Source organism: Hibiscus syriacus, unplaced genomic scaffold, assembly GCF_006381635.1.
Source record: "Hibiscus syriacus cultivar Baekdansim isolate YM2019G1 unplaced genomic scaffold, ASM638163v2 tig00110118_pilon, whole genome shotgun sequence".
Classification (NCBI taxonomy): Eukaryota; Viridiplantae; Streptophyta; class Magnoliopsida; order Malvales; family Malvaceae; genus Hibiscus; species Hibiscus syriacus.
The window spans coordinates 599,929-672,017 of record NW_024062595.1 but is presented as its reverse complement, the minus strand read 5'-3'; the positions used below and the strand labels follow the sequence as shown (position 1 = coordinate 672,017).

Sequence of the window (72,089 nt, the reverse complement as noted above, 5' to 3'; positions counted from 1 at the left end):
TGGAGTCACAATCTTTGCCTTTGGACAATCCCGAACAAAATGATATGGCGAGCCATAGCCAAAGCAGCCTCTAGTTCTAAAATGACACGCTCCAAGGTGTCCTTTCCTATAGGGTTAACAGGCTAGGTATGACATCCTCACAGATTTTCTGGCACTCACCACTGATGTCATTGACAAGGGTCTCCTACGGGCCCTGATCTACTCCGTGGTCTACACTTTGAGTCAGTTTCCAGGACTTGCTCACTTGGTCCTTCATGAACCCTAGAGAATCTTTGGCCCTCTTTCTAGTGCCTGAGTGGGTCTTGAAGAGTCTGTGATCCTCTGACTCTACCCTATTATAGCAATAAAATCTTTAGACCTTATCCCTAAAACCTTCTCGATCACTTTTTTTTGGCGGGTCAACTCAATGAAGATCCTAGGTGGGTAAGAATATTGAGATAAAGGCCCTCCCTGAACCTCTTGTAGTGGAGGTATTCTGATTCCACCAACTCTGGTGCATATCAACTCAATCAAAAGAACTTTGTCTCATACTCCATCACTGATCAGTCTTGTTGGGCCAGATGGAGGAATTGATCTCTCAAGTCGTTAGTATGAGCCTCCTCAATATACTTCTATCAAAACTCAAGAAAAAAAGTTATCCCACATCAGTCTCTCAGGATCCATGGCCAACACAATGATTTTTCGTCAATCTATGGCATCGCCCTTCAGTGGGGTGGTGACGTACTCCAAATTACCCTCCGGGATGCAACTGTCTGAACATGTGAAGGGTCTCTCTAAGCCACCTATTTATAGTAATAGGTTCATCATTTCCATGCCCAAGGAAGTCAATTTTCCAATATCTACGAAATCTCTCGATCGAGGACTCCTGATGAGTCACTATTGGAGGAGCTGACGGTGCGAGCAGGGTAGATGGTACAATTGGATTTGTAGGGATGGATCTCACTATATGTCGTAAGGTTGTTGTCAAATCCTCAAAGAATGTTTCCTCGTCGACCCTAGCATCACCTAGAATCTCGAACTCGAAGCCCAGGATGAACTCATCACTAGTGTCACCTACTAAGAAGACGCAATTCTTCTCTTTTCCCTAGTGACTAGGAGTTGAGCTATCGTTGATACTTTTTCTCTAAAATAAATAAGAGAATATGGAGTCATTATTGCTATTTTAGACACAAAAGTACTCTTAATACTCTAAGAGAATGCACACATTTCAACCTTTATTAGCACTAACATGTGGGTCCTAGGAACATCTAAACCTAACACACTGATACTGTTAACTGTAATATTTTAATCCACTACGATCCGAAGACCAAATAATTAGTACCCTACATGGGACCATTGAAGTGGTTAACCTAAAAAATTTATTTTTCAAACAATAATAAAGACCAATTTAAAAACATCCATCATAAACATAAATTGAAATAATAGTGTTTAATTTACAAATCGGGAGCCCCTAAAATACATCCAAACTAATTTAAAGGAATATTTTAAAATGCAGTTATGACTAGAATACAAAAGGTTTATATATTACATCCCCTCCACAATGTACTCAAGACGTACACAAAAGATGTTGTCGGTCTAGAAAGCGGACTACACGATAAACTCCATGAAATGTTCCTCATAAGAATCTATGTACGGAAACAAATTTCGAATTTTGAGCTCACAAGCTCAGGAACACACTAATAAACAAACTATACTACATGTGTTCATCTACATGCACATGCTAGTAAACATAAATCTTAGAACATGAAATGCTAAGTTGAGCATACATACATAGGTAGGCATCATGGAGCGATCAGAGAGTTTCGCTACATCTTAGAGACACACAACCTCTAGCCTACCTAGGGTGAGATATAGAGTTTCTAAATCGGAAACGTTCACCCATCCAACCAACTATTTACGAGTACTTAGGGCATCTACGCCCAATCAACATTTAAGTGTTTTGTGAACTAACTAGGACATCTCGAACATTCTAACATAAAAATGATCATCTTATAACTAGAATACCTTGGGTGTCTTGATTATTTCCCGAGCATCATACAAGGCTAGTTTTATGAGTTACTAATTTAATTATCTTTATAGATGTAATTATAGTCGTTTATGTTGTTCTCACTTGGAGTCTTATTTATGGGGTTTAAATAGTTGTGATTCCTTGAACTATCATACTTGAGATGAGTAAGGTTCTTTACCCTAATCAGGACGAGGGTATCGATACTAGCCTTACAGCATCGATACTGATATTTAGGGTATCTATATCGATTTCAGGTTATCGATACTGAAAATAGCTTGGACATTTAGGGAAATTACTCAGTATCAATACTCTTATTTGGAGTATCGATACTACCCCGAGTACCGATACCAAAAATGGCATCGATGTTTGTAAAAAAATTAGTTGAGTATTGATACCCTTATATAGGGTATCAATACATTACCATAGTATCAATACTCCCTTGAGTATCGATACCAAAATAGGTCATTAAAATCCTAAATCCTAAAATGGTATCAATACTATCCTATAAGTATTAACACCCTCTAGATAATATCGATACTTCTTTAAAAGTATCGATACTTCCAGCTAGTCTATCTTATTGATCTTGGCTGCACGAAGAACGGTATCAGTAATGTTCTTGTAGTATAGATACCATTGCCTAGAAATACCATATTTTGGGAACAATGTAACTTAATCCTACCCATTTGCCCCCTTAAGGAATTAGTTGATGTTTAAGTCTTATGTAAGTGTATAAAGGTTCTAAAGAATTATTCTTTCATTCTTAAAAACACTTCTGACTAGAATCTACCATGAACATGCTTAATATTTCATAAACTTGTGCTTGCTAAGCAAATGCGCTTAATAACCCGTAAATGGTATAGGAAGGTTATGAATGTGTTACCTTGGTTCTCAGCTGTGAAAAAATGTCTCTAAATCTACAAAGGGCTAACTACTTTTTTCCTTTGGTTTTGGAACCTTCTTCAACTTCTCTCACTATATATAATATAACATGGAAAATGAGTTACTAACTTGTTTATGAGACTAAAATGAAGTTATGAACACTTTCTTAAACTCAAATCCACTAAAAGTGAGCTAGAAATCTCTAGTTTCCTAAACCCTCATTAAACCCTAAGGCTATTACGACCAAACTTTGAGAGTGAAGGCTTAAATGAAAGCTTGAGGTGAGGAGATCATGATTCTTATCTTGAAAAATCAGAAATGTGGTTGAAAGTTTACAAGATTCCACCTTCAACAAAGTTTGAAAGATGAAAAACTATGAGAATGTTGGGGATGAAGGTAAGGGACAAAGGAGACTAGAAATGGGAGAAAAAAAGAGTGGTAAGCCATATTACATCATCACCATTAAAACCAATCAACTTTTGGCTTAAAAGAGGGTATAATGTCTCTTTTAGTCATCTAATTTCCACTTAGATATTAAAATGGTTTCTATTTCTACCATTTGGTCCTAACACAAGCTCACTTCCATTCTTAACTTGGTCCAAGCTATTCTATAAGTTTATTAGGATCGTTTTATTATTCTCGAGTTAGCTCAAAACCACTAACTCAGAATTTAGAGCGTTATATATCTACATGTTTTATATATTTAAATAATTATATTTCTAAACATATATTATTGTTATTGACGTATATTTGTATTTTTTTATGTAGGAAAAATATATTTGACTTCAGAGAAACCAACAATTATCATTTATGAGACGAACGAAGTTTCGAAGAAATGAAATATATTTCTTTAGTTACATTTTCTTTATACTTTTATCATTTAAGTTTTATATTTGGATTATGCAAATTGAATTTTTAAACTTTATGTTTGAATTATGTAATTCAATTTCTTAAGTGTTTAAATTTGTTCGAATTTTAACTTTTCATAAAAATTAGAGTATTTTTTATTTGAAAAAAAGGAACCATGTACCCTATTACCCGAATCAGCAGGTACTCGACTTGCGGGTACGGGTCGAGTCATGGGATGATTTTTTGGTACTCGGATAGCTCAGGTATCCGATACTTCAGGTACCAAAAGTACATGTACATGGTTTTGAACACCCCTACGATTGTTCATCTCTTGTCATTTTATTTTCACACCGTAAAATGATATCCAAGCGACATAGAGATGACACATGCATCGGATCTTCACCAACGGACATGGAGCGGTGGAGGTGATGATCGAGAGAGTGGGAAAATATAAAACATAGTATTAATAAAATGTTAATTGATACTTAAATAGTGATTAAAAATTAATGAAAAGGCTATGTCACCATAGTGTTAGTGTTAGAGAATAAACAGTAGAGTGATAAAAAATTAATTTTTAAAGTTGAGTGATTAAATTGAAAATTTTAAACTTTAATGACTAAAATAAGAGTTAGAAAATAGTTGAGTGATGAGTAGTAGTTTGCCCTTTTTAAAAAAATTATAACTTTGAAGTTTAATTTTGTGAACTAGGAAAAGACTTTCGGAACCTCATAAACAAATATTTGATGATTTCTACTTTAGTTTTTATTTTTTTTAACTTCATTGATTGAATTTATATAAACTATTTAGCTTATGACATTAAATTTAATAAGTACTAGAAACTAAGGCAAGAGGTGAAATTTTTTTTTATTAAAAATATGAGAAACCAAATATATTAAATTAAGTGAAATGAAATCATATTAATCTTAGTGATTAAGGGGTGGTTAATATCTCTAAAATCTTGGATCTGAGTATCAACTACTATCAGAGTATTTGAGTGTTAATTGTTCGGTGATAGAATCTTTAAAATAAATACTTTTACTTATAATAATTCTAGATTAATAAAAAAATTAAGAGAGATAAAATGTTGATCTTATAGTTAAGAACTAGTGGATAAAACAGAAAATATAAACATCCTTATGATTTTATAGTTTATATACATGCACACATGTATATTCACTGATACACATATCTAAGATTATTCTATGACATATTAGTGGTGAGCTTATGTGTGTTAAAATATCATCTTGCATCTTATTTATATATCTTATCTTGTTTTATTCTTATATCTTTTATGTTTGTGTTACGGTTAATATTTAAAGTGGAGTTAACTTTCGAACGTTGAGAGAAAAATATTTTACGAAAAAATATTTATTAAAATTTATTCAATAAATAATCATAGATAGAGTAGTAAATTATTTATATTTGAATCCATCACTATTCTAAACAATAGTTTTTTGTTTATTTTACTTAAGATGTTATATAAAAGGATAAAAGATAAAAAATAATATAATAATGATTATGCTTAAAAAGAATATATTATCTTTTATCCATTGAATTAGTATCTTGTTAACTAATAGCATCGACTTAATCAAACTTTTAAATAGTACATATAAGGAAAATTCTATGGTGAACGTTGTACACCAGAATACACCACTAATGTGACACATCGAAATATATCACTAATTAAATTAATATAGGGTAAAATTACAAATGATCATTAAACTATGATAAAAAAAATTAGTCATTGAATTTTTAAAAATTATAAATAAACATTCAATTTTAAATTTTTTTACAAAATATAAGGATTGAACATTAACTATCATTAAGAAATGATGTAACATTTTAAATAAATAAATAAAAACATATCTTCTTGGGTCCTTGCTATAATATCAGAAAAATTATCAGCAAACAAATAAACATGATCGGCAAAGAAAAACAAACAACATCAAGATTTATGTGGAAAACTAAAAAGGAAAGAAATCACGAGTAGAGAAGAAGAATTTCATTAATATGAAAGAAGAAAATACAAGAGGATTTTAGTAAAAGAAAGGCTTGATATATACTCTTACCTTGATTACATCTAAATATAAAGTACAATCTACTAAAGTAAAGTGAATTTTCTACTTAAAAGAAAACAAAAAGTCTCTACATCTAATCATACTAGGTTTTTACTTTCTCCAATTAATTTAATTAATTTGTGTCACTTTGAATTCGAGTCAAACTTTAATAAATCTCCACTTTGACGTGAATTTAGAAAGTGCGAAGATTTTGATATAAAACACCCAAATTTGATGAGACACCTAAACTCAACAAAAAAACAATTTTTCACTTTAACGAACACATTCTCCACCTCTTTCACAACATCCCTCAAAGGGGTAATATTAAGTAATGAACATCGACCAAGTTCAAGTAATGCTCAAACTTGAATGTAGGGGTGGTTTGGTCATCATGTCTCCAAGATTGTCATGAGTGCTGACTTTGCGCACAATAATGTTATCTGGAGCAATTACATCACACATAAAGTTATAGCAAATATCAATATGTTTCGTCCGCTCATGAAACATTTGATATTTCGTTAAGAATATAGCACTTCGATTTTCACAAAACACCATATTGATCTAATGTTCTTCCCTAAGTTCACCAAAGAGTCATTTCAACCATATCACTTCGATTTGGTCAGGGAACGATTAATACTTTTTAAAATATTCAATTCAAAATCAATTAATTAACTGAATTAACCAAAATTATTAAATATGAAATATATTATATATATTAAATACATATTTTAAGTTCAAACTCATTAAGAATTAAAACAAATTATTTTTTAACCACACTAGACTCAACCTAATTAAATTTTAACCCAAATAAAAAACATTATTGAAAATTTTCAGTTAATTTGGTTAACCGACCGAAATAACCGAACTTTATTCAGTTTAGTTAATATTTAAAAAAAAATTGATTCGATTAACAATTAAAGAAAAAATTTCAGTTAATTTGATTAATGGAAATTCAGTTCGGTCGGTGGCCAAATTAACCATTTGAACACCTCTACTTTAACTGCAAAATCATACCCCGTAAATGATCTCTTCTTATCAATATCTCCCACAAAATCAGAACCAACATACCCACAACTCCATCTTTAGTTCGTTAAAACTGTAAGCAAACATCACTAGTACCGCGAAGATACCAAAAAGTCCATAGAACAACTTCCAATTTTCTTTACCGGGATCTGTCATGTATCTACTCACTAAACTAACTGCATACGCTAAGTTCGGACACATACAAACCATAACATGCATTAGAGATCCCACTGTACTAAAATATGGAACACGTGACATGTACTCTACCTCTGCATCTAATTTTGGTGAAAAATCCGATGAAAGTCTAAATGAGCTGCCAGCGGAGTGCATTAGAGATCCCACTCGCATATTATACCTATAAAGAACTTTTTCAATGTACCCCATTTAACTTAGGTATAATTTACATGCTTTTTTCTCTTCTAATTTCTATTCCAAGTATCTTCTTTGCTGGACCTAGATCTTTCATCATAAACTCTTTATTAAGTTAAATCTTCAACTATATAATCTATTTTTTATTATTGTAGCTATTAACATATCATCACAATAAATATATATATATGAACTATTTTTAAGTAAACACAAAAGTTACTTCGCTTAAACTTAACAGAAACCAGGAAAGAATCAAACCTCTTATACCATTGTCTAGGAGACTACTTAAGTTCATAAAGATATTTCTTTAGTGAATAGACACAGTCCACCTTTTCTGAGATCACAAAACCCTTCGGATGCCACGCTTAACTGCTTAAACTTAAGGTTTCTCATAGCAACTATTCTATGAAAAGCTCTAATGGAACTATGTTTTATCACCGGAGAAAACACATCAATAAATTCAATTTGTAGGATTTTTCAAAAACCCCTTTGTAACTAGTCTAGCCTTGTATCTAGGTTTTTCAACTCTCGGAATTCATTTCTTCTTTTTGTACACCCACTTACACTGAATTAATTGTTTTTAGCGGGGAAGTTTCACTACATTCCAAGTTTTATTCTTCTGAAGTGACTCTATTTCCTTTTGTATTGCGATCATCTACTTGTTTGAGTCTTTACAACTAACAACCTTTGAATAGGATGATGGCTCTTGGTTCGCATCAATGTATTCTACAACACTAAGAGCATATACGACTAGATCTATCTAAGTGTACCTTTATGACTACTTGATTTCTCTTCTAGGTCTATTTTTTGCAATAGATGCTAGTAGACCAAACTGTTGTGGATGAGTTCTATTCTTTGTGAGTGTGTTAGATACATAACACGTTTCAAACTGAATCTTCATCTTCTTCTGTGTGATCTCTGATTCATGTGAATTCTTAACAGTTTCACTAAGGGGTGACCCTCGCAACATAGCATATTGATCAAATATCATATCTCTACTAATAACTATCTTTCTAGTTTTGGGACACCATATTTATAGACTTTCACTCTTGATTTATATCCTATAAAGATGCACTTTATGGATCTATTCTCTAATTTACCATTTTTTACATGAACATGTGAAGGACAACTAAATATATTCAAATTAGAATAATCCACAGGCTTAATAGACCATACCTCTTGCGGAGTCTTTTTTTCAATAGCCATAGACCTAGACATGTTAATCAAAAAGCATGTTAGTGAAGCTGTGACCAATATTGGAGAGCATGTAGCGAACCCATGTCATTCTATTCTTCCATTTAATAACATCGTTTTGTTGTGGCGTATGACATACTATTATGTTTCTCACAATCCATTCTTTCTTGCATAGTATATTAAATTCTTTTGAACACAACTATAAACCATTATTAGTACGAAGACATTTAACCTATCTTCATGCCTATTTATCAATCATTGTCTTTCAACTCTTAAATATGGCCATCACATTACTTTTATACTTTAAGGTGAATGAGAAAATCTTTCTCGAATAGTCATCAATGATTGTCAACATGTATTTTGCACCTCCATGAGATGATACTCTATATGGTCCTCATAGATCATAATAAATGTATTCTAGGGTACCTTTTATATTGTGAATCCCTTTTGTAAAACATACTCTCATCTATTTTCTAAACACACAATGTTTGCAAAACTCTAGCTTACAAATTTATTAACAATCAAGGAGACCTCTTCTACTCAATTATGACATTCCAAGTTCGCTCATATTCCCCATGCTCATATGCTAAAGCTTGGTTAAATCTTCCATTGACAATACGGATGATGCAACAGTAACATAACCAGTAAACATAAATCCTTGAAAACGTACAATCTTTCATTCTTTTTCTTCTCCTTTATCACAACAAGAGAACCCTTGCTAACCTTTCAAAATCCACATTCAATAGAGTACTTGTACCCTTTTATGTCGAGACTACTTAGTGAAATTAGGTTACGCTTTAAATTTGAAATGTGGCTAAGGGTTCTGATAACGCTATCATGAATCTTGAATTTGATACTACCAATTCCTGTAATCTTACAAGACACATTATTAATCATCAATACAATACCTACTAACACAACTTCATAGGACATGTGATAGGTACAACCAAAGCCAAAGATTTACTCGCTCGTCTTCGTTGTTGTCAGAGGCCACTAGGAGTTCGCACTCAGTATCTTCTTGATCATATTCCATTATTGTCATAATCTTCTTAAAATCAAATCTCTAATACTAATTTTTTATAATATTAGAATGATTATCGACAAAGAAAAACAAAGAACACAAAGATTTATAAGAAACCCCAAAAAGGAAAAATCATGGGAAAATGAGAATAATTTAACTATATAAAAGAATAAAATACAATAGGATTTTGGTGAAAAAAGAACTTGATATTTAACCCTCACCCTTAGTATCTATTTATAGGGATAAATACTTGATTACAAAGGAAACTTATAAAACAGAAATCTACTTAAAGTAGGTTTTCTACATAAAAGAAAAATAAAGTTTCTATTTCTAATCAAACTATGTTTCTTACTTTTGTAATAACCTAATCCAATCCTACCCGAAATCCGAATTATTATAATGTCACATAGAACCACCTAAGTGGATAACCATTTTTTAAAAAAACATTTAACCAATTCAACATTCAGACATAACATAAATACCAAAATATAATATTGTTACAAAATATGAGGGAGCTCCCAAAAACAGTCTCCAAAAATATGAAAGTGTAAAACAGAGTTTACGACTCAAATAAATAACAAAGGTCTATGACATTACATGCCCACCGTAATACTCGAGACTTACTTTGTAAGATGAACAAGTCTAGAAATCTCAAATCTAGCGAAGAGCTTCTCGATGGGCAACTAAGAACCTACTCATGGAAACACATTACATACGCTAAGCTCATATGCTTAGTGACACACAAATAACCCTAATATACTACATGCGTCCTATATATAAGCATTCAAAAAGTATAGTTATGAACATTTGCTACATTACCCTAACAAATAAAGTAAGTAACATGGTGTAGCTCGGGGTCACTTAGCATCACGAAACTCACACCCTATTTTCTTACTAAAGAACCTTAAGCGAGACTTGGGTAACACAACATAAACATCTCCCTAACCTCGATCTGGGTCTAGGTCACATAGCATTGGTACCTCGCTCAACTAGTCTAATCCTATAGTACTCAGGATGTGTCTGGGTCATTTAGAATCAGCACAACATCCGACTAGCATTTAAAGTTCCCAAGTATTGGATTTGGATATATCCGGATAATCCCTTACTCAACTATATGAACGTCATACATAAGTAATCCAAGTGTCCTTAATGTTTTCCCAAGTGTCAAGTAAGGCATAAGTCTTAAGGAATCTTACCTCATAATAATCTTATGTTATCACAAAACTATTAAGGTTCCCACTTGCAAGCTTATTTGAAAGGTTTATCTTCATCACACCCCATAGTTTCATCCATCTAATTCAAGCTAGGCTTATAGCCCTAAAATGGTATTGATACTCCTTCTTGGGTAATGGTACTCCCCTCTTGTGGTATCAATACCTCCCTGGGTATCGGTACCAAAATTTACATTTGATGTTTTTGGAAATACCTCAGTATTGATACCCTGCTGGGAGTATCAATACTCTACCCTAGGTATCGATACTCTTATGAGTATCGATACGAAAATGGCCTACTGGAATCTAATTAAGTCCCTAAGTATTGATAACACATAAGCAGTATCGATACTCTCCTTATAACCCTTTGGTTTTTGTCCTTTCACGACATGGCGTATCGGTACTATTCTTGCATTACTTTTACCCTCTGCCTAGAAAACTCTATTTCACTCATTTAAAAATTTTCAAAACACTCCTAAAGTTTCCCTAAGGCCCTCAAATATTGTTTAAAGATTATTTAGTAATTACACGAAAGGTTATTACTTTATACATAAATAACATTAATCCCCCGTTTTCATGTTTTGAACCCCCAAGTGCACACAAATGGCTCATACACACATACAAGCATCAAGACCACACATGCTGACCAACAAGCACCACTTTCTCTTTCCCCTATTTTTGGAGCCTTCACCCACTTCCCTTACTAGAACAAACAATGGAAATGAGTTATTAATTCATCTAGGAGCTTAAGAAAGGTAAGGATGAGATTCCTAAAGCTTAGGAATGATTTAGAGCTTCCCATAATCTCTAAATCACAAAACCCTTCTTAAACCCAACTATGGATACTATGGCCAAACTCTAAGGTTGTGAGCTCAAATTGTAGCTCTAAGGAGGAGGATTTCAAAACCTACCTTCACCAATTCAAATAAAGAAGAATGAACTATAAAAATGTCTTATTTGCTAGTTTCCACTTGAGAAAGAATGCAGAAGAAGAAGGATGGAAGACAATAAAGAAAAAGAGGATTTTTTTTACGTGGGTGACTTCATTCCCATTAAAGATTTTCAGCTTTTAAAAACAAGAGGGTAAATTGTTTTGGTTCTTCTTAGTTTAACTCTAAATCAAAAATACCCTTTTTAACACTAATTGGGCCTCCACCTAAACCCAATCACTTTATTAATGGACATGGGTTTCTGACAGGCTTAATGTGTTTATTTAATTCTCTCTCGGTTAGCACGAAACATCTAACACAGAAATTGGGGCGTTACAACTTTACCCAATTAATTTAATTAATTTGTGTCACTTTGAATTTAAGTCAAACTCTAACAAATCCATTACTTGTTAGGAATTTAAGAGCAAAAAAATAACCAAAGCGATATCAACATAAAATAAGACATGCACAAGAGACAAAATTTAATGTGGTTCGACCTTGCCTACCACTATGGACAAGATGAACAAAAATACACTATAAACGTAGAGAAAACGAAGAGTAAAAATACATGAAATCACAAGTATCCCAAACTTGGTATAGATACCAAAATTCGGTAAAGATACCAAAATCCGATATATCCCAAAACACTCTTCCAACTTCCCTAAAAACTATCACTGCAACATAAGCCCCAAGAGTTATAAAGATTCCAAAAAGAGTTACATCTCTCCAAAATAATTCTCTTTCTCATTACCCTAAAGGCTAAGACATTATCTCTATTTGTGAAGTCAAATACTTGGCCACCTACATTATTAAATAAACTTAATTGACAAGTACTCTTTAACCGCTCATAGGAGGAACTTCATGGGGGTTAGAGGAGTCTTGGCCTCCGCCAACTATTTTTTAAGTATTAATTAATATTAAAATATATAAATATTTGAAAAATAAATAAGGAAAATTTATCGGACTCCCCACAATTAAAAAATTGTATTTATAAAAAATAAAAATATTTAACCTTGTTCTAATAAATTCTTAGTTCCTAAACCACTATAACTATAATAAAATTTAACTTAATCACCAATTATAATTTAGGTCAAAATATAATAGTCCTTTCTTTTGAAATTGTTTCTAATATTTTTAACTAAAAATTTAAACAAAATCTATTTTTTAAAAATATATAAATTCCACAATTTATTTTTAAAATTATGAATATATTTTAAAATTTAAACTTATTAAAAAAATTAAATAGTTAAATCACTTTGCTTAAAAAATAATTTTGTTCTGATCATTGAAATTATTGGATGTCGAAAATTATAAATTATACAAATTTAATCATAAATAATAAATAAAAATATTTATAAAATTTGATGAATTAACAAACTTATAAATTTATAATTTCAAAAATCAAATTTGAATTTCTATATATTTTTAAAAAAAATGTTTTTAGAATTATTAGTTAGAAATGTTGAAAATTTATCAAAAATGAATTTTCATTTACAATTGTGGGTAAATAAGATTATTTGATTAATTTAATATATACCACTTCAGCCCTTAATGACAGTTAAAAATGGTGTATCAATTTTTTAAATTATAAAATTTAATATCTATTATATAACTTTTGAAAATTTAATATCTAAAAAGATTATTTTAGCATAATTTAGTGGTCATCTAAAAAATTTATCCTACATAATTAGTGGATTAATCATGGAGTAATCTTTAATTTTTTTTAATATTTACATAATATAGATAATATAATTTATGGTGTATTTTGATGTGTCATGTTGATTATAACTCGTCATATATAATATATTTTCTTTCATTTTGATTTATGGTTCATACGTCAATATGTCGTGATTATTTAAGTTGAAATGAATTTTATCTTTATTTAATTTTATTTAGATTTTAAATTTTTGTAGCATAAGTTAACAAAGATTTAAAGGGAAATAAAGATATATGCATTTTAAGGTTTTAAGTTCAACTACTATTATTTGTGGGGTTATTCTATTTCTTTCAAGAAGTGTGAGTTTACTAGTTATATTGAAGTTGCCCATATGTATTTATTAGTTTGATCATTTAGCTACTTCTTAAACGGTATATACAAATGTTATATTTGATTAAAATATAAATTATTTTACAACTTTAACTTCTTTATAAAAAATATTCTATATATATTAAAATTTTGTGTAAATTTAAAAAAAAAATACTAAAATCTAATAGTGATTTAGTAGATTAGGATGATTTATTCCTTCTCGGTGACTATGCTTCGAGTGACTATGTATATAAGGGGTGAAAAAAGGATTCAGATTGTTTAGGATGTTAAAGCAACCTAAATTTATCTACAAAGATTTTTAAGAACAACTGTAGACGTTTAGACACTAATTTCATTCGAGTCAGGGTATCAACATCATCATAGGAATTCTCGCATTCAATATTTCAAGTATAATATTTATTCATTTTAGTTGAGCATGTATTATTCATAAGACCTTATCTAGTGATTTAATTATTCAGACTCATTTGATTTATTATGAGTGTTTTGTATAATTAATTTAAATCGTGGAGTTTAATTTTTGCAAACTATTTCAATTCATGTATATATTATTGATTAATCAGATTTCAGTTATCTTGTTTAATTTTGAATAAATTTTATAGGTTGAATTAATGACCTAAATATTATATTCTTGGACATATTGATTTTTTTTTTTGTTACAATAGGACGACCACTGGACAATCAGTGGGTTAAATCATAAGCTAATATAGCTTTGTCTATCATGAGAATATTCTGGACTTCATTCAGAGGTTATTGAAAACACAACAGGTCAAGGAAACCATTTCTTCCAATACGAGCAAGTGCATCAGCTAAAGCATTCGTTTCTCGTTGGATATAGGTTATTTTAACACATTGTTGCTGGTCGATAAGACCTCGAATTCGTCTTATCATATCATTCTCATAAGCTTGCCTTGGATAGTTCAACTTCCTTGCTGTCTCACTATTATCCATTTCCACAATAATGTATCTGTGGCCAAGATTCCAAGCAATACTTGGTCCGTCGAGCACCGTCCAAAGCTTGGCCTAGGGCTGTAAATGAGACGAGACAGATCACGAGCTACTCGAGATCGAATCGATCAAGGCTCGATAAATACTCGGATCGAATGGACTCGACTCGAGCTCGACTCGATTTCTTAACGAGCTGAAACGAGCTACTCGATATTCGACTCGAAAAGCTCGTAAGCAGCTCGAAAAAAATGTTATATTATAATTTTAGATTTTTTAAAATTACATTATTAAAAATACATTATTGATAATTATAAAAATTTAAAAATTTATTAAAAATTCTATAATACAACTAAGACATCTCATCTCTTCTAATTATGTGATAGGGTTTATAGTTTAGGGTTTAGGGTTTAGGGTTTAAGATTCATGATTTATGGTTTATGGTTTAATTTATACACAACTACTTAAAGAAGACAATCCTAAATAGGGACTAAATTATTACCTAAACTAAAGTGTGCTTACACGATAAATGCATGCATATGAATGAAATGCAAATGCACATACATTAAGATGAAACGATATAAAATTAAACCTACTATTAATAACTTAAACTCATATTTTAAAAATGCCATGAAGGACCAAAACAATATAAAACTAAAAATTGGCATACAAAGTAGAAATTACTCATTAAATTAAACAAGCCAACTAAGGGATTACAATGTCAAATAATTAAAATTACAAGACACAATTGAAAACAAGCACAAATTGAAGGAACACTAAAGCAAGATATCTAGGGTAAAAACTCTTACCCTAATTCATTTCCCCCTAATTCATTTCTCCCTCAAAACATTCCATGGCTAAAACTTCCCCCCTCGCCGTTCTCTTTTCAAACCTCGTCCACTCGCACAGCCCTAGCAGAAACCCACAGCCACCGTGGCCTAAACGCTCCCCCAAGACTTCGAGCGACAAAGGCTAGCTCCTATCGACGAGAATGTAAGGTTTTACTTACTGTTCTCTGGCCACTGCTAGTTTTTCTTTCTTTTTCTCGCAACAAAAATCAATAACCCAGATTGAAAATTGAATCCTTTGTTTAGCAGTCTCTTTTATAATAAAGAGAGTTTTCTTAGCAGTCTCATTAAAGTTCCGATCCAAGCTCATTAAAGTTCCGATCCAAGCTCATTAAAGTTTTCTATCTTTTATCCTTTTCTCAGTTGGATTTGGTTTGCCATGTTTGTTTGTTATTTTAAGGTCTAAAGGTTAGCTTCAGCCGTTGAATGTTTTTGTCGTGTTGCAAATGAACGGTTTGTGATGGATAATGTTTTTATTATTATTGTGATGGATAATTTTTTATCTGAAAGAGTATCATAAAACGTATTGGATAAGGCATTTTTTTTAAAAATTATTATTTTCCCTCGCTCTGAAAATCAGAAGAGAATCAGCAGCCGCTCCCCTTTATACGTATCAAACTAAATTTAGAGATGGATTCCCAAATCAAGTTTGCTGTGGTGGTGAAAAATATGGGCAAAACAGGGTCCAGAGGTCAGGTGACTCAAGTGAGAGTCAAGTTTTTGGATGATCATAACCGTTTCATTATGAGGAATGTTAAGGGACCGGTCAGGGAGGGAGATATTCTCACCTTGCTCGAGTCCGAGAGGGAAGCCAGGAGACTTCGTTGAACAGATGTCTCTGTTTTGTTGCAAGTAGCTAGCTATTATGTTCTTAATTTTGTCATTTCTGAAAGGTATCCAAATTTTCTAATCAAGACTTGAATTTGTGGAGACTGCGGTTGTTTTGAATCACCAATTCTTCATCAATTTTTTTTATTATTTTTGGTTGTTTTAATGTTACCCTATTTCTATGGTAGTTTGAAGATAAGGCCAGAGCTGATATGTTCAATTTCGAGTTCGAGTCCGAGCTTGAACCGAGCTCAAATTCGAGTTTGAGTTCGAGCTTGAATCGAGTTCGAGCTTGAATCGAGCTCAAAATCGAGCTTCAATCGAGCTCGAGTCTCGAGTTTCAATCGAACTTCTGAATTTTTTTTTAAGTTCGAGCCTTTTCGAGTTCGAGTCGAGTTTCAATATTTTCTTTCGAGTTCGAGTCGAGCTTGAAAATTTTAGGCTCGCGAGTTTTCGAGTCAAGTCGAGCTTACATTTGAAGTTTTCGAGTTCGAGTCGAGCTCGGCAATACTCGAGCTCGACTCGGCTCGTTTACACCCTTAGCTCGGCCTAGTAAATGGGGCAACGTCGTATGTGCCGATGGTATCCAACTAACCACCTTCCATTACTATCATGAAGGACGCCCCCATTGGCTGCATCCAATGTAGACTGATGAACAGTCATTGGTCTTCTACTTGATGCAATTAACGTTGGGGCTTGCCATAGTTGCTTTTGAGGTTTAAAAGATCTCCATAGTTGTTGCCAGGCCCGTTTATGAGATTTTAGTGGTCTGGGATGAATATAAAAATTAGGCCCCTAATAACAAATTTTACAAAGAATGAATTAAAGAATAATTAAGTGAAAAGTGAAATAAATAATTTAAAAATGTAACTTTAACATCAATGTTAATTTTTTAATGTTGAGTAACAAAAAAGAAACAAAATGTAATGTTAAGTATGATTTTAGAAAAAATTAAATGACCAAAACAGAAATAAAATAATAAATGAATGACTAAATAAATAATTTATTATTTTTAATTATATATAAATTTATAATTTTAATCCCATAACAAATGGGGCCCTGGGCGAGTGCCCCTTTCGCCCATGCTCAGGGACCGGCCTGGTTGTTGCCAGTTTTGATTGCTTTGGTCCAAGTCCACGTTAACTTTATCAATTCGACCAGATCTGTCCATAGAACACGAAGTTGTTCCTTTGCTTCCAAAGCCTCTAAACAAGAATGTCGAACATGTGTCTCCCATAAAGATCAACGTGGTCTCATCCTGCATTATGACAAAGATTAGATTCAAGTCTTTCAAAGAGGTTTGCTGAAAAGAAACTTATTTGAGCCTGGTTTGGTATCAACTGTTCCCAAACGATGCATGTCGCGTGGTTATCCCGGAGGGTGCGCACGATAGATTCCTCGACACTACAAAAGACTGGGCATTTGGGGATTCGAAGTTAAACCTCTCCTAGCTCGTGCAGAGTTGGTCATGACTTTTTGATGGAGAACCAACCACAGGAAATGCTTAACGCGTTAAGGGCCATCGTAATTCCAAGCCATGTTTCAGGTTTTATCTTGAACATTCCACCGATCATGTTGTAAGCAGGTGTAAGCAGACTTGACAATACATTCCCAGTTTGCTCCCAACGGTAATAGGCCAATCTTCGCCTAAACCGTCATGAGGAGGGTAGTAATGACCCACTTGAAAGTTTCTTCATCTAGGGCTTGCTTAAGGAGATGGTGGTTCCAATTTCCATCATTCATGGCGTAGTCTCGAACGGTCGCTTGGCCAGTGGACGTAGACGGTAGATTTGCAGGCACCATAATCGGGTATCGCCCAGGAATCTAAACATCCTTCCAGAAGAGGGTGCTTATCCCATTACCTATTGACTAATAAATATATTTAAGAATGAGTTTCCAATTGCGTGATAAAGATTTTCAAATGAAAGAACCATTTTTAGCATCAATATGGATAGGCATACTTCCCTCAATACAATACTTTGACTTGAGAACCTAAACCCATAAGGCATCAGGGTGCATAATAAGATTGTACCCCAAATTCACCAGAGAAGCTTCATTTTGGGTATGGAGCGATCTTATGCCAATTCCCCCATGAGTGAATGGTTGACAACAATCATTCCAACTAACCAAAACAACTTTTTAGAATTGCTTGATCCACCTCAAATGAAACCGCAAACGATTTTTTCAATATGGTCACAAACACCTTTAGGAATGACCACCATCTGCATGAAATAATTCGGAAGAGATAGGAGGGTAGCTTTTGCAAGTGTCACACGACCCGCCATGGAAAGCTTTGTAGACGCCCAATTACTAAGCTTGTTGCACACCTTGTCAATTATAAATTGAAAAGTAATCTGAGTGACCCTGTCATGAAAAAGAGACATACCCAAATATTTACCAAGGTCATTGGATTGTTGGAATCCAAAACTATTACAGATGCTATATCCAAAGTATCATTGATATTGGCCGAAAAGAACACCTTCGTTTTATTTGAATTAGCCTTATGGCTAGAGAACCTACTGAATTGGTCACAAGAGTGGCTCCCAGATGATTGGCATGATAATTGATGCTTTGCATAGAAGGATAAGGTCATCAGAAAAAAAAAAAAAAAAAAAGGTGCGATAACTACGGTCCTCCAAAAGATAAAATCATCAAATCTTATGAATCAAAATCCATAGCATACTGGATACTGTGAGTAAGACACTCCATACAGAGAACAAAAAGATAAGGTGGGGAGGGTGCATCCTTGACAAATACCTCAAGACGGTTCAAACTCCTCAATTAGAGAGTTGTTCTAAAGAATTTGAGTAGTAGCAATGGAGCAGTCTCCATAATGGTCCGATGAACATTTTCGGGACAACCCATGTCCTTGAGAGAGTCAGAGAGAAAATATCATTTAACTTGGTTGTAGACCTTCTCTAAGTCCACTTTAACGGCCATCCATAGTGGAGCAGTCTCCATTATGATCCGATGAATATTTTCTTTATCATAGAATGGATGATTTCTTACACTAAGATGATGTTATCCGTAATATTGTGACCCTCAAACGAAGTTAGCTTGGTTAGGTGTAATAATCTTCAAAAAATAAATTTGAATATATTGGTGATAATTTACATCACTAATTTATATAATACCGAGCATAAACTGATAGGTCGGAACTCTGCTAAAGTTTCTGGATTGTCCACTTTGGAGATGAGAAACAACAGAATCTTAATAAAATCCAGTTATATGAAATTACCTTCAAAGATTTCTTTGACCCAAGAGCAGATTGACGACCCTACCATATGCCACTGACTTTTAAAGAAGAGGCCATTCAAACAATCTTTACCAGGATATTTAAAAGGAGTCGTTCCGAACATAACCCTCTTGACTTCCTCATTCGAAACAATCGATACATGTTCTAATCCATTTGGGAAATCTAAGCAAGGTGCCTCTAATGGGATAATTATCTGAAACACTACCATCATCCCTGTAGAGAGCCGCAAAGAAGGTTATAGCTTCCCTACAAAAGGTGGCTTCATCAAAACACCACTCTGCGCTATCGAGTTTCAACACTTGGATTTGATCGGTTTTGTGATGACTTTTCGTAACGTCCCGTAAAATTGAAAAAAAAAATCAATTTTAAGGGATTCGTTTAGACGAAAATTGGGTTTTCCTTTTAAAATTGAAAAAAATGGTTTAAGGGAGTCGTTACCAATATTAGGGTGTGATTGGATCACCTAAAAATATTTGTTATTATTAAAATAACTTTTGATCTATTTTTTCAGAAAATGAGTTCGAAAGTCGATTACATGTGAGGAATGATTAGCACCCCACAACGCCCGAAAATCGATATATTATTGTCTTTACAATGGAATTTATCAATTCAAATTTTAATTTAAACACTGATCCCTTTTTTCATTAAATAATTACAACCTTATTTTACCTATTAAAATTTAAGAGATGAAATTAACAAATTGTGCATTCAACGGTGCAAGTTAACCACCTAATGCAAGGTAGAGTGACATCCCTCTCATTTCCAACTAAATCACGTGAATCACTATTTTTTTTTCTTGAAATTTTTCAGTTAAATTGTTAAAATTTCACCATTTCAAACCAAAGGGAAACACCGTCTAATATAAGATAGAGTGGTGTTTTTCCCTTATTTGGAAAGAAATAAGAAATACTATAGCCATTGTATTTATTTATCTAAGGTTATAAAATAAACAAAATTTTATTTATCAAAATTATCGGGTCTTTAAGATAGATAAAGAATATTCAAATATTTATAAGTATCGAAATTAAACTACCGAATAGGGTCAAGTGACTCTTTTTCAATAAATCTAAATATGAGAATATTTATGTTTCTACACTTCTGATTAATTTTAAGATATCATTATTTATCTAAGGTTATAAGTATCAGATAAGATCTCGTATCTCAATCCAGTTTTATTAAGAATCTTAGTTAGATCTGATTTTTTTCGCACTATCTGTTTAGGTTCACCGTTGGTGCTTCTCAACGATCATCCATGGATTGTACTGCTCATTTTTCAACAAGGGCTTGACCGTATGAGAATTAGCGTCAGTTTGGTTCGAATCATTGGCCATCTGACCCTCTTGGGGAAGGGTGGAGGAAACGGTAAAACCAAAACAAGGATTGCTCTCCTCCTAAGACTTGGGAACGTGAGGACAACCATCTTTGAGGTGGTCAAATCAGCCACAGGAGAAACAAACGAGATGGAGGTTTTCATACTCGACCACTTGAATTTTGTTTCCAACCACTATCTCTGACACGAGAGATTTTTAAGGTTGATATACACAGTAATTCTGATGAATATCATTATTGGTGGTATTGTGAAGATCTAACTTGGTCATCTTACCAGCTAAAGTGCCTATGTCGTGCCAGATTTTCCTCTTGAACATTTATTCAAGTAGCGCAAGAAAACGTATACAGGCGATCACGTTCGTGGGATATAGGTGTGAAGTCCAGAAGTTTATCGACCTTGATTGGACGGTTAAATATTGACCATATAATCCACGACCCCTCGGCGAGGACTTTCCCTTAGTCTTCCTCGTTTTGGAACCCTGCCAAGAAATACCCGTTCTCCATGTCCATCGGGGTGAATGGTTGGGAAGGTTTCCAGATGGCATAAGTTTTGTTTGTAAGAGCATGTAAATTTATGTTTCGACCCAGGAGTTTGAGAATCACAGTTCGAGCCATACTTGATTCCATAAGTATATCGGTTAGATCTGAGAATTGGATCGATGGCAGCCCAAATTTGGTTCCTATTATGAAGTCCTCGTTCGAGATATTGATATCATCTTCCTTTGTGTTATGATACGCAGACTGAGTAGAAGCCTCGCCACATTTTCCTATAAGGACTGAAGCATATGAGAGTTATGGTTCCACTGGCGCCCCACCTTGAGTGTCCACTTGCATTTCCTCGTTGTATCCAATTCTCCTTGTCGACTCAGCTTCGATCGCATGATTTAAATCTTTAAATCTAATCTTTTTCATGTCATCGGAGTGTCGACACTGTCGAGAGCGTTTCCCATTGACGAAGCCACCTTACGGATGGGAAAGGCAGCTGCCCCCTTAACATTGACGGGCAAACTATATTTTAAGCCATTGGAGATTTTGAAACTATTACAATCAAGTCCTTATCCCCTCAAATTTCTTGGTATAGTTATTTTAGGGATATTGTTAGTTTTACAATTAATAGAATTAATTCTTGACACAAAGTTTATATGATTTAATTATTTTTTTTAAGAAATTTAAATTTTAAAATTACTAGAATTAAACCCTCAATCTCTTTTTTTCCATTAATTTGGAGTAAGTACAGGGGATGTTTAAAGATAACTCTCAACTAATTGATATTGAACGCTCATGCCCCTAGTATTCCTGATACTCAAACTCGTGACCTTAAGGAATAACAATAGTTCCTTTACCACTGTGGTCGCTTGATTCGTACTTTATGATTTAATTATTTTATAATATCCTATTTATTTTAAAATTAATCAACTTATCTCAAGAATTCAAATTGCAGTTATGATAACCCTTTTGGTTGCGTTGCGTTTATCACGATTATGCCAATAGCAGATGCTATTATGGGTATCCCGATTGCTCAATAATGATTCCATTCCCATTGAAGTAGTTTAGAGTATTTTCAAGTTTTGACGCGTTGTATTTCAGATTACTGGTGTTGCACTATTTTTTCTATAATTTTGAAACATCAAATGAAACAAACATAATAATATATCCTCAATGCATCGATACCTTCAAATAAGTTTTTAAATTATAATTCTCAACAAAAAAAAAATATTATTATACAAAGAGGTCATGTTATTTGCATGATGATTTTGATTACGTCCTTGCATGTTTTGAATGTGCCACAAAGTTTCTAAAAGTTTTAATCTAATACTATTTCTTTTTTAGTTTTCAAATGACGTCTTTTGTCTGTGTAAAAATTTTAAAGTAGATAGTGAGTGTTACATGGTGTATAGCTGATGGGAATCTAGATAATTCCTAATTTATTGTATAATTTATAAGGATTAACTAGATTGTTGATTGTCACTATCATTTTTCATATCCTAAAAATCGGGTTAATTGTCAAACATCCAAAATTTTGATATAGCAACGGAAAAGTTTAACAAAAAATTAAATTATTAATTATAAAATAATTGTAAATGAGCTCCAAGCCTCCAAGAGCGAAAAAGATTTGAATATGTCTCTTGGACAAGTTAGGATTAAAATGAATTTTAATTTGCAGATTAAATCAAAATGAAATTACATGATAATAATTAATAAAGTTGATTTTTCGGTTAGGGACCAATTTCCGAAGCAGTTAAACTTGGAGGTTTAAAGAATGAATTAGATCACTTTTTTTAAGATAGGAGAGCATTTTTTAGTATTTTATTCAAGAATGGTTAAATTGGCTAATTTCATTACACTGTAACGAATTATATGAACTAATTACACTAAAATAAATTGAGGGAAAGACAATAAAGTTTTAAGGGTAAATTTTCTATTTGGTCAAACAACCGTTATTTTTTACAAAAAATTAACGGTGATGTTAACTTGTTATCATAAGCTAATCCCACATCAACGTTGAAAACTAATTAAAAATGTCACATCAACATCAACATCATCATTAATTTGTTTAATGGATGATGATCAAAACAAAATCAAAACGTAAAGTTAAGCATGGTTTTGAAAAAAAAATAATAGTTTAGTGACTAAACTCGAAACTAAGTGACATGTGGGTGACCAAATAGGTAGTTAATCCATGGTTTAATTACAATACCTTATTAGCAGCTTGCCTCCTTGGTTTACCATATTTGTTGTAGTCATGCTAGTCGTCAATTAATTTTGGTTTAAAAAATGATATTTCTTAATATGGTATATAATTGCTGTATAACAAACTTATTAATTTATAGTAAGTCACTATAAATGAGATATTATAATTGAACTAATAATTACATACCATGTTAGGAATATAAATATTTGAGACAGTTAACGAGAAGAATAATATTAGTATATTACCTTTTTTCCTTTAACTATTGGAAACGTTGCTTATTATAACGTTACACCTTTAATAATTACCAACACATTATTTTCACTTGGTCCAACTCTTTCATATAACGTCTACTATCGTAAAATGAGTCATACAATTTATGCGTAACAAATTACACTATATGTTAAAGTTCAAAATATTTTTTCAAAGGTAAATTCATTATTATCCAAAAAATCAATATTTCATATTAGCCTCTATAATTCATTAAGTAACTTGAGTAATAATAAAGAGTTTATTATTTTAAAAGATTCAAATTTAAAAGTTGTGCCGATAAGGTATGTGTATTATCAATAGGCTAAGAAAAATTGTAAACATATATCACCTTGCAATAATTTCATATTACTAAAAAAAAATACTCACATTCAATTTTAGTGATACACAAAATCGAAACAACCCCGAAAGTTGAACGGATAATCAAAATAAAAAAATCAATATCGATCGATTTAAATTTAGATTTAAATAATTATTTTATTTCATGTAATTCAAATTAAAATTGTTGGAACATTGTTGCGGAAGACGACTATCGGATAGAGCAAAATCGCAACTGATAATTTGAGAAAATAAAAATGAAGATAAAAGAGACACAAAATTTACGTGGAAAACCCCTAAAAATTTAGGGTAAAAACCACGGGCAACGGTAGAAGAATTTCACTATGAGAAAATAGGAATTACAACTTCTCTCTATCGACCAAGGAGAAAACAATGATAATTCTCTCTTGATAAAAAGGAGAAAAACAACTCTCAAGAAACTCTCTAAATTCTCTCTAGTATTGGAAGAAAGCTAGAATGCTTTGGGATAGTTTTGAAGCTAAATGGGATAGGGTATTTATAGCTAAATCTTAAGGACTTAATCTTCTAAATACCCTAAATTTTAGTGACTAAATGTTGTAATTATCCCTTGCATAATTCAACAAAAATAATAATTAAAAAATAAATAAAAGCAGCCTAAAGCAGCCGGCTGCTATTTGATTTTTCAACAATCTCCCACTTGAAGATTTGATTGGAACAATCATATCTTCACATCATTCTTTCTACCTTGTACCTTCATGTTGCTTACGTCTCTGATAGGCCACAAGAGGATCGACACCAAGTAAATTTGTCGGCATTGATCGCCTTCGTCATGAAATCTGCTATGTTGTCTTTGGTATGGATCTTCTGTATATCTATTGTCCCTTCTTCCACCTTTTCACGAATGAAATGGTATTGAACTCGTATGTGCTTTGTCCTTGAATGAAATTTTGGATTCTTTGCTAAATGCAAGGCGCTTTGACTGTCACAAAACAGAGAGACATACTCTTGATTGTGCCCAAGCTCCTCCAATAGCATCTTCAACCAAAGACAACATAGCAGATTTCATGACGAAGGCGATCAATGCAGAAAAATTTACTTGGTGATGTCTTCTCACACGATCTGAATGACGAGTTGTTGGAGTTTTAGAACACTCTGGTTCTTGTTCATCATGTGCTGGTTCTGCTTTAGAAGAATCTCCTTGTTCAACCTCCTTTTCCACATGTATATGTGTAGTCTCTGACTTTTCAGCGCTATCATCGTCTTCTTTTCTTTGTAGCTTATCTTCTACAAAGATAACATCCCTGCTAATGATCACTTTGCGGGCAGTGGGATCCCACAAGCGATACCCCTTTACACCATCAGCATACCCCAAGAATTTGCATTTCCTGGATTTTGGATCTAGCTTTGAAATTTCTTGGGGGTTGTACATCACGTACACAATACTTCCAAATACATGGAGGTTTGAATAATCAGCTGGTTTATCAGTCCACATCTCCATTGGTGTCTTCAGCTCTATTGCAGTTGATGGAACTCGTTTCACCAAATAACAGGCGGTATTGACTACTTCTGCCCAGAATGATTTTTCTAGGCCTGCATCCCTCAACATTGCTCTTGTTCTTTCTAACAAGGTTCTGTTCATCTGCTCTGCCACTCCATTTTGTTGAGGAGTGTTCGCCACTGTGAACTGTCTTTTGATGCCTTCTTTCTTGCAAAAGTCATCAAATTCTTCGCTTGTGTATTCTCCTCCATTATCTGTTCTGAAACACTTGATCTTATTTCCAGAATCAAGTTCCACCCGCGCTTTGAAGTTTTTGAAAGTGGAAAACACATCTGACTTCTTCTTAATAGGGTACACCCAACATCACCTGGAGTAGTCATCAATAAATGAGACAAAGTACTTTGCTCCGCCTAGGGATGTAACTGGTGCTTTCCATACGTCAGAGTGAACCAATTCTAGAACACTTTTTCCTCTAGAATTTGATGTGTTGAATTTTAACCGGTGCTGCTTACTTGTTATACAATTCTCACACAAAGGAAGTTCGATGATGTTGCAGCTGCTGTTCTACAAGAAGAAAATTGGCGCAAGAACAAGGAAGACAGACAAGTAAATCTGCAACAAGCAGAAGCGTTGACAACGACGAGAGGGAGATCAACAGAACGTGGCCAAAGCAGTAGTCACAAATATGGTAGATCGAAGTCCAGAAGCAAAAAGAATTTAAAGTGCTACCACTGTGGAAAGAAGGGTCACTTGAAGAAGGATTGTTGGAGTCTCAATAAAAACTCCAATCCACAAGGCAATACCGCAAACACTTCAGATGATGGAGATGCTCTATGCTGTGAAGCGTCAACCACCGTGGAAGGTAGAAAGAAATATGCAGATATATTGTTCATTGATTCAGGAGCAACATATCACATGACCTCAAGAAGAGAATGATTCCATCATTATGAACCTGTCTCAGGAGGGTCTGTGTATAGTTGCAATGATCATGCCTTAGAGATCGTTGGCGTGGGAACCATCAAATTGAAGATGTATGATGGAACAATTAAAGTTGTTCGAGATGTGCGGCACGTGAAAGGCCTGAAGAAAAATTTATTATCCTACGGATTGTTGGATAATAATGCTAGCAAGATTGAAACACAGAAAGGAATCATGAAGGTACAAGGTAGAAAGAATGATGTGAAGATATGATTGTTCCAATCAAATCTTCAAGTGGGAGATTGTTGAAAAATCAAATAGCAGCCGGCTACTTTTATTTATTTTTTAATTATTATTTTTGTTGAATTATGCAAGGGATAATTACAACATTTAGTCACTAAAATTTAGGGTATTTACAAGATTAAGTCCTTAAGATTTAGCTATAAATACCCTATCCCATTTAGCTTCAAAACCATCCCAAAGCATTCTAGCTTTCTTCCAATACTAGAGAGAATTTAGAGAGTTTCTTGAGAGTTGTTTTTCTCCTTTTTATCAAGAGAGAATTATCATTGTTTTCTCCTTGGTCGATAGAGAGAAGTTGTTATTCCTATTTTCTCATAGTGAAATTCTTCTACCGTTGCCCGTGGTTTTTACCCTAAATTTTTAGGGGTTTCCACGTAAATTTTGTGTCTCTTTTATCTTCATTTTTATTTCCTCAAATTATCAGTTGCGATTTTAATCTATCCGATAGCCGTTTAAAAAATAAATAAAAGCAGCCTAAAGCAGCCTAGCTTTCTTCCAATACTAGAGAGAATTTAGAGAGTTTCTTGAGAGTTGTTTTTCTCTTTTTTATCAAGAGAGAATTATCATTGTTTTCTCCTTGGTCGATAGAGAGAAGTTGTAATTCATATTTTCTCATAGTGAAATTCTTCTACCGTTGCCCGTGGTTTTTACCCTAAATTTTAGGGGTTTTTCACGTAAAATTTGTGTCTCTTTTATCTTCATTTTTATTTTTGCGGAATACGGCTATCTGATAGAGCAAAATCGCAACTGATAATTTGAGAAAATAAAAATGAAGATAAAAGAGACACAAAATTTACGTGGAAAACCCCTAAAAATTTAGGGTAAAAACCACGGGCAACGGTAGAAGAATTTCACTATGAGAAAATAGGAATTACAACTTCTCTCTATCGACCAAGGAGAAAACAATGATAATTCTCTCTTGATAAAAAGGAGAAAAACAACTCTCAAGAAACTCTCTAAATTCTCTCTAGTATTGGAAGAAAGCTAGAATGCTTTGGGATGGTTTTGAAGCTAAATGGGATAGGGTATTTATAGCTAAATCTTAAGGACTTAATCTTCTAAATACCCTAAATTTTAGTGACTAAATGTTGTAATTATCCCTTGCATAATTCAACAAAAATAATAATTAAAAAATAAATAAAAGCAGCCTAAAGCAGTCGGCTGCTATTTGATTTTTCAACAATCTCCCACTTGAAGATTTGATTGGAACAATCATATCTTCACATCATTCTTTCTACCTTGTACCTTCATGTTGCTTACGTCTCTGATAGGCCACAAGAGGATCGACACCAAGTAAATTTGTCGGCATTGATCGCCTTCGTCATGAAATCTGCTATGTTGTCTTTGGTATGGATCTTCTGTATATATACTGTCCCTTCTTCCACCTTTTCACGAATGAAATGGTATTGAACTCGTATGTGCTTTGTCCTTGAATGAAATGTTGGATTCCTTGCTAAATGCAAGGCGCTTTGACTGTCACAAAACAGAGAGACATACTCTTGATTGTGCCCAAGCTCCTCCAATAGCATCTTCAACCAAAGACAACATAGCAGATTTCATGACGAAGGCGATCAATGCCGACAAATTTACTTGGTGACGTCTTCTCACACGATCTGAATGACGAGTTGTTGGAGTTTCAGAACACTCTGGTTCTTGTTCATCATGTGTTGGTTCTGCTTCAGAAGAATCTCCTTGTTCAACCTCCTTTTCCATATGTATATGTGTAGTCTCTGACTTTTCAGCGCTATCATCGTATTCTTTTCTTTGTATCTTATCTTCTACAAAGATAACATCCCTGCTAATGATCACTTTGCGGGCAGTGGGATCCCACAAGCGATACCCCTTTACACCATCAGCATACCCCAAGAATTTGCATTTCCTAGATTTTGGATCTAGCTTTGAAATTTCTTGGGGGTTGTACATCACGTACACAATAATTCCAAATACATGGAGGTTTGAATAATCAGTTGGTTTACTAGTCCACATCTCCATTGGTGTCTTCAGCTCTATTGCAGTTGATGGAGCTCGATTCACCAAATAATCGACGGCATTGACTGCTTCTGCCCAGAATGATTTTTCTAGGCCTGCATCCCTTAACATTGCTCTTGTTCTTTCTAACAAGGTTTTGTTCATCCGCTCTGCCACTCCATTTTTTTGAGGAGTGTTCGCCACTGTGAACTGTCTTTTGATGCCTTCTTTCTTGCAAAAGTCATCAAATTCTTCGCTTATGTATTCTCCTCTATTATCTGTTCTGAAACACTTGATCTTATTTCCAGAATCAAGTTCCACCCGCGCTTTGAAGTTTTTGAAAGTGGAAAACTTATCTGACTTCTTCTTAATAGGGTACACCCAACATCGCCTGGAGTAGTCATCAATAAATGAGACAAAGTACTTTGCTCCGCCTAGGGATGTAACCGGTGCTTACCATACGTCAGAGTGAACCAATTCTAGAACACTTTTGCCTCTAGAATTTGATGTGTTGAATTTTAACCGGTGCTGCTTACTTGTTATACAATGCTCACACAAAGGAAGTGTTACCTTTGTTAAGCTGGAAAGTAGCTTTTGCTCCACAAGGACTTTCATTCCTTGTTCTGACATGTGTCCAAGTTTCTGATGCCATAGCATTGCAGAATCTGAACTACATGAGGCAACAGAGGCTTCTACTTCTAGCAAAGTTTCTTCTTTTAGCATGTACAAGTTTACTGCTATCTTTTCACCTTTCAGCACCACAAGCGCTCCATGGAACACCTTCATGATTCCTTTCTGTGTTTCAATGTTGCTAGCATTATTATCCAACAATCCGTAGGATAATAAATTTTTCTTCAGGCCTTTCACGTGCCGCACATCTCGAACAACTTTAATTGTTCCATCATACATCTTCAATTTGATGGTTCACACGCCAACGATCTCTAAGGCATGATCATTGCAACTATACACAGATCCTCCTGAGACAGGTTCATAATGATGGAATCATTCTCTTCTTGAGGTCATGTGATATGTTGCTCCTGAATCAATGAGCCATATATCTGCATATTTCTTTCTACCTTCCACGGTAGTTGACGCTTCACAGCATAGAGCATCTCCATCATCTGAAGTGTTTGCGGTATTGCCTTGTGGATTGGAGTTTTTATTGAGACTCCAACAATCCTTCTTCAAGTGACCCTTCTTTCCACAGTGGTAGCACTTTAAATTCTTTTTGTGAAAGCCAAATCTTCCTATTACTTCTGTCTCGGTGAATTTGCATCCCTAGAATCTTGTTTGCTGATCCCAAGTCCTTCATTTCAAATTCCCTAGCCAGTTGTGCCTTTAATTCTTCAATATGATCTTTGTTGGGTCCTGCAACCAACATGTCATCCACATACAACAGAAATATAACAAAATCATTATCACCAGACCTCTTGAAATAAGCGCAAGGGTCTGCATTAAGTCTGTTGTATCCAAGGCACATTATGAAGGAATCAAATCTCTTATACCAACACCTCGGCGCCTGCTTTAGACCGTACAGAGATTTGTTTAACCTGCAAACCAAGTTCTTCTTTTCTTCTTCTTCAAAACCTTCAGGCTGGAGCTTGATTCTGGAAATAAGATCAAGTGTTTCAGAACAGATAATGGAGGAGAATACACATGCGAAGAATTTGATGACTTTTGCAAGAAAGATGGCATCAAAAGACAGTTCACAGTGGCGAACACTCTTCAACAAAATGGAGTGGAAGAGCGGATGAACAGAACCTTGTTAGAAAGAACAAGAGCAATGTTGAGGGATGCAGGCCTAGAAAAATCATTCTGGGCAGAAGCAGTCAATGCCGCCTGTTATTTGGTGAATCGAGCTTCATCAACTGCAATAGAGCTGAAGACACCAATAGAGATGTGGACTGGTAAACCAGCTGATTATTCAAACCTCCATGTATTTGGAAGTATTGTGTACGTGATGTACAACCCCCAAGAAATTTCAAAGCTAGATCCAAAATCCAGGAAATACAAATTCTTGGGGTATGCAGATGGTGTAAAGGGGTATCGCTTGTGGGATCCCACTGCCCGCAAAGTGATCATTAGCAGGGATGTTATCTTTGTAGAAGATAAGCTACAAAGAAAAGAATACGATGATAGCGCTGAAAAGTCAGAGACTACACATATACATGTGGAAAAGGAGGTTGAACAAGGAGATTCTTCTGAAGCAGAACCAGCACATGATGAACAAGAACCAGAGTGTTCTGAAACTCCAACAACTCGTCATTCAGATCGTGTGAGAAGACGTCCCAATTGGCACTCAGATTATGTTATAGAAGGTAATATTGCATACTGCCTTTTAACAGAGGACGGTGAGCCATCAACATACCAAGAGGCAATAAACAGCTCAGATGCTTCACTATGGATGATGGCGATGCAAGAGGAAATTGAAGCCCTTCATAAAAATAATACATGGGACCTTGTGCCACTACCACAAGGAAGGAAGCCAATTGGTAACAAATGGGTCTTCAAAATCAAGAGAAATGGTGACGATCAAGTGGCGAGGTATCGTGCAAGACTAGTGGTCAAAGGATATGCTCAGAAAGAATGTATTGATTTCAATGAAATATTTTCTCCTGTGGTTTGACTAACAACAGTTCGAGTAGTTTTGGCAATGTGTGCTACATTGAACTTACATCTAGAGCAGCTAGATGTTAAAACAACTTTTCTTCATGGAAATCTTGAAGAAGAGATTTATATGTCTGCCTCTGTTGTGGATGTAGCCACAACTGACTGTAATTTTGAAACCCAGCTTACAGCTCCACCAGCAATTTTGAACACATATCCTGTTGTAGATTTGCTTTTATCCAAATCCACTGCATAGTCAGAATCTACATAACCATTTATTAGTAAGTTTGATCCTCCGTAACATAACACAACAATTGGTATCCGAACCAGATTTGAGTGTGTAATATCTGCTTATTGTCTTTGTGGTTGCCACCAAAAGGTGGATCCTCCAACATAAGAAAGTAAGAAGTTATTACCCATTCTTTGAGGTTCTAGAGAACTATTCACGATAGTGAAATAGTGGAGCTATCCGTAATAGAAGCTATGGCAACGAAATTTGATATTGAAAAATTCAATGGGAGAAATTTCTCATTGTGGAAATTGAAGATGAAGGCCATCCTGAGAAAAGACGGGTGTCTAGCGGCTATCAGTGAAAGGCCGGTGGATTTCGCAGATGACAGCAAATGGAACGAGATGGACGGGAATGCTATGGCAAACTTTCATCTAGCATTAGCAGATGAAGTATTGTCAAGCATCGAGGAGAAGAAGACAGCTAAGGAGATATGGGATCATCTCACCAAATTGTACGAGGCCACATCGTTGCACAATAAAATTTTCCTTAAGAGGAAATTGTATACTCTCCGGATGTCAGAATCTACTTCAGTGACGGAGCACTTAAACACACTGAACACGCTATTTTCTCAGCTTACATCCTTAAGCTGTAAAATAGGAGAACAAGAACGTGCTGAACTTCTACTTCAAAGTCTACCGGATTCGTATGATCAACTCATCATCAACTTGACAAATAGTAATGTCACCAATCTAGTCTTCGATGACGTTGCAGCTGTTGTTCTACAAGAAGAAAATCGGCGCAAGAACAAGGAAGACAGACAAGTAAATCTGTAACAAGTAGTGGGAGTGGTTAGTCGGTACATGGCGAATCCAGGCAAAGAGCATTGGAATACAGTAAAGAGGATCCTGAGATACATCAAAGGGACCTCAAATGTTGCATTATGTTACGGAGGAACAAACTTACTAATAAATGGTTATGTAGATTCTGACTATGCAGGGGATTTGGATAAAAGCAAATCTACAACAGGATATGTGTTCAAAATTGCTGGTGGAGCTGTAAGCTGGGTTTCAAAATTACATTCAGTTGTGGCTACATCCACAACAGAGGCAGAATATGTAGCAGCTACACAAGCCAGTAAAGAAGCAATTTGGTTGAAGATGCTATTGGAGGAGCTTGGGCACAATCAAGAGTATGTCTCTCTATTTTGTGACAGTCAAAGCGCCTTGCATTTAGCAAGGAATCCAGCATTTCATTCAAGGACAAAGCACATACGAGTTCAATACCATTTCTTTCGTGAAAAGGTGGAAGAAGGGACAGTAGATATACAGAAGATCCATACCAAAGACAACATAGCAGATTTCATGACGAAGGCGATCAATGCCGACAAATTTACTTGGTGTCGATCCTCTTGTGGCCTATCAGAGACGTAAGCAACATGAAGGTACAAGGTAGAAAGAATGATGTGAAGATATGATTGTTCCAATCAAATCTTCAAGTGGGAGATTGTTGAAAAATCAAATAGCAGCCGGCTGCTTTAGGCTGCTTTTATTTATTTTTTAATTATTATTTTTGTTGAATTATGCAAGGGATAATTACAACATTTATAATAATTAAAAAATAAATAAAAGCAGCCTTGGTAATATGATAAATCCAGTGGATCGATATATCTGATTAAAGTATATATAATCTAATGTTGAATTCAACGTATGTAAACTACAGTTAGAAAGACAATAAGTAAATGAAAAACAAATATTACGCTAAAATTGTTATGATGCTCGAGAAGCAAACTTTATTGATAAAGTCATTGCTAAGTGCTAATGATTTTTATTACCAAACAGAAGAACTTAGCTTCGTTTTTTCATGCATTAAAAAGGATAAAACATAACATAAACTGAATCAAGCAAACAGCAATGCATCAAGCTTTAGCATTTGATGGCTTCTCGGTGTCTTTGGCTGCATTAGCAGATGGCCCCGCCAGTGCCGCCCCAGTAGGTGGAGGAGTGGGGACATGAACCGCCTTAGGAGTAGGTGGAGCAGCACCAGCAGCAGGCTTATTCTCCGACGCATTATCAGATATGGGAGCCATAATGTCGTCGAAGGATCCAAAAACGAACTGCGATGGCCTCCTTTGGTGACGATTGGGTCTTTGAGACATTTTCACTGCAAAGACAACGGGAAGAAGAGAGGAAAAATCAATAAAGCTTTGATATATTGCTTGTACTATAGTTCCAATATCAACTATATTTGTATTTATAAAGAAAATTAACACGGTTAAAATAAAAGTGGTCCTCTTTGATAAGTATAAAAACACTTTTTAGTCCTTGCATTTTTGTAAATTTTTCAACATGGACTCTCGATATTATTTTGTCTCATTGGCCCTTAAACTTGGTAATCATTTCTATTTTTAGTCATTTTGGTACACTCTCCTATACAAGAATGAGTAAAACTCGGTTTGATTGAAAAAACTAAAAATTGAGTTTTTGAATCTAATTAAATTAATATTCGATTTTTTAAGTTTAAGTCAAGTTGAAATTCTCAATTAAATCGATTAGCAAAGTGACTTTATTAAATGAAATGACGTCATTCTGTGTTTTAAGTTCATTTTTCTATCTTTTCTTTCTAGTTTAGACTTTATTGAGTTTCTAATTTTATTTCATGATTTCACACAACAAAAGAAAAAAAAAATCAAATCTACATTTCTAAAAATCAAACTCTAATCTTATATTGACATCAACAAATACTACGAGTGCATAAGACATGCATATATGCCTTTGGGGTTTACCTATGTAAGTAAAATTTTACATAAAAATTAACTCTAGTATAATATTCGATTTAATTTAATTCAAATTTTATTAAATTCAAATCAATCCAAAAGAAAAAAAATGAATTAAGATTGAGAAATAAAATTTATTAACTCGATTACTCAAAATATTTTGACTTGATTTGGTCAAATGCTCACCATTATTCTCAAAGTGATACATCATCAAAATGAATAAAAATCCAAATACGTGGACTAATGTAGACTAAAAAATATAAGGACCAACTAAGAAATATTACCGAGTTTAGGGGCTAAAATATGTTTTATCCCTTTATAATATGCTGATATTATTTTTTGACCATAAATTAATTGAGTATAATTTTAGATATACTATAAAATTACTTACCAAATATATTACTATATCATTTAATAAGGATACATATATGTATTTTTTTTTAATTTGGTGCCCACAACCAAAAACGTTTTTCTTGTTCATACTTCTCAAATGCGTTTCATTTCGGTCTTTGGTTGAAGGGTCCACCTAGGGTTGATAATCGTTTTCTTTTAAGATCAGATATTTGGTCTAATGGACCCAAAATGAAATACAAACACATATCAATTTCGAATTAAACAATTTTAGTGATTAAAAGTATATTCGTCTCAAAATATAAGTAGGTTTTATATTATTTTGTAAAATGAATCACTTAAAATATTTTACAATAAAATAAAATCGTAAAATATCAAAAGTTATCGTATTACGGTTGTTTCTTATGAAATAAAAAATTTCAAACATAAGAAACTAAGACAATGTCAAAAATAATTATAAAAGTATGACATTTTATTTAAAAAGTGTCATCCTCTAAACGTTCTTAAAACCAAAATCATGATATTTTTTCAAAGTGTGAGGTCCCAAAAACATGCTACATATAGACATGTCTGATTAAAGGATTTATTATTATCTATTGAGGTCTTGAATTCAAACATGATATATATAGAAATACAAGCATTCATTTTTAGACGTTTCAAAATATATACCACACTGTGTTTACCTCATATTTATAAAAAGAAGATATATAACATAGTATTGAATATAATTGAACTATTATAAATTAACTTCTCAAAATGGTGTTTAAGTTTAGCAATGTTGACGTGAAAAATCATATGTACTTGAATTTTTTTAAACTGAGCTCTAAATAAAATGAAACTATCTCCGATCATTTGAATATAATTGCCATCTATCTTTACATCATGCATCGATTAGGGTATAAATGAATCAAGCTTAAATGAGTAAGATTGTGTATATGTTCGTTTATTTATTTTTAAAAATGTTTGTGCTCGGTTCGTTTAAATTTTTAATATTGTGTTCGTGTTCGTTTATTTATTTTTGAAGGTGTTCATGTTCATTTGTTTAACGTTTGCGAACATGTTCGTTTAACATTCGTTTATATGTTTGTTTAGTGTTTGTTTATATGTTTGTGAACATGTTTATGTTGTCCATACATTCATCAATATTTAAGATGTAAAAAAAATAAAAAGTAAACATCTTATAAACGAACCATTAAACGAGCTTGTTCATGAACATAAATGAGTGGGTCGATATACGATCTTATAAACAAACCATTAAATAAGATTGTTTCACGAACATAAATGAACGATTCAATAAACAAGATTGCTTGTAAATATAAATGAATCAAATACACCTTAGTTCATGTTCGTTTGTTTATTAATTGAACATAAAATTTTATTCATACTCATTTATTTAGTTTAAAAAATGAATACAACATAAAAAATTTATAAATAATTCACCAAATACTCTATTCATTTACGCCCTTAATCTCACCATCATAAACAAATCGTTACCACCCTGATCTAAAATGAAGGCCCAAAACTAACACTTGGATTCAAACATATAAAGGAAAACTTCATTTGGGCAGGCCCAACAATAACAATAATAATGGGGAATTAAGCCTTGGAGTAAAAATAATTCTAAGTTGTCTCATGTGTTCACGTCACTTTTCGAGTTAACCCACGTGATTTCTTTTTATATGATCCCTTTACCCGTGGGTTCCACCAGACACCCAACTTGTCTTCTAATTCCTTCCAAAATAAAATATCCTCAACGACATTTTCAATTTCCCTTTAAAAATTAAAATAAAAGTCTTAGTACATGTTTAAACTAGTGTTTAAATTATTTTTTGATTTATACATATGTTTAATGTTATAAATATTATTATTTTAGATGACTTAATTCTTACGGTTGTTAAAAAAGTTCATTAAGTGATATGTGTCATAATTTGATAATTTTAAACATTTATTTTAAAAAAAACTTAAAAATATTTTATTTTTGAAAAACTCCCAAACTTTTTCTAAAACATATAAAAACACAAACTCCCTAAATCTTTTATTCTAGTCCCTTATTTCAATTGTCGGTCATCTCTCGCCACCTATCCATCAACGACCAACCATCCATATACCACTGACCACTCACTGACCGATCATATCCCTTGCTATCATCTCAAAGCCAAAAATTTCCAACTCCATAGATTTCAATCTTTAATCCCTAAAATTCAAAATACATAATCCCTTAAATCCCTTTGGTTGATCGTCGTATTTGATCGTTTATTCAACTATGACTGCCGACCCCTTTGCCATTTGGTCGGCCGTTTGAATTTTGGCCATTTGACCACAGAAACTGAAATCACAAAAGGGGAGGGAAGGGGAGATGTACGTATGTTGGGGTTTTTAATAATATTTTTTTAAGAAAAAAATATTAAGATTGTGTCACGTTTCATTTAACGGAGTTTTATAACGACTGTTACAGTCGATGTACTTAAAATAGTAACGCTTGTAACGTTAGGCAAATAGATGAGTTAAAAAATAATTTAGGCACTTATTTGGAAAAACAATTCAGTTTGAACACTTATTTTAGTATTAAGCCAAAATAAAAATAGGTCTAATACAATTTTAGTCCGTAAAAAATGTTGAAATTTCAGATTTAAGTTTCTACTTTAATTTGAAATATTTTGCTCATATAATTTTATCTTTAATTGTTATCTTTAAACTTAAGAACTCCATGATAACAATAAATTCCTTAACCACAAGGCTGCTTGGTTCATACGATTTTTCTACTATTATTGCTTAGTTCGTACGATTTTTCTACTATTATTCAATTATAAATTAAGAATTACATGAAAATTCAATCAAATATGTTTAACCACAAATTACAGTCAAATAAATATGTAAGATTATTGTAAAATAAATCCCACATTATCATTTCAATTGCAGTGGGAATCCATATTATTGATTTTGAACATAGTAATAATATCATGAAAATAAAGAAATAAATTTTGTCAAATTAAAATTACATTTAAATCTTAAATTTCAGCATTATAAAGGGACTAAAATCGAAGTTAAACCCAAATATTACTATTGAACAATTTGAATTAGATTTATTTTCTCTCCCTATCTTCTCTTCCTTGTTGAAAAGTTAAATCTGGACCGCGAACTAAGCTTTCTTTCTCTTCTTGTTTGTTGCCGCCCTCAGCGTTCCCTCCTTTCTCTCTCTCTTTCATAAATAATAAAAAACCTAACCCAAATCTTTCGCGCTTATTTAAATTTTGTGTGGATATTTGTGTGGATGCTCATTTTGTAATTTATCCAAAGTAAGTAATTCAACTGCTCCTGTTACTACTGTTATTTTTTCTGTAAGTGCTTAGTTAAGGATGTATTATGTTAGCTGAAGGTTGTCTTGGGTGTGAGTAGGTGCTAAGTGCCTATGAGTTTGAGCAGCATGCTGGTGCGAAAACTAGGCATCCAAATAATCACATATACTTGGAGAATGGGAAGCCAATATATAGTATTATTCAAGAACTAAAGACTGCTCCACTCAGCATTCTGGATGCAGTTATAAAAAATGTAGCTGGTACATCTATAAACGAGGAGTCCTTCCAGGATTGGAAAGGTAATTTCTGTTTTCATGCTTTGATTGGGTTTATGTTGGTTGTATATAGATCATGTACCATCTGTTATTGGGCCCTTTTTAGTATTTAATAGATTTATAATTTTTTGGTTTCAAGATACAGCTGATTTGATACATGGTCAAAATTTTTGAAACTAAGAAAAAAAAAGATGAGAATTCAGTAATAGGACTGCCATTTTGCTTGAGGTTACTTCCCATGTTATAGGAAAATTTATTTGGGGTCTTAGGATTCCATATCTAATTATTCAAATGGAACATAAAATCATTAAGAGAAATATCTAGGACCAGATTTCTACTTGTATTTGTTAGCTCGACTATTTCCAAAAGTAAGGTGAATTAGGGCTTACACAAATTCATTCTTGTTTTTGGCTAAATTGATAAGAAGGATAGAAAATGAACATGATCTATTTATTGTGGTTTGACACTTCGAATGTCTACCTCACTACCTTAGCTTTCCACCACTAAGGATTTTTTCAACTCACCAACTTGATTTGAACCTTTCAAGGTAAAGGTTTAACCTTTATGTAGAAAGAAATCGATTAGGGCTCTCTTTTCTACCGGTTGGAATTTAAAGTTTTACTAGGAGTTGTTTTCTTTTCTGCTTTTTTTAAGGACAAGTTTTATTTTAGTTAGAACTCTCTTAGGAGATAACATAAGAGTCTTATGAAACAAGAAACCTGGTAGTCTTGGGATCCTAGTTTATGTAAATATTCGCAACCTATTTAAGGCTGTGTTTTGCCGCATAATAATATAAGTGGAGTTTTCCTCTTCATCGAAATTCTACACTTCACAATACTATCTATTCAAGGTTAGATAGAAACCTTTCTACCTTTTTTTTACAATGACTAAGATAGAATCACTCTAATTTTTTTAAGGCTAAATAAAACATCTCTCTTTCAAGATTGAATTTGTGTAAGCAAAGAATACCTCTCTAAGTGGGTATTTACAAATTGAAAGCTCACAAAAGAATGAATAAAATATATACAAATGAAGCACAAATAAGAAATATGTACAAGAGAAGTGACGAATTGAAGAATTAATGTATTTTTCCTTGATTTGTTCCTTGGATGTTCATATCTTACTTGGAGTGTTCTTGATGTGTATTTATAGTTAGGAATGGGTTTGTAGCTGTTTATAGTCGTTGTAGGATGTTTGTAGCCATTTGGAGGTGGAAAACCAACTTTTCTAGGCCTTTTGGGAAGGGACCTATCCTTTGAATTTGAAAAACTAACTGTTGTGTAGTGTAAAAGGATCGATCCTTTCTCAAAGGGGTCTATCCTTTGAATGACTAAACTAAGGCTCTGTCTTCCAATGGATTGATCCTTTTCTTCTTGGATTGTACAATACTCTATTTCAATGTGTGAAATATTTCTATTTGTTCCATTGAGTAAGTACATGTTAGAAACTCATTTGAAAGATTATCAAAATCATTTTGTTCAAACTCAAAAAATTATTATTGAAGGATCATTATAGAACATGTTTTTGAGCATGTGCAACACTTGAAAAAATGTTTAAAGATAAGTCCAACAGAATGACTTAGAAATAGAAATTTGTTTTTCAAGTACTTTGAAAAATATTTTGAATCAACTCAAAAACATTTAAAAACATTTAAAAACATGTAAACCAATTTAGAACACATGTTTTGGAGATTTTAAAAGATTTGAAAATATTTTGCAAGATTTTCAATAATAATACGATAAAATACAATTTCATCTTTCAAGAAAAATCAACTCAAAAACAATTGAATCATATAGAAACAACTTATAATTAATACATGTTTTGGAGGTTTAGATACTTTGAAAATGTTTGATAAAATCTTTAGTAGTATTCTCATTGAATAACATAGGAATATATATAATTTATTTTAAATGATGTTATGTTAAAATCTTATAAATTCAAAGACTCAAAGTTAACTGTAATTAGTAGCTTACACAAATACATCCGATGCTTGTGAATTTACATGGAAATTTATGATGTCATAATTATAGAAATTAATCAAATGAGAAACAAGAGAATTGATATAAATTCTATCAAAGGGTGTCAATTACATTTGAGGTAACTGCCATCAGAATTGGTTGGCGTTTCTGAAGTTTGAGAAAATGAAAAATTTCCTACTCAAGCAGCACATGCAAGAGTAAATAAATTCAGATTCTTCTGCTCTCTCATGTGTAGTTTTGCATTAAGTCTTGATTCTCTTTCCTTCTAGCAATTTCATTGTGTTGGAAGACATGATGAATTTTAAGAGTTAGATATCAAATCAAATATAATATTCCAGATATATAGTTGCAATACTGTCAAACTTCTTCAAGAAAAACCTTATTTTATACCTTGCCAGTATAGGGCCACATTTTACTTTTTCTATTGTTCGATGTTTTAACATGCTGTTATATTCTGCAGCTAGTCTTCAGCAAAGTAACTTAAATGTTCAGGCAGAGAAGATATATAACGTGAAACCTCCTAGTTTGCCTAGTTCTACAAGGTAAATATGAAGTTCTTGTGATTTCTATTTCTATAATCTTTGCTTGTTTCAACTGTTAATTTTTCTATAGGTCCTTGTCTGATGTGAACAAACTTAGGAAGAAAAGGTTGTTCAGCATATTATTTTCTGTTGATAGTTTACAGCTTTAAAGAAAATAAATTAGTACAAACTAGGAAATGATCCCTAAAAACCAGCAACTTCCTAAAAATCAATAACTTAAGATTAGTGTATATTTTCTAAGAATCAATTACTTAAGATTAGTGTCTATTTTAAAGGTAAACTCCTAGAAATAAGGTTAAGATTTTTTCCTTAATTTTAGGAATTCCAACACTCCCCCTCAAGCTAGAGTGTAGATGTTTAACAAACCCAGCTTGCCAATAAGAACCTTAAACATGCCTTTATTCAAGCTCTTAATTAACAAGTTTGCAACTTATTGTTTAATGGGTAAGTAGGTTATGCACACTTCTCCTAAGTTGACTTTTTTTGTTGTTGATAAAATGGCGATATATTTCCACATATTTGGTGTGATCGTGGTGAACTGGATTATGTGCTATAATGACAGTTGCCTAGTTGTCACAGTACATCTTCATAGGTCTGATATACGACACTTTTAGTTCGTCCATTAGTCGTATCCAAATTCCTTCGGATATACCATGAGATAACGCTCAATACTCAGCCTCTGCACTGCTACGAGCTACAACAGATTTTTTTTTATTTCTTCATGTTGTTTTTTATTTCTTCATGTCACGAGGTTACCCATACATAGCTACAATAGCGACTTGTAAAGCTTCTATCATTTACTGAACCTGCCCAATTTGCATCAGTGTAGATCTCCACATAACGGCTGGCTGTTTTCTTGAAGTGTAGACCTTTACCAGGAGTCCCTTTCAAGTACCTTAACATTCTGTACGCAGCTTCTAAGTGTTTTTCCCTCGAAGTGTGCGTGTATTGGCTGATGACACTTACATCGAAAGCTATATCAGGACAAGTGTGTGATAGATAGATGGGTTTTCCTACTAGCCGTTCATTTCTCCCCTTGTCTACTTCTTCTCCATCTCCATCCTCATCAATCCCTAGCTTCAAATTAAACTCCATAGGAGTCTCGGTTGGCTTGCACCCAATCATGCCAGTTTCCAGTAGTAAATTGAGAACATATTTCCTTTGGGAATTAGAAATACCTGTTTGAGACCTTGCTACTTCCATTCCAAGGAAGTATTTGAGATATCCCAAGTCCTTAAGCTCGAATTCTGTTCTAAGGAACTCTTTTAAACTTTTAATTTCACTTGAATCATCTCCTGTTATGATTATATCGTCAATATAAACGATAATAATAGAGCATTTTCCCTCTCCCGAATGTTTGTAAAACATAGTGTAGTCCACCTGCCCTTGAATATAACTCCTGTTGGTTATGGCTTTGGCATATCGACTGAACCATGCCCTTGGGGACTATTTCAACCCATATAAGGACTTCTTCAATTTACATACTTGACCCTTACTTTCTTCAAACCCAAGTGGAAAGTTCATATATACTTGTTTAGTTGACCATTGAGGAATGCGTTTTTTACATTGAATTGAGTCAAGGGCCAGTCAAGGTTGACAACAAGAGATAGAAGGACCCGAATGGTATTCAGTTTGGCAACTGGAGCAAATGTCTCGTCGTAGTCAAGGCCATAGGTTCGGGTGAAACCCTTTGCCATAAGACGAGTCTTGTAACGATCGATGTTGCCATCAGGTTTAAATTTTGTTGTGATGACCCATTTGCATTTTATTGTTTTTGTCCCTTTAGGCAGTTTTGAAACTTCCCATGTTCCATTGTTTTTGAGAGCATTCATCTCTTCCATCACAACTTGTCTCCACTCGGGTGATTCAAGTGCTTCCTTTACATTCCTTGGAGTCTCTACACGATCAACATTAGCCACAAAATTCTTGTAGGAATTAGATAGATTTCCATAGGATACAAATCGAGAAATAGGATGTGTGCAGCTCCTTGTGCCTTTTCGAATTGCAATTGGAACATCAATGGATGATGAAGCAGGGGATACCTCTGGTATAGAGCAGTCCTCGATTGGGGATGGAATTGGAAGTGCTGTTTCTGCTTCAGGATAATAGCGACACTAAGAGTACACAAGAATTTCAAGAGCTTGTGGTTGTTGTTTTTCTGATTCAAAGATCTGGTGCTTTTCGGTGGGAAGGTTACTATTGGGAAGGTTTGTATTAATTTCCTTTTGTTGTGAGGAAGAATTAATTTCCTTTTGTTGTGAGGAAAGAATGTCTAAATCGAGAATTATGAGAGCACCATGGTGGTTAGTTTTTGTGTGATAGCAATGGTGAGAGTAGAATCATGGGGTATAATAAGGAGGGTATTAAGAGTTTCATCTTCATTGAGAGTCTCCCCTGAAGATGAGATGCTGTAAAATAAGATTCGGTTTCAAAGAAGGTGACATCCTGAGAGACAAACATGCAACGCAAAGTTGGTGAATAACATTTGTAACCCATTTGTGTCGGAGAATAGCCAATGAAGACACATGTATAAGCTAGACGTGTCTGGAGATTTAGAACTTTGGATGGCATTTGGTTTATTAAGTAACATGCAGTGAGGACTGCCTCTCCCAAGTATTTTGGAACATTCATGGTAAACATTAAGGCTCGAGCAACAATAGGAGGTGTTGATTTTTTCTCTTGGAAATTCCGTTTTGTTGTGGAGCATTGGTGTATAATGCCTTGGTCACAAAGGTATGAGCTTAAAATAGAGTTGAAGTATTCTCTCCCATTATCAATGCGGAGTGTATGCATGGAGTTAAATTGAGTTCGAATCATGGAATGAAAACTTTGGAATATTTTAGGTGTTTCAGATTTTTTCATCAATATAGGTTATAAACCACCTAGCCCTCGTAACATTTTTCACTCGGCTAGCTTCCCATAGGTCACTGTGTATCAAGGAGAAAGATTGGGATTGGATATAGGGCTTTAATGGGTATGGTACACGGGGGTATGCTTGATAATAAGTAGATTTCACACTTCAAGGAACTAGTATTTTTATTTTGAAATAACAGAGGAAGCAATTTCTTTAAATACAAGAAGTTTGGATGACCTAACCTACGTTGCCATAATATAATAGTGTCCTCATTTGAAGGTGATAGAGCCAATCCTCCTTGTATATTGTCTTTATTAACGTTATTCCATACATAGAGTCCATCATCAACCTTAGCAGTGCCAATCATCGTCCCCGATTTCTGTTCCTATACCACACAACCAATAGCAGAAAATTCAGCAAGTACGTTCCCATATTTAGTAAGCTTACTAATTGAAAGAAAGTTGTAAGATAGTTTTGGATCATGTAGGACTTTCTCGAGTGAAAAATTCTTGGTAAGTTGTACTGCTCCAATTCCAGCAACGGGCGAATAATATCCATCTGCAATTTGGATTCGAGATTGGTTGTGACAAGGGGTGTAGGTGTGAAATAGAGGGGAATTACCTGTCATGTGATCGGATGCATTTGAATCTAGAATCCAGGAGGGTTGGTTATTAGATTCAGAGGTAATATTGTGGGCAATACACTGAATGGCTAAAGATCCATGAGCAGTTGATGAACCAGGCATCTTAAGGAGAGTCTCGAGTTGAGACTTGGTTAGGCGAACACCTAGGACAACATCAGAAGTAGTGGATGAAGTGTTAGAGGATAACAAAGCTGCCTTGTTGTCCTTCTTATATTTTTGTGTTTCCAGGACAGCCATGAAGCTTGAAACACTTTTCTTTTGTGTGATCAGCACAGTTATAGTGACTACACCATGGTTGGGTTGGCCTTGAATCACTTCCAGCTCGGGTTTTCTGGGATTCTGGACCCCTGGATATAAGGTTGAAGTTTCAGCAAGACGGTGACCAAGAGTTGTCACAAGTTTAGGTTTTTTCATGTCCCCGTGACTCGACTACGATTTTCTTCTCTTCAAACTTTTGCAAATGCTTCACCGATTGTTGGTAGAGGAGTTCAGCCCAAAATACGTCCACAGAATTCATCAAACTTTCAGTTCAACCTTGCTAGGAACTCATAGGCTCTTTCCTTGTTGAGGTGTGTCATAAACTTGGTGTGTTCCAAGCCTTCACCCCAGTCCGTCTTATAATACATATCAAGTTCCTGCCATAGGATCTTCCAATTGTTGTAGCAATGGGTTACTTTGAGTGTCCCCTGTTGAATGTCCTTTAATTTTTTTTTGAAAGGAAAACTCTTATTAAAGTATGGGAAACTCATTGCTAGGGGCCTCGTTAAAAAAAACTCTCTAAGATGGAGGAAAAAGAGTGTGCCCTGAACAATGAAACAAAGAGCAAGAATACTCTAACGAGAATAAAAAGGAAAAACAACCTCAATTACAACCATCAATAAGACTCACTCAGGAACTTAATACACACCAAACTGAGGACTAAATAACAGCATAAAACATAGATAACAAACACAACAATCCTGCCCAGTTGGAAAACCTCCCCACAAAACCACCAAGACAGCTTGCGCAAAAAAATTCACTCGGCCTCCCACACTATAGGTAATAAAACTCTCCTTAACAACGACTTCAATCTCCTTTAAATATCACCTCTGAACTGGTTCTTCCAACAACTAGTTTGGCCAGCTGATCTGCAGCAGTGTTAAAGCTTTTGGGGACAAGATTAATAGAAACTCGCTCGCGTAATACCATTCCTGCAACAGGGTGAAGGAGAGATGACATTTCGACCGAAATAGAGGACGGATTCTGAATCCACTTAACCGCAACAACACAACCACTTTCAATAATTAACTAAAAAACTCCATAATTGGAATCCAAAAATAGCGTCAGTGCATAGTTAATTGCCAGAACCTCCGCCTGCACCGGTGAACCACCCCCGATTAGAATCGAGAAGGTCACCAGAGTGCGACCAAAATGGGTGGGAAGGATACCACCTATTCCACCCTCCCTACCATCGACTTGCATAGCTCCGTTAACGTTAAATTGTAAGAGACTTGAGGCAGGAGGGAGCCAAAATTGAATAGGGTTCAAAACTTTCTTGCTCAATCGAGAATCCTTTGCATGAGAAAGATCCCCAGCTAGAACTCCCAAACTCAAGGGGGGACGTAGGAAATTTAGCTTTTAGCCAGCAAGCAACTCTGAATTTGAGGAGAAAAATCAATTGTAACATGTCTAATTTTTTGCCCGTAAAAACCATTTCATTCCTATGTAACCATATAGTCCATAAGATCGCAAAGGGGAGGGTACTCCACACAAACCTGCAGTGAAAGTTCAATGGGAGAGATTCGCTCCAAATCGACATAAAGCTGAAGGGGTCAGAAGAAAGGGCTGTCAAGATGCCCCACATTGCAAGTAAGGCTCCCCAAACAATCCAAGACGATTTGCAGGCAAAAATAAGTGTTCTGTAGTCTCCAACATGCACTGGCAGAATGGACAAGGCAAACCAGAAAGCGAGACCCCCATTTTGCTTAATTCCGCCCTAACTGGAACTCTCCTTTGAAGAACATGCCACACAAAGGACACCAACTTATATGGGGCGATTCCCAACCAAACTGAATTCTTCCAATCGAAAACTATTGAAACATTGTATTGCTGGAGAGAAGCAGCAGGTTTACTAGAGTAACGCCCGTCGCTAGAGCCGAGCCATTTCACCCAATCTGAACAAGAAGCCAAACTTACGAAATCATTCAGTATTCGTAGCAACTTGTCCTATTTAGTTTGATTTAAAATACTCGAGAAGCGTTTCCCAGATCGGAGTAGTTCTCCTTGACTGCGTCGCACATGTCTTTTGCAGTCTTGAATAAAAGATAGGTACGACTTATGTGGCTTTCCATTGAGTTGACCAACCAAGCCATTACAATTGAGTTGTTGAGCTCCCAAGTAGCATAAGTAAGATTTGCTATGGTTGGTCATGAGATTTCTCCATTGATATATCCTAGTTTTCCACGACCCCAAATCATCATAAGAACCGATTGAGACCATTGTAAGAAGTTCTTTCCATCTAGATGGTGATTGGTGATTATAAGGGAGGAATTAAGGTCACCTTGAGTGGTTACCTGATTGATATTCTAAGTTACTTGTGAAGTCCCAGATTCGGATAGAGTTTCGTCACCAATGGGAGGAAGAATGAATAGGAGGGATTTTTAAGGTGAGAAATCAGAGTTGAAGGAGCAGGACCAAAAGAATCCTAGAGCTCTGATGCCATGAACAAACTTAGGAAGGAAAGGTTGTTTAGTATATTATTTTCTGTTGATACTTGATAGTTTACAGCTTTGAAGAAAAGAAATTAGTACAAACTAGGAAATGATCCCTAAAAATTAGTAACTTCCTAAGAATCAGTAACTTAAGATTAGTGTCTATTTTAAAGGTAAACTCCTAGAAATAAGGTAAAGATTTTGTCCTTAATTTTAGGAATTCCAACATGATGGATGGTTTTATTGAATTATCTGGGCTTTCAATTTGGACAAGGATTCTACCCTGATGGTTTTATCTGGGTGTTTAGTGGAGTTGAATCTAGCATTTGGATGTCATGTTTACCTTTTAATTTTAGTTCTCATGGGAGCTGTTGGAGGGAAGTTATTAGACTAATTTACAAGATTGCATGATGATGACTAAATCCTAAAGAGGGCTATTACTAGCACTGTTCTCTTTTTACGCACACTTCACTGATGTTCTACCTTTAGTAGGCCGAACTCAGTCATGAAGCGAAAGAAAACTGATGGTGGCATGAAGAAAAGGTATGCTATAGCATATATTGTGCTCCCTCTCTTTGCAAATCTTAGATCTGCCTGATTTAAGCTGGAATTTCTTTAAATTGTTGTCAGGGATAATGATTTACACCGGTTACTTTTTATGCCAAATGGACTTCCAGATGGAGCAGAATTGACCTACTTTATCAAAGGACAGGTCCAAAATTTTATTGGATACAATATGGCTGAGTAGCATCAATTTATTCCTAGTAGTGGCGCTAACCAGACCTCTAAATGTGTTTTTCAGAAGTTACTGGAGGGCTACAAGCAGGGAAACGGTATAGTATGTTGCTGTTGTGAGAGGGAGGTGAATTCCTAATTCATTAACAATGTTATGCTAGACTACTTCTCCCATTAATGATTTTTGTTATTTATTTATTTATTTGGCGTGAGCAGCTTAGCCCTTCACAGTTTGAAGCACATGCCGGAATGGCCACCAGAAGACAGCCGTAAGTGGTCTTTACCGAATGTGATCTTTCCTAGAATGTTATGAATCCTTTATCAAGTTTCTTTCTTTACACAGGTATCGGCACATCTATACATCTAATGGATTGACGCTTCATGATATAGCGTTGTCATTAGCAAATGGGCAGTGTGTTACAACTGGTTCCAGTGATGATACATGTGCAGTGTGTGGAGATGCTGGAGATCTGCTTCTTTGTTCTGAATGCCCTCGAGCTTTTCATCCAAGTCTGTAATTTATTCTATTTTTAGGTGTTTCGTTTAATTTCTTGTTTAGGTAGCTCCTTTATTTATTGTTGGTGTTGTAAAAATTTGATTGAGTGGCCAGCATCAAATGATCTTCATGTGACCAATTCATTAACTAGACGTAGCATGCGGGTCAGCCTTTGGAGCTCTAGTTACGTTTATGCTTTCATGCCAATGATGATCATGAATGTCTTTGTACAAATTATTTTCAAAAGATGAATGGCGGACGTGCATCTCTTAACCAGTTATCATTTTGCATCTTTTTAGCTGTAAAAATACATTTGGTACTGTTATTTTTACCGGATTTTCTTTTTGGTGTAATGTTTTCTTTCATCATTAATGCTATTGATTTTTTTTTGTTGCAGCTTGTTTGAATCTAAAGCACCTTCCTGAAGGTGAATGGCATTGTGCAAATTGTGCAGATGAACATGGTCCTGGTAGAAAAGCTGTTTCTGGAGAAGCGTCAAGTACAGCAAGACCAATTGTGATACGATTAACAAGAGTTGTTAAAGCACCAGAATTTGAAATTGGTGGTTGTGTTGTTTGCAGGTTCGTACCAATATATGTGATTAAATCTATCCATGGCTCCATCAAATATGAGTCAATAATCTCTTCATACTTTCTTAGTAGGATGTTTTTTGTTGCTTCTGATTTTTGTATCTTTTTTCTACATTTTATTTTTTGATTTCGATGTGTTTAGTGGTTTTAGATTCAATTTTTCCATGTTGCTAATTTAATGTTATGAGATTCTTTTCAGGGGACATGACTTTAGTGGCTGTACATTTGATGATCGAACAGTTATTCTCTGTGACCAAGTAAGTGTTGTTTCCTCATCCTATTTCTATCCAAGCCAGCATTTTTTTGGTTTAATAGTTATTTTTGAATTTTTTTCTTAGTGTGAGAAGGAATTCCATGTCGGTTGCTTGCGGAATAGTGGATTATGTGATTTGAGAGTAAGTCTGAAATGCTCTGGCAGATTAATTGTTATCATATGCATGCTAGTTGAAGTGTTTACCTTTGTTTTTCATCCATATTACAGGGAATTCCTGAGGATAAATGGTTCTGTTGTGATGACTGCAGCAGAATTCATGGGTCTCTCCAGAGTTATGTTTCCTGTGGGGTACAGATAATTCCTACTTCATTTGCAAATATAATCAGAAGAAAGTATTTAGAAAAAGGATTATTAATTGATGGAGCCACAGATTGTGGTCAATGGAGAATACTGAGTGGGAAAAGCCGTTATCCTGAACATCTTCCATTACTTTCAAGTGCTGCTGCAATATTTCGAGTAATCATTTCCTGATATTAAAATTATTATTTCTATTAAACTAGTTGCTCAAGATATTTTTACCTTTTTGTCACTGGTCTTTTTGTTAGGACGTATGTGACTTTTAACCTAGTTTTTCAGTCATGCTGAGAGTTGAAACACTATATAAAAGGAATTTGTTATTGGAGTTGAAACATTATATTAAAACATTTCAGCTATAGTTTTAATCAAAACAGTTGAAACATTCTTTAGCATACAATCATTATGAGGTTGAAGTTATTGGTCTTACAGAGTATGATCACATATATTTTTATATTTGGGAACATGTTACCGATTGCTGATTAATAGTACTATTAAGATCCAGAAGATGAAATATTCTTCTCAAATCAAATTATCAAATTCATGAAAATCCATCCATGAAAATTATTAAAATTGCATTTGAGGCGAGGACAGGATTTCAAAGAAAGTAATTTTTTCATCGGATTTGATTACATTCGGGGGTATTCTTTTTTTCAATGGGATTTTTTTTGAATTTTCTTATGTATATATATACTTGCTGCCTTTAGAGTGTTGATCATCATGCAGGTATTTTATTACTCAAGTTGTACATAAAAACGGTCTGTCTGCTCAAATCATTTGAACTTTTTGACAGGAATGTTTTGATCCCATTGTAGAAAAATCTGGTCGTGATTTGATTCCTGTCATGGTCTACGGGTATGTACTTATTCTTACCCCTGCATCTTTCCTTTTTGCCTTGAAAAACTGGAACTCTCTTTATGTTCAAGAAAAGATGTTCTCTAGAAGATGTGTTCATTTATGTGGTTAATAGGACATCTTATCACAATTTTTGCAGCTTAACTATATTTTACTGATATTGTTAAGACAAATAATTTTACTAGTGTTATGGTTTGTTTTAATCTGATTGTTAGTGCTTGAACTTCTTTTAGGAGAAATATATCCGGACAAGAGTTTGGTGGAATGTATTGTGTTGTTTTGCTTGTGAGGTATAGTGCTCTCTCTCTCTCTCTCTTTTTATTCTTTTGGGGGTAGTTCCTTGGTGTTCTTGTCTTGTTGATTACTTTATTTATGTATGAATTTATACATGATGCACATGTGCAGGTCTGTTGTTGTATCTGCTGGTCTTCTTAGAATATTTGGTCGGGAGGTTGCCGAGCTGCCTATCGTAGCTACAAGTAGAAAACATCAAGGAAAAGTAAGTTCTTCAATGGGGTGGTCAAAGAATATGCCATTGCTATCAACTTCAATCCTTCTCTTTTAATCTGTTTGAAGTGCAATCAATGTTATCTTCACCTTATTGCAAAATTTTGCTACCTTGAAATGCTTTTAAGATAAACTCCTTGGTCCCTAACTTTGTTACACTGTCATGTATTGCTTTCGTTGCTAGTTTTCCAATCTGTTCGAAACTCGATGGCTATACTAATGCTAAAAAAGCTAACTGATCATAATTTGCCTATTTGGTTTTGTTCTAGGGATATTTCCAGGCATTATTTGCTTGTATCGAGAGTTTACTGAGTTCTCTGAATGTTGAAAACCTGGTGCTCCCAGCTGCGGACGAAGCTTTGTCAATTTGGACAAAAAAGTTTGGCTTTGCTAAGATGAGTGAGCAGCAAGTAAGTACAGTCAATCTTTTATTTTGACACAACGTCATTATTTTGATCAAAATCTGTCGATTCTGATCTGAACCTGAAAACCCAATTCGATTAACCCAGACACAAATCTGACCTGATTTGATTTGACCATAAAACCTGTCTGATGTGATCTAAACTTGAATTAAACCGGAACCAAAACAATTAGCACCCAGAGTAACCTGCACCCGAAACAACCTGCACCCGGAGTAATCTTTTATTTTGACACAAAAAGTCATTATTTTAATCTTGGAATGATTCGAACACAATGACTTGATCCTAAAAACTTGAGTCTCAAACTTTTCCAGCTGGCATGTCTATTTTGATCCGTTTATACCAAAAATTACTAAACAAGAGAGATGCTATTGTGAACTTTGTTTAATGTTCAGTTGTCCAAGTATCAAAAGGAGCTTCAGTTGACGATTTTTAAGGGAACGGTGATGTTGGAGAAGAAAGTAGAGCTGTTATCTGAATAGTTCCGATCATCTTCTTCCTGACAAGTGTTCATCAAAATACCGGGATTTGGCATTAACAATAGGTCTAATTTGTGGTGTTGGTCTTAATTTTTTTGTTCTAGTTTTTGTTTTCACCCACCATAAATGGTTTTGTTTTTTGTACAAAACTAGAACTAAACAATGAACGAAGGATGTAAAGACTTAGAAAGAAAAGTGAATCAAACATGCTTTGCATGCTGATCCTTTCTTTATTCATGCATGCAGCAAACACATTTTGCTATTTTCTTTTCAGCATTGTTTTTAACCCTTTATACTGAGGAAAAAAAGTCATAACTAGAAGTTATCATATTGGATATGGATAAATTTATTTTAATATTTTTTAATATGAATTTTGAAGTGCTGATAGTGTAATACCTCAAATAATAGGTCAGTGATTGACTTGAAAGGAATTAAAAATTTGGAGGACTAAATTGAGTAATTGGTAAAGTATAAGAAATGACTTAAGTAAGATCAATTTGTAAGAGATAGTTTATTGAAAGGACATTTTGGTCTTTTAGGTGAAATGAATTTAAAACCCATTTAAATTAGAGATTTAAGAAAAGAGGAAAGGAAAAAACTTATTTCTCTTCTTCTTCTTCTTCCCGTGGGTGAGAGTGCTCCTCCATGGTTTAAGGTAAGCTTCATCTAGCTCATGTTTTCGGTTGATTTTGGTTGATTCTTGCAACCTTTAAGTAATAGGTAAGCTTAAGGAAATGTTATATGAGATTAAAATATGAAATAGAGGAAATATAAGAGATTAAAGAAAATGAGTTTTAAAACGATATGTTATTATATGAGTATTTATTTATGTTTATTGGTAAAATTGACTTGTCAAAGAAGTAAATGAAAGATTAGAAGCATTGGATAAGATTAATAACATACTAGAAAAAGAGGTATGATTATTAGAATTGAATGTTCGTGGAAGAGTTTAGATGTTTTAAGAAATTAAATGAAAGAAAGTTAGTATGGATAGGTAAATAATAGCTTAATCGTATTGTATGGTGTAAACATACCGAAATTAGACCCCATTTGGGTGATATTCGGGCTAAAAATTGGAAATTCTGGGAATTGGAAATTCTGGGCACGGGTATCGGTACTGATAGAACAATATTGATACTATAGGCTTGCAACTAATAGAATCTGTTGAGTAGTATCGATACCTATTCAAGTGGTATCGATACCAAGAGGGGTGTATCGATACCTATTCAAGTGGTATCGATACCAAGAGGGGAGTATCGATACCTATTCAAGTGGTATCGATACCAAGAAGGGAGTATCGATACCATAAGGATGGTATCGATACCATTGAACATCGAATGCAAAAATGGTATCGGTACCGTGATAGAGTATCGATACCATAACATAGTAGTACCGATACCATGATGGGGGTATCGATACTAGTGAACCAGAAATGTTAAAAATAGGTTGATATTATTATAGAAGGTTAATAATATGTACTCTTGAATAATTTTTGAGTATAATTGTTAGGTAACATACCAACAATTGATATTGTACATGTATTTATGGATTGTTTAGTAGATCGAAATCAAGCTCCTGAGTCAAGCAAACTAAAGGCAAAGTACCAGAGTGATCAGCTTTGCATTTTGGGTATAATAACGAGACAATCCAGGTGAGTGCATTTAATTATGTATGTACATGTCATGGTAGTCATAGTTGTATGATTTATTAATGTAAGTATGGTGATTACCAAACGGCACTAGGTGTGCATTCCACGGAATTCATCATGAGTTGATGAATAACCGTACATGCACTATGTGTGCAAATCCACGGAATTCATCATGAGTTGATGAATAACCGTACAGGCACTAAGTGTGAATTCCACAGAATTCATCATGAGTTGATGAATAAACCGTACATGCACTATGTGTGCAGATCCACGGAATTCATCATGAGTTGATGAATAACCGTACATGCACTAAGTTTGAATTCCACGGAATTCATCATGAGTTGATGAATAATCGTACAGGCACTATGTGTGCAAATCCACGGAATTCAACATGAGTTGATGAATAATTGTACAGGCACTAAGTGTGCATTTCACGGAATTCATCATGAGTTGATGAATAACCGTACAGACACTATGTGTGCATTCCACGGAATTCATCATGAGTTGATGAATAACCGTACATGCACTAAGTGTGCATTCCACGGAATTCATCATGAGTTGATGAATAACCGTACATACACTAAGTGTGCATTCCACGGAATTCATCATGAGTTGATGAATAACCGTACATGCACTATGTGTGCAAATTCACGGAATTCATCATGAGTTGATGAACTACATGTGCACCTTAATAAATGAACATGAATAGGAAATTGGTAAATTACCATGTTAGTACTAAGAGTACAAATGTATAAGGTTTATAAATAATTATTAGAGTAGAAACTAGTCCAAAATAAAAGGATAATAGCTTAACTGTGCAATTGGCAGAAAGGTGTCAATTATGCCAGTTAGATGAACGATTAAATACTGTTAAGTAAAAGGATAATGGCCTAACTGTGCAATTATCAAAAATGTGTCAATGATTCCAGTTAAATGAACGGTTAAATACCGTTGAGTAAAAGGATATTGGCCTAACTGTGCAATTGGAAAAAATGTGTCAATTATGCCGGTTAACTAAATGGTTAAGCACTGTTGGGTAAAAAGATAATGTCATAACTGTGCAATTGGCAGAAAGGTGTCAATTATGCCGGTTAGCTAAATGGTTAAGCATTGTTGAGTAAAAGAATAATAGACTAGCTATGCCTTGGACAGAAAAATGTCAAATATGTAAGTTAAGTGAAAAGCTAAATACCTTTGGGTAAAAGAATAAAATAATTATAATGTAATGTGATATGATATGATATGAATGACATATAAGTGATATGAAGGGATGATATATATATATATGGTACAACAATGCATAACTATTATGCAAGGATGTTATAAAAAAAAACGTGAACAAAACATAATGTGCATGAAAGGATACCCAAATGAAAATACAAAATGGTGTATTAACAATATCTATGGTGCTGCCATAATGGTTATAAAAGATACATGATCAATTAGCACATTGGTATAATACATGTATAGTACTTTCACATTTAACGTACATAGGGAAAATAAAGAATAAAGGGGAAATATATAGAAGGATAAGTATAATGGACATAATAGAAATAATTTCCAAGATGGTATGAAAGAATTATAGTTTAATTGATAAGGGCTTAATTGGTCCTTATGAATGATGAAATTAAATTCTTCATTTAATATTCATATGATATTGTTGTGTAATTTGTAATATTCATGCAATATTATGTCTCACTAAGTAAATACTTAATGTGTGTTTATTTCACACGTAGGTAAAGGCAAAGATTAGTGGCGTAGGGAGTGTAGCAGTAGCAGTAGTTTTCATCAATGAAAGGTGGACACATTAGTAACATTATGACAATCTTATTCATCTAAGAACTGAATTGGCATGTAATTAAATTATAGTAAATATTTTACAATTTACTTAATTGATAGTTTTAGTATGTTGCTTTTATAAATATCATATTTTGTATTTGATCAAATTGAAACAAATTTTTACGGGTTTCAAATAGTTTTATAAAGTGATGTCACATCTGTATCTCGTGTACAGAAAGGTATACGGGATATGGGTGTTACATTTATTGGTATCAAAGCTACAGGTTTAGCCGATTCTCGGCCAAAACTGAGTTCAATTGAAATAAGAAAAAGGAAATTACATGTCATTAAGATTGTCAAGGTTACTGATATGGTAGTGAAATTGATGACACTCTTTACTAACTTAAATGTTATTACTATGTATGTTCTAATAGATGTCAGAATCCTCTAACTCGAGTAGAGCGAGGGAATTATAGATGAGAGAAGTAACTGGTAGCGAAAGTTACGAGGCTAATAGTGATTAGTCGATCCCATATCAAGAGATGTTGGTACCAGAGTATGGAGCTTTTATGCAAGCTCTCGATGCTATATTGACCCGTTTCCAACCTCCTCTGCATACCCCTACTTTTCAAACACCGAGAATGTTGATTCCAAAAGAGGTGAAGAGCTTGGGAGCTCTAGATTTTCGGGGAGAAGAGAGTGAAGGTCCTTTGGAGACTGACTTATGGTTGAATGATGTTATAATAATGCTTGAAAATCTTCACTGTTCGGATATAGAAAAGTTGGATGGAGTTGTATCTTTACTTAGAGGATCAGCTCGAGTTTGGTGGCCAAATACTACGATGTATGCACCACCGGAGCAAGTGACCTGACAATTCTTCCTGGAAGAATTTGAGAACAAAGTGATCGAGCAGTACACAAGTACGAGACTAAGTATAATAAGTTGAGCCGTTTTGCTACGGAGGTAGTTCCAAATGATAAGGCCGACGCGATTGGTTTATTGAGGGGTTGAAGCTAAAATTAAAAGAAATGGTATTGGCTTTGAGTTTGCCTAACTTGCAAGAAGTTATTAACCTAGCCAAAGCTATCGAGAGAGCTCAATAAGAGACATTAGCAGCGGAACATAGTTTATAGATGGGGAAAAAGGGTTGGAAAGCCTTTAACTCCCCATTATGTTAAAAGAGACAAGGGCTCAAGTTTGAGAGATTCGGACAAAGAGGGTTCTACTATAATTTTACAAAAAAACAAAACAGTCCCAGTCGGTTACTGCTAGCTCAGGTAGAGTAGTTGGAGAAAGAATTGTATATCAGACATGTGTAAGAGTGCACCGGGGAGTATGCAGACTTCTTAGTGGAGCTTGCTTCCAATGTGGTGAAACCGGTAACTTTTCCAGAAATTGTCCAAAGAAATCTGGGGACAATGTAGTGCAATCTGAAAGATCTATGGCAACCTTTAATAGAAACAGAGGAGGTGGAAGATCAAGGGGATGAGATGAATCATTTTAGCGACAAGAGACTCGTGGAGTCGCCAGAATCTATAATATTACGACCAAGGAGGATCGGGAGGATCCATAAATTTTAACAGGTACTTTTCATCTTTTGATGAGCTTGTATTTGTATTAGTTGACCCTTTACCTATGCACTCATACATTAGTAAAAGGTTGGCTAGAGCTAGAGGAATTCATGTAGAACCAATCTTGAGTAAAATGATAGCCGTAAACCTTAATAGGTCATGGTACAAGTGTGAGTGGAAAAGTAGTAAGCAATTAATAAAGATTCCAAGGGCTATGTTCTTGGTGAATCTAATGGAATTACCAATTGATGAGTTAGGATCATTGCGTAAAGTGATATTGATAATAATTGTAAATATAATGAGGTATGGTTAAAGTGATAGATAATCAAATAAGAAAAGTAGGATTGTCTGATAATTTCACAAAATTGGGAAATTATAGAATTCTTTTTAGATCAATATCTTGGGTTACCTCCAGATCGAGAGGTGGAAATTCAAGGTTGTTGGTTATTAAGGTATTGAACGTGTTTCTATGATTTAATATCAAATGAATCAAGAGGAATTATTTACGTATGATTTAGAGTTGGTAGTAGTCGAGTTGTTTTAAAAGATTTGACGTCATTATCCGTATAGTGAGTGATACTATAGTGGTGTTAATCACATGAGACTTAAATACTTGTGGAATTAAAGAGAGTGAAAATGAGACAGAATAAATGTTTAGAACCTCTAAAGGTGTATGAAGTGATCATTGATTATATTACAACAGAAAGACGAAAAATTTCTGAATAAGAATGTTATAAGTAGAAAATGAAGAAATTAAGGACCTTTGGAGGTCATGTTCAGTAGATGTTCGTAGTATTGTGGGAGACTTTATATGTCTGATACACTATTAGAGGAAAAGTTGAACATCAAGTATTTTCTAAATTGTTTCAATCAATTTTGATTCATGAATGAAAAATGGGTTATGAGGATATAAAGATTCGATTAAAATTGATTTATGAAAAAAAATCAATACATATCTAGATTAAAGAAAGTCAGAAATTTTGTAATAAAATGATTCATATGGTTGAGGTATTGTAGTAAGCGCATAAAGTTTTTAAATTTGAGGACGAATTTTCCTAAGGGGGGGAATTATAATACCCCAAATAATAGGTCAATGATTGACTTGAAAGGAATTAAAAATTTGGAGGACTAAATTGAGTAATTGGTAAAGTATAAGAAATGACTTAAGTAAGACCAATTTGTAAAAGATAGTTTATTGAAAGGGCCTTTTGGTCTTTTAGGTGAAATGAATTTAAAACCCATTTAAATTAGGGATTTAAGAAAACAGGAAAAGAAAACACTTATTTCTCTTCTTCTTCTTCTTCTTCCCGTGGGTGAGAGTGCTCCTCCATGGTTTAAGGTAAGCTTCATCTAGCTCATGTTTTAGGTTGATTTTGGTTGGTTCTTATAAACTTAAGTAATAGGTAAGCTTAAGGAAAGATTATATAAGATTAAAACTATGAAATAGAGGAAATATGAGAGATTAAAGAAAATGAGTTTTAAAATTATATGTTATTATATGCTTATTTATTTATGTTTATTGGTAAAATTGACTTGTCAAAGAGGTAAATGAAAGATTAGAAGCATTGGATAAGATTAATAACATACTAGAAAAAGAGGTATGATTCTTAGAATTGAATTTTTTTTTTGAAGAGTTTAGATGTTTTAAGCAAATAAATGAAAGAAAGTTAGTATGGATAGGTAAATAAGACCTTAATGGTATTGTATGGTGTAAACATACCAAAATTTGACCCCATTTGGGTGATATTCAGGCTGAAAACTGGAAATTCTTGGCACGGGTATCGGTACTGATAGAACAGTACCGATACTATAGGCTTGAAACTAATAGAATATGCTGAGAAGTATCGATACCTATTCAAGTGGTATCAATACCAAGAGGGGAGTATCGATACCATAAGGATGGTATCGATACCATTGAACATCGAATGCAAAAATGGTATCGGTACCGTGATAGAGTATTGATACCATGATGGGGGTATCGATACTAGTGAATCCGAAATGTTAAAAATAGGTTGATATTGTTATAGAAGGTTAATAATATGTACTTTTGAATAATTTTTGAGTATAATTGTTAGGTAACATACCAACAATTGATATTGTACATGTATTTATGGATTGTTTAGTAGATCGAAATCAAGCTCCTGAGTCAAGCAAACTAAAGGCAAAGTACCAGAGTGATCAGCTTTGCATTTTGTGTATAATAGCGAGACAATCCAGGTGAGTGCATTTAATTATGTACGTATATGTCATGGTAGTCATAGTTGTATGATGTATTAATGTAAGTATGGTGATTACCAAAAGGCACTATGTGTGCATTCCACGGAATTCATCATGAGTTGATGAATAACCGTACAAACACTATTTGTGAAAATCTACGGAATTCATCGTTAGTTGATGAATAATCGTACATGCACTAAGTGTTCATTCCACGGAATTCATCATGAGTTGATGAATAACCGTACAGGCACTATGTGTGCAAATCCACAGAATTCATCATGAGTTGATGAATATCCGTACAGGCACTAAGTGTGCATTCCACGGAATTCATCATGAGTTGATGAATAATCGTACATGCACTATGTGTGCAAATCCACGGAATTCATCATGAGTTGATGAATAACCGTACAGGCACTAAGTGTGAATTCAATGGAATTCATCATGAGTTGATGAATAATCGTACAAGCACTATGTGTGCAAATCCATGGAATTCATCATGAGTTGGTGAATAACCGTACAAGCACTAAGTGTGCATTCCATGGAATTCATAATGAGTTTATGAATAACCGTACATGCACTATGTGTGCAAATCCACGGAATTTATCATGAGTTGATGAATAACTGTACAGGCACTAAGTGTGCGTTCCAAGAAATTCATCATGAGTTGATGAATAACCGTACATGCACTAAGTGTGCATTCCACGAAATTCATCATGAGTTGATGAATAATCGTACAGGCACTAAGTGTGCATTCCACGGAATTCATCATGAGTTGATAAATAACCTTACAAGCACTATGTGTGCAAATTCACAAAATTCATCATGAGTTGATGAACTACCATATAGGCACTACATTTGCATCTTAATAAATGAACATGAATAGGAAATTGGTAAATTACCATGTTAGTACTAAGAGTACAAATGTATAAGGTTTATAAATAATTATTAGAGTCGAAACTAGTCCAAAATAAAAGGATAATGGCCTAATTGTGCAATTGGCAGAAATGTGTCAATTATGCCAGTTAGATGAACGGTTAAATACCGTTGAGTAAAAGGATAATGGACTAACTATGCAATTGGCAAAAAAGGTGTCAATGATGCCAGTTATATGAACGGTTAAATACCGTTGAGTAAGTTGAGTAAGAGGATAATGGCCTAACTGTGCAATTAGTAGAAATGTGTCAATTATGCCGGTTAGCTGAATGGTTAAGCACTGTTGAGTAAAAAGATAAAGATAATGGCCTAACTATGCAATTGGCAGAAAGATTTCAATTATGCCGGTTAGTTGAATGGTTAAGCACTGTTGAGTAAAAGAATAATGGACTAGCCATGCCTTGGACAAAAAAGTGTCAAATATGCAAGTTAAGTGAAAAGCTAAATACCTTTGGGTAAAAGAATAAGATAATTATAATGTAATGTGATATGAATGGTGTTGAAAATATTTTGATATTTCGATATAACAAATTAAGTTAAATGAATTTTAAGATTTTCCAAATGATTTTCTAAGTATATTCGATAGAATTATTCGAATATCAAAACATTACTCCAAATCTTTCAAAGATCATTTTTAATCCTTACTCAAAGTGTAAAATTAAGTTTTAATCTTAAAACAATTTCAAAATAATTTTATAAAGTATTTCGAACCATTTCAAAGCCAAAAATTCCAGATTGCTCAGAGGGAACCGATTCTCCCCTAAGGGGGTACCGATTCTCCCCTGAATGGTTTGGCTCCGAGAATTCCAGTATGCTCGGAGGGAACCGATTCCCCCCCCAGGGGGTACCGATTCCCCCCTTCTATAACGGTCGAAATATTTGAATTTTACACTTAGGGAACCGATTCCCCATAGGGGGTACCGATTCCCCCCACGCTCCAAACTTTTTTATTAATTGTTTTCACACTAAAACGGCTATATTATTTTCTCTAATTATCCCCAACGTTCAGAAGTGATTCAAGGTGTATTTAAGCAAGCTTAGAAGCCATTGATCAACAACAAGAAACATCAAGCAATTAGAATCAAGAAATTATAGAGAAACAAGAGAGAAAGCATCAAACACAAAGTTTGTGCAAATCAAGCCAATTTTCGTTTCAATATTCATTTTTGCTTTCAAGAACACCATTTGTGCTCATTTGTAATTATCTTTGAGTGTTTTTTTCTTGTTTTAGAATTGTGCAAACATCTTACCTTGTGAGGTTTTCCTTGTAAGTTTGCAAATTTGTAATCTTCTCTTTGGGAAAGAGTGTTCTCAAGAATTGGGGTATATTCTTGAGGGTGTTGTAAGATTATCTCTTTGGCCTCAAAGGAAAGAACAAATTAGTGAATTTGTTGGAAAATCCTTAGTGTGGATAGCTAAGGTAGTGGACGTAGACTTTGGTTGATAAAGTCGAACCACTCTAAATCGCTGTGCAATTTCTTTCAATTTTCTGCAAAAACTTCCACCAAAATTTTTATTGCCAATTCACCCCCCTCTTGGTCGATTCAGTCAATCGATTAACTCAACAATTGGCATCAGTGCCTAACTCATTTGAAGGTTTAATCGCCTCTTGAGTCGATTCGGGAAGAGTTATATCGATAATCAAAGTCATCAATGGCCTCCGCTTCAAACTTCGACTCCGGTCTCGACTCGATGCCCGTCAACAAGCCTCCTTTCTTCAATGGAGCTAACTATGCCTATTGGAAGAATAGAATGATGTACTTCATTCAAGCAAGTGACATGGGAGCATGGAATGCTGTAGAAGAAGGATACATCAAACCTCTCACTCATCCAAGGTTGTGGAGTGAAGGAGAGACAAGAATGTTCCAACTCAACTCCAAAGCCATCCATATCATTTTTTGTGCTCTTGGACCAGATGAATACAGAAGAGTTTCATCGTGTACAACCGCCAAAGAAATATGGGACAAACTTCAAGTCACTCATGAAGGTACCGATGAGGTAAAGAAATCTAAAATTAGTATTCTAACGCATAGCTATGAAAATTTCAGGATGAAACCAAATGAAGATATCAAAGCCATGACGGATAGATTTTCAACGATTGTCAATGGTCTCAAATCATATGGAGAGATCATTTCAAATGAAAAGCTTGTGAGGAAGTTAGTCTACTCCCTCCCAAAATCGTGGCAATCAAAGAAGACGGCAATCATCGAGTCTAAGGACTTAACGTCCTTAACTCTTGAAGAGCTGATTGGGTCACTCCTCACTCATGAAATGATGCTCGAAGATGAGGTGGACCTTGACAAGATTGACGAGACACCAAAGGAGAAGGAGAAGAAGAAAAACACTGGAGTTGCTCTCAAATCCACAAAAGATGAGAGTGATTCGAATAACGATGACGATGACAAGGAAATGGCATTGTTTGCCAAATGGTTCAGAAAAATGATGAGACCTTATTGAGGAAGAAAATTCAAACGAAATGAAGGCCTCAAAAATGAACCGAAAGAGAAGGACCCAATCATTTGCTACGAATGCAAAAAGCCTGGGCATGTCAAATATGATTGCCCACAATTGAAGAAAAATGGTCAATTAAAGAATAAGCACAAGGCTCATGTGGCTACATGGAGCGATGAAGAAAGTTCCGATGAAGAGGAACAAGAAGTAGCTAACTTGTGCTTGATGGCATTTGGGGAAGATTCTAAGGTAACCTCTAACTCATCCGATTTTGATTATTTATCCTATGATGAGTTATTAGAGGAATATAATGGGTTGGCTTTGGATTATGAGAAATTATTTTTAAAATATAAAAATGATGTTTCAAAATTGAAAAATGAAAACAAACTCATATCCAAAACCAACAACGATCTTGAAAGTAAAATCAAAGATTTGCAAATCAAACTAGAAGAGTTTGAAAAGAAAAATTTAGATTTGCAAAATTTACTTTAAAAGATCAATGATGATCATCAAAATAAAATTGATGATCTTAAAACTTCTTTTGATAAAGTTGGAACAAAACATTTTGAAAAAGGTGGAAATTCAAAATCCAACTTTGTTAGAAAAAGTTTTAAAAACTACAATCATAGAGGTCCCCAAAGAACCTCTAATGGAAAAATCGTTAGAAGTATGTGGGTTCCTAAAGAACTCATTACTACTAAAGATAAAAATATCCTACACAAATGGATACCTAAGGGGACTAGGATTTTGGAAACTAATGAATATGGACCCAAAAGAATTTGGGTACCAAAAATCAAAAATTAATCTATGTTTGTAGGGAAATGAGCATTGCTACAAGGCACGGGAAACAAATTCAAATTCATGGTACCTTGATAGTGGATGCTCAAGACACATGACCGGAGACAAAAGCCGGTTCATTGAGCTTAACTCCAAAAATGGAGGAGAAGTGACTTTTGGAGACAATTCAAAAGGTCACATTGAAGGTATTGGTACAATAGGTAATACCTCTTCCATACAAATTAAAAATGTTTTATATGTGAATGGATTAAAGCATAATTTATTGAGTATTAGTCAACTATGCAATAAAGAATTCAATGTCTTATTTGAAATTAATGGTTGTAAAGTCATTGACATTACATCTAATCGGATTATGCTTGTTGGTCATAGAATAGGAAACATATACATGGTGCATTTAGATTATTTTGATATGACTAATTTATGCCTAGTTGCTAAGGATGAACATGATAGTTGGTTATGGCATAGGAGACTAGGACATGCTAGTATGAGTGTTTTGCAACGGTTAATTCAAGGAGACCTAGTAAGAGGGTTGCCTAAGCTTAAATTTGATAATGATAAAATCTGTGATGCTTGTGCTAAAGGAAAACAAAAGCGAGTTTCTTTTAAATCCATTAATGATGTATCAACTAGTAGAGTTTTATAATCGATCCATTTAGATCTTTTTGGGCCAACTAGAACTACTAGCTTGGGTGGAAAACAATATGCATTTGTCTTGGTAGATGACTATTCTAGATATACTTGGGTTCTATTTTTAAATACTAAAGATGAAGCATTAGAACAATTCATCACGTTTTCAAAAGTAATCCAAAATGAAAAAGGTTACTCTATAACTAGTGTTAGGAGTGATCATGGAACTGAATTTGAAAATATTGGATTTACTGAATTTTGTAACTCTAACGGTATTAGCCATAATTTTTCAGCACCTAGAACCCCTCAACAAAATGGAGTTGTTGAGAGGAAAAATCAAACTTTAGAAGAAATGGCTAGAACCATGCTTTGTGAAAATAATTTGCCATAATATTTTTGGGCGAAAGCCACAAATACCGCTTGTTATGTTGTAAATCGAGTAATGATTAGGCCAATTTTAAAGAAAACTCCATATGAAATTTTCAAAAATAAAAATCCTAACATTAGTTATTTTCATCCTTTTGGATGTAAATGTTTTGTTTTAAACAACGGTAAAGAAAACCTTGGCAAATTTGATGCTAAAAGTGATGAAGGAATTTTTCTGGGTTATTCCTTAAATTCTAAAGTCTATCGTGTATTTAATAAAAGAACTTTAGTTGTAGAAGAGTCTATACATGTTGTTTTCGATGATAATCCCCTTCCGAGGAAGGATTATTGTGTGAATGATGATGTAGGTGTTATAATTACAAATGACGTTAGACATGACGTTAGAGAACCATCATCAAAAGAAGAAACGAAAAATGAGGAAACTCATGATCCTCTTGAGAATCCAACCATTGAAGAAAGGGAAGTATCTTATCCAAGAGAGTACAACTATGTCAAGGATGGTGAAATTATAAGTGATCCATCAAAAAGGGTAACAACTCGATCTTCTCTTAGAAATATTTGTAATTATGTTGCATTTATCTCATGCATAGAGCCTAAGAATATTAAAGAAGCATTAAATGATGAACATTAGATTATGGCTATGCAAGAAGAGTTAAATCAATTTGAGAGAAGTAAAGTATGGACATTAGTTGAAAGGCCTAGTAATAAATCTACTGTAGGTACTAGATGGGTATTTAGGAATAAGCTTGATGAGAGTGGTAATATAGTGAGAAACAAGGCTAGACTTGTTGCTCAAGGGTATACTCAAGAAGAGGGCATAGACTATGATGAAACATACGCTCTCGTAGCTAGGATGGAAGCAATTAGAATATTACTAGCATTTGCATGTTTCAATGAATTTAAATTATATCAAATGGATGTTAAAAGTGCATTTTTAAATGGTTTTATAAAAGAAGAAGTGTATGTGGAACAACCTCCAGGTTTTGAAGATTCAAATTTTCCGGATCATGTTTTAAAATTGACAAAAGCTCTTTATGGTTTAAAGCAAGCTCCTAGAGCTTGGTATGAAAGATTGTCAAATTTTTTAATTGAAAAAGGTTTTTCAAAAGGGAAGGTTGACACTACATTGTTTTTGAAGCATAAAGGTAAAGATTTATTAGTAGTTCAAATTTATGTTGATGATATAATATTTGGTTCTACTAATGATGTTCTTTGCCAAGAATTTTCTAAGCTAATGCAAAGTGAGTTTGAGATGAGCATGATGGGGGAGCTCTCATTTTTCTTGGGACTCCAAATCAAGCAAAGAAAAGATGGCATCTTCATCAATCAAGCTAAGTACGTCAAAGATATGCTCAAGAAGTTTGGACTGGAAAATGGGAAACCTCATAACACTCCAATGAGCTCTTCAACAAAGCTTGACTTAGATGAAGAAGGTAAATGTGTAGATGTTAAATTATATAGGTCAATGATTGGATCTCTACTTTATCTAACTGCAAGTAGACCTGACATTATGTTTAGTGTTTGCTTATGTGCTAGATTTAAATCATGCCCTAAGGAATCACATTTACTAGCTGTTAAGAGAATCTTTAGATACCTTAAGGACACTCCTAGTTTAGGACTTTGGTATCCTAGAGACTCTAGCTTTAGCTTGCATGCTTTTTCTGATGCGGATTATGGAGGATGCAAATTAGATAGGAAAAGCACCTTCGGTACTTGCCAATTCCTTGGAAATATGCTAATTTCTTGGTTTTCAAAGAAACAAAATTGTGTTGCATTATCTACCACTGAAGCCGAATACATTTCAGCTGGTAGTTACTGTGCACAAGTTTTATGGATGAAACAACAACTTTTTGATTATGGAATTGAAGTAGGTACCATTCCTATCAAGTGTGACAATACTAGTGTTATTTGTCTCACTAAAAATCCCATCCAACACTCTAGAACTAAGAACATTGAAATAAGACATCACTTCATTAGAGACCATGTCACTAAGGAAGATGTAGTTCTAGAATTTATTGATACTTTGCACCAATTAGCAGATATCTTTACAAAACCCTTAGACAAGGAAAGATTTTGGACACTTAGGAGAGAATTAGGTTTGACCAACCTATCTTCACTTAGTGTTTAAAATAATTTTAGCACTTTTAATAATAAATGAAAAATGCTTATAATAGTAAGTTTTGATTGCATTCATTGCTATTAGTTAGGGGAGTTTATGATTCTTAATGAAAAATTAATTTTTTGTTCAAATATCGTTTAAAGATTAGTTTAATTATTTGAACATGATTAATTTTCAATATATGAGTTGCCAATACCACTAGAGGAAATTAATTTAGCATTTTGAGTGTTTAAAATCGGATTTTAGCATTTTGGTGCAGAGTGAATCGATCCCCCCATGAGGGAACCGATTCCCCCTTTGAAGGGGAACCGATTCCCCCCAACAGGGGAATCGATACCCCCCTGGGGTTCTGGTTATACACGGGCAGAACCCTTATTTTTGTTCAAAACCCTTTTTTTTCTCTCTTCCGTCGTTCCCTCTCAACTCTCTCCCTATCTCCATTCTTGCCTCAAATCATCGATTTTTAATCGGAATTCACTTCAAATATCATCTCCTAAACTTGCAATCATCATTAAAATCGTGCAAACAACATCAAAATCCACTCAATCTCATCCTTCAAGGTAAAATTTTCTAAACTCCCTATTTTATTGATTTTGAACATAGGACTTGTTTTAATTAGTTCTAGGATGAACTTTAGATCGGGCATTGATTGTTTAGTGATTAGAAACTAGATATTACAACCAATTTCATCAAAAACACAAGAATTTTCCAATTTTATTTTTAATTTTCGAAATTAAAAAAAATGTTAATTTTCAAATTATTGTGTTTTGATTAAATTATGTTGTTGTTATGAAAACTATACATATATTGTTTCTCAAAACCATATTTTTCAAAAGTTTTTCAAAAACTTTGCCCATTAGGATTTATTTAGAGAACCTTGAAATATTGAGGACTCAATTGAGTTTTGGGATTGATTGAATTGCATACATGTGCTTTCTAAATTGAAGGTTATCAATTTTATTCCGATTTCCTAAACCATGTCCAATCCTAAACGTGCTAGGTCTTCATCTAGTCGTTCACACCGTCAACCAAATCCACCTCCAAATCCTCCACCTATTCCAATTTATAATCCTAATCCTATTGATCCTAATTTGAGTATCCAAAATTCGTGTTTCAATCATCATGGTCCTAGAAATCATCGTTTTTGGTATTATCAATATTTCGACTCTTACAAAATCCGGGAAGAACGTATTCCTTCTCGTCAAGCTATGTTAGCTATCAATTTTAAATATCTTCATCTTTTACAAGAGTGGAAATTTGATAAACTCTTTGACCTTGAACCCATCGTTTACCATCAACTTGTTCATATTTTCTATTCTAATGCCGTTTGTGTTAAAAACCAAACTGAAACTGAAACCATAAGAATTTGTTCCTACCTTCTAGGACAATTCTTATATATTGACTCGGCTTACATAGGCAATACATTCGGATTAGATAATGATGGGATTTCAAATGAAAAACAGGTTTTAGGATCTCGTTATAAAAGAAGGGATAGTGCAAGTGTCCTAGACCTTCATTAACGTTATTCTACTCTTAGAGCCTTAGATATTTGGTGGTTACATTGTTTCGAATACAATATTAAAATCAACCTACCTCAGATTATTTTTGCTGAAATTGTTGAAACCGTAAATCTTGTTCCTAATAAAAAAACTTTGTTCATCTCTTGTTTACGGTTGCATTTTGAGTAATCTGTTTTCCAAAGCTGGGCTTAGAGTCGGTCTAGATGTCGTTTTTCCCCTTAAGAAACAAATTAACCTTCTTTCCTTAACGAGAGCGGGATGGATTAAGGATAAGGAAACCGGTGAATGGGTTCGATCTTCTGCAAATACTCCGGGAGCTAGTTCTTCACAAGCTCTACCCGAAGCTGACGAAGATCTCGAGCTTGAGCAATTAATGCGAGACATCGATGAAGCCGAAGATGAACCTGAGCAGCCCGAGGAGCAGCCTGAAGAGCAAGCACAACAAACGCATCCAATGCCTCCATATTTCCAATCCTTTATGGAGACATTCGATTTTCGATACGCTATTATGGATTCGTGCTTTACTTCTATAGAGTCCCATTTATCCACAATAGGAGCTCAACAATTAGAAATTCTTCGGGAAATGCGTGCAAATAATGAAGCAACCAACGCACGTATTAATGACCTCACTAACGAAATGGCCGCTATGCGAGCTCATTTTCATCCTCCTGATCCGGATATGTGATTCAATGTTTTGCTTTGAACTCCAAACTTGTTGTTTTAACATTTTGAATATTTTGGAATGTTTGAATTTGTGGATTGATTGACTTTGAATTTGTTTGGATTTATGAATGGTTAGAAATTATCTATTTGGTGTGATTAAATTTATTCATTATTGCATCATTTACTTCATGATTAGATATATGACCAATTTTTCCATTTCACATTAATTATGAATAATGATTATGAAAATAATGGCTAACGTTTCTCTTGCTTGTGATCTTAGCAGCTTATATTATATATAATCAATTGGCTAAATAATTTCAAAACCTTGTTTAAATTCTTTAAAATGTCTTTTTGATTTAACAAAAAGGGGGAGAAGTGTTAAAGTGTTTTTAAATGATAAATGGGAGAAGTGTTAAAGTAAGGGGGAGTAATTTCAAAACTTGATTTCAAAATCTTAAAATTACTAAAATGTTTTGTTATATCAAAAAGGGGGAGATTGTTGAAAACATTTTGATATTTCGATATAACAAATTAAGTTAAATGAATTTTAAGATTTTCCAAATGATTTTCTAAGTATATTCGATAGAATTATTCGAATATCAAAACATTACTCCAAATCTTTCAAAGATCATTTTTAATCCTTACTCAAAGTGTAAAATTAAGTTTTAATCTTAAAACAATTTCAAAATAATTTTACAAAGTATTTCGAACCATTTCAAAGCCAAAAATTCTAGATTGCTCAGAGGGAACCGATTCCCCCCTAAGGGGGCACCGATTCCCCCTGCATGGTTTGGCTCCGAGAATTCCAGTATGCTCGGAGGGAACCGATTCGCCCCCCCCCATGGGGTACCGATTCCCCCCTTGTATAACGGTCGAAATATTTGAATTTTACACTTAGGGAACCGATTCCCCCCACGCTCCAAACTATTTTATTAATTGTTTTCACACTAAAATGGCTATATTATTTTCTCTAATTATCCCTAACGTTCAGAAGTGATTCAAGGTGTATTTAAGCAAGCTTATAAGCCATTGATCAACAACAAGAAACATCAAGCAATTAGAATCAAGAAATTATAGAGAAACAAGAGAGAAAGCATCAAACACCAAGTTTGTGCAAATCAAGCCAATTTTCCTTTCAATATTCATTTTTCTTTCAAGAACACCATTTGTGCTCATTTGTAATTATCTTTGAGTGTTCTTTTCTTGTTCTAGAATTGTGCAAACATCTTACCTTGTGAGGTTTTCCTTGTAAGTTTGCAAATTTGTAATCTTCTCTTTGGGAAAGAGTGTTCTCAAGAATTGGGGTATATTCTTGAGGGTGTTGTAAGGTTATCTCTTTGGCCTCAAAAGAAAGAACAAATTAGTGAATTTGTTGGAAAATCCTTAGTGTGGATAGCTAAGGTGTGGACGTAGACTTTGGTTGATAAAGTCGAACCACTCTAAATCGCTGTGCAATTTCTTTCAATTTTCTGCAAAAGCTTCCACCAAAATTTTTATTGCCAATTCACCCCCTCTTGGCCGATTCAGTCAATCGATTAACTCAACAAATGGCATATAAGTGATATGAAGGGATGATATATATATATATATATATATATGGTACAACAATGCATAACTATTATGCAAAGATGTTATAAAGGAAAACGTAAACAGAACATAATATGCATGAAAGGATACCCAAATGAAAATACAAAATGGTGTATTAACAGTATCTGAGGTGCTACCATAATGGTTATAAAAGATACATGATCAATTAGAACCTTGGTACAATACATGTATAGTACTTTCACATTTAATGTACACATGGCAAATAAAGAATAAAGGGGGAAATATACAGAAGGATAAGTATAATGGACATAATAGAAATAATTTCCAAGATGGTACGAAATAATTATGGTTTAATTGATAAGGGCTTAACTGGTCCTTATGAATGATGAAATTAAATTCTTCATTTAGTATTCATATGATAATGTTGGGTAATTTGTAATATTCATGCAGTATTATGTTTCACTAAGTAAATACTTAATGTGTGTTTATTTCACGCGTAGGTAAAGACAAAGATTAGTGGCGTAGGGAGTGTAGCAGTAGCAGCAACTTTCATCAATTAAAGGTTGATACATCAGTAACATTATGACAATCTTATTCATTTGGGAACTGAAGTGGCATGTAATTAAACTATAGTAAATATTTTGCAATGTACTTAATTGATAGTTTTAATATGTTGCTTTTATAAATATCATATTTTGTATTTGATCAAATTGAAACAAATTTTTATGGGTTTTCAAATAGTTTTATAAAGTGATGTGACATCTGTATCTCGTGTACAAAAATGTATACAGAATATGGGTGTTACAGAAAGTCACTGGACTTGCATGTTCTTGGAAATTTTTTTAATAAATTGAATAATTAATGGGTTCTCTTTTGTTTGAAAATTACTCTCCTGACATTCATATAATGACCATATCTTCTAAATAGTTGTGTATTCTTTCAATTTGGGAACAAGCAAAAAACGAGACGCTTTTATTCGTGAAAAATGATCTAATAATTATCCTTGAAGGGTGCTCATCGGATTGCTTGGGATAACCTTGTGATATAGAAAAGGACAGGTGATATGGGAGTAGAGTTCCAAGCCTTTAATACAACACTAATCGTTAAACAAGCAATGTTCGTGGGCATGGAGCTGCGTACGAGAAGGCCTAAGATTTCTCTCCCAAGGCATTCGTTAGAACACTGAAAACGAAGATGATTTCATGGTATGAGATGATAAATAGTTAGTACTGATTGAAAAAATAAATTAACATAACAAGCCGTAAGTTTGAGGTTAAGGCAATTCTACTCCCGACAAGAGCATCTTGACGATTTTAGGGCAGTGGAATCTTGACATTATCAATGGATAATAGTGTTAATTCGTCTAACCGATTAATAAAATGAAGATATTCTTCCTTTTAAGATATAACATTGGTAGTTTAATACTCTTAGTCAAAGAGAAGGAATATCTGCTATGATAATATCGTAAAAAAGTCTCAACATCATGACAGCATGACGGAAGATATAACTAATCTTTAAATCATGATAATGAAAATATTTGTAAAGAATATTAATACTTAAACAGAGAAATAAGAACTTTGATCTTTACACGTAATAAGAATATTTCAGTATTATGTAAATCACGTAGAGGATGTTCTTAACACTTATAAGGGTAGTAGCCAAGTTTTGTTCTAGGCTTTTCTCTCTCTTAAAGTGTAGATAAACTTATCTCATCTACAATATAGAGAGTTTTTTCTCATCTAATTTAAAATTAATTTGAGATCCACGGAAAATATTCACGTCCACACTATGAGTTTTTTCAAATAATTTTTTTTATTAAAACTCGTCATATCAAGACGACAAGTTCTCAAATAATATAATTTTTATTAGAATTTTATCACATCGAAGTGACAAATTTTAATAAAAAATATATTTTATTAGATCTCGTCACGTGAGTGTAACAAGTTCCAAATTACTATATATAATATTGTAGTTCCCAAAATAAAAATATTTGGTGTTATATTTGGACTAAATAATTAGTCCGCCTACGTTATTAGACCAATTTTACCTAGGTGGTGTTTGTTTTTGCAGAGGTAAAAGGTCTGCAGTCTGCGGACCACATCTGCAGGCTTCTGCAGCAGAAGAGGTGGACTAAAAGTCTCCAGTCTGCAAGAAGAAGACTGTTTGTTTTTTAACGTCTGCAGACTGCTAAAATGAA

At 34.0% G+C, this 72,089-nt stretch overlaps 2 protein-coding genes across 2 annotated transcripts; both read left to right on the top strand.

Annotated features, from left to right (window-relative positions):
- The first annotated feature begins 15,942 nt into the window (after positions 1–15,942).
- On the top strand, positions 15,943–37,203 carry LOC120215422 (40S ribosomal protein S28-like). Its single transcript, XM_039213115.1, has 4 exons — positions 15,943–16,227; positions 22,745–22,751; positions 35,815–35,825; positions 37,191–37,203. Exon 1 carries the CDS (start codon positions 16,008–16,010, stop codon positions 16,203–16,205), a length of 198 nt encoding a protein of 65 aa, XP_039069046.1. The 5' UTR covers positions 15,943–16,007; the 3' UTR covers positions 16,206–16,227; positions 22,745–22,751; positions 35,815–35,825; positions 37,191–37,203.
- A 756-nt stretch (positions 37,204–37,959) lies between these two features.
- On the top strand, positions 37,960–51,899 carry LOC120215434 (increased DNA methylation 1-like). Its single transcript, XM_039213129.1, has 17 exons — positions 37,960–37,995; positions 38,096–38,294; positions 40,710–40,791; positions 47,471–47,521; positions 47,609–47,690; positions 47,781–47,840; positions 47,930–47,982; positions 48,057–48,223; positions 48,607–48,790; positions 48,999–49,056; positions 49,138–49,194; positions 49,281–49,529; positions 50,161–50,222; positions 50,456–50,512; positions 50,628–50,721; positions 50,999–51,139; positions 51,544–51,899. The coding sequence occupies exons 4-17, from the start codon at positions 47,484–47,486 to the stop codon at positions 51,628–51,630; spliced, it is 1,389 nt and encodes a 462-aa protein (XP_039069060.1). The 5' UTR covers positions 37,960–37,995; positions 38,096–38,294; positions 40,710–40,791; positions 47,471–47,483; the 3' UTR covers positions 51,631–51,899.
- Positions 51,900–72,089: the final 20,190 nt, after the last annotated feature.

What these genes read in the sequence shown, in the direction of transcription:
- LOC120215422 (XM_039213115.1), top strand. Translation starts at nt 16,008, where the DNA reads ATGGATTCCCAAATCAAGTTTGCTGTGGTGGTGAAAAATATGGGCAAA.
- LOC120215434 (XM_039213129.1), top strand. Translation starts at nt 47,484, where the DNA reads ATGAAGCGAAAGAAAACTGATGGTGGCATGAAGAAAAG. An exon ending in CAGTTATTCTCTGTGACCAA is followed by an intron (nt 49,057 to 49,137) that starts GTAAGTGTTGTT and finishes TTTTTTTCTTAG; the next exon opens with TGTGAGAAGGAATTCCATGT. An exon ending in GTGGATTATGTGATTTGAGA is followed by an intron (nt 49,195 to 49,280) that starts GTAAGTCTGAAA and finishes TCCATATTACAG; the next exon opens with GGAATTCCTGAGGATAAATG.